The following is a 69,795-nucleotide window of genomic DNA, read 5'->3' on the forward strand; positions in this document are numbered from 1 at the left end:
ACTATACCCAATGTTCAAAACGAGATACTATGGGATGAAAGGATATTAATTATATACTAAGATCATTCATAAAAAGGCTATCAATCCATATTGACTTTTCTTTAGCAATTGAGAGTCATGGCAATGAAGGTAGCATCGATCATGACTTGTAAACATAAGATTGGCTAATTGGAGAATTATTGATGAAGACAAAAAGTTTGTTTCATACATAGCCGAATGCTAAGGCTTATAATGCTTGTGTTTATTGCCAAAATGCTAAAGAACCTAATGGGTCACACATAATAGAAAAATTATGAAAGATTAAAATTAGGACAAATTAAGTCGGACTTAATTTGATTTTGGTATGACCTAAAATAGAGAAAATAAAAACAAGAGAAAAAGTTTTACTTGTTTGGTACATTTGGCTAGCATAGGGTTAATTGTGAAAATTTGTATTCTAAGCATTAAACCTAATATGACTAAATGCTTCTCTATAAATAGAAGATGAAGTCATCCCCTCTTGTAGTAGTAAGAGAACTAAGCATCTAGAGAGAAACTTAAGAAAATATAAGAGGTCTTGCAAACATTTACTAGCTGTAGTGTGGCTTTGAGTTCTACCAAACCTTAGAAAAGGTTCTTTCACAAGAGTTCATGTGGATCACTATTAGAGGCTAAACATTTGGGCAGCTTCTTGGCTTGAAATCTATTTGGAAGATCACCAAATTGAACCAAGGGATTTTCGGCATTCAAGGTATCACCTTTAGCCGAAACTATGCATGCTTATTAATTGATCTTGACTTTAGAGAATTAAAATTTTAAAAATTCTGCTGCTTTAACTCTAATAATGATACACAGTTCTCTTCAAGTGGTATCAAAACCTTGTCAATATAGACTATACAAATTAGAAGTTTGTTTGGTTGTTTATGATGTCAAAACTTTTTTTTATTGTAATCTGTTGTTGTTATGTAGAGGCTGGAAAATTATTTTTTTCTGCATTGTTTTGACTGGATTCTTTTATAATATCAAATCATGATGTCTTAGGATGATTGGGATTAAATTTTATAATTTATGGATATTGTCTGCATGCTCAATGAATTTTTTGTATGCAATCTATCCATATCAAAAAAATTCTGTTACAGTGATATTACGAAAATTGTTTCTCAGTCTAAGTATATTTTTTGGCTACAAAATTTTAATACATAAAAGTATACATATTGATGATCATTTTGTAAAAATTTCAGAATTTTTGGTGTTGATTTGGTTATTCAAAAGTTGATGAGAAATTCAGCCCAGAAATCTGCCAGTGGCAGTTGGGCATGTAAAATATGCATATGATATATGGTTGTCCTAATATGATTATGGTAATTGGTTTTCTTGATGTAGCTGGTATTCTTAAAATTTAAGAGATTATAAAAACTAGCTTACTAAGATTTTAATGAAAATCTACTTGGTAATCAATATTGGAAATCTTAGGAAACTTGTTCACCGAGATTTTAAGATTTGCTTTCTTGATCACCAAGTTTAGTAGACTGTTTTTATAAAAGTCAAAGTAATTGTTACTTATGATTCAAGATTCATGACCAAAGGTATAAGAAAGCATGGGAAAGAGTTTAGAATTCTTGGATGGTGGCTAGTAGGGGTGGCATAGCAAAAGATGGCTGAAACTACGTAGTTTCCATGCAAACTACCCTAGCTGTAACTTGCTTTCATTCTTGGATGGGTTTTCAGCCCCAGATTGGTGTTATTTCTTGTTGAATTTGGATCCCTAAATTTTTTAGGTTTGAGAAATAAGATTTCATAGAAAATACAAATTGAATTGGACCTTCTAAATTGTTTAGAACTTGTAATTAACAAGAAACTATTTCACTACAACACTTAGTTGGACTAGGAAAATACTAATGCATCTAATTTGGCTTGATTTTAATTTATTGGCGTTTCTAAATGGTTTAGAGTGATGTCAATCATGTTAGATTAAAATTCAAGTAAAATTATAATTCTTTAATTGTTTAGGAAATTATGATTGCAAATTATATGTTTCTAAGATAATAGTAAGACATAGTTGGCCATGCTAGCTAAACATGTCTACACCTTGCATCACATTGAGTTGGATTGAGGATTGACATATGATATTATTATTGATTCAAAGTATAGATATGCAAGATCATGAATTTGATTCAAACCTGATGATTGCTATAGTATGCATGTTAGTTATGAGATAAATAATATGTAGGCTATATTGATTTATTGTTATACATGCTAGAATTTATATGAGATAAATGCCATGTATAATTGTGAGATGCATGATAAAATTACATGCATTGGATATATGATGAATTCTTATTCATGCTTGATGAGACCTATAATGAATCAAAAATCCCTCGTGAAAAATATTAAGTCTTGATGCCTTCCATTAACATAAACAACTAAACTTTCTACTAGTGGAGCTTGTTAAGACAAAACTCAAGGCACTCATTATTTGAAATAAGGTTGTGTTATGGTTAATGGGTTTTACTTAACTATCATTATATTGTTCGGATACGAAAAATTTAAGCCTATAATGATAAAGGCAATGATTGGGTAAATCACATCAGATATGATTAGACAAGGAATTGTCACCTAATTGATCTAGGAGTCACATGCAGACGTGATTGATAAGTAAGTTATCTATCTAATTTACTTATCATGGCTTGTAGAGATAAACCTCAAGGTTTTAGTAAACTAAATGGAATCCTAACGACTAGAAAAATATGATTTTCTAAATTGATAGTGAGGGTTATTGATTTGATTAAAATAGTGGGAGCAACCAATAAATAAATTTAGACCTTATCTATATTGGTATTAAACAATATTATTAATACTTGTTCATATTTTAGGTTACAAAAACGAGTAATAACTCGTTGTTTTGTAGTATACTTGATGCTAACAAGCTCATGGGGCCTAACTTTAATTATTGGTATCACAATATGAAGCTATCCTAAGGTAAGAGAAAATACTTTATGCTCTTGATAAACCAATTCTATTGGAACCAAATGCTAGTGCTGATGATGTAATGTTATGAAACCCATAAAAACCATACTATCATGGTGGCTAGCATGATCCTTGAGTTGCAAAAGCAATATGAGAATATAGATGCTTTAACAATCATTCTTCACCTTAAAGAGTTGTTTGACCAATAAGGGCATTTTGAGAGGTTTGAGACCTTTAAGAAATTGTTCCAAACAATGATATTTTAGAGCACTTTGGTCAAAATGCATTGTCTCAAAATGATCAATTGGATTGAGAAACTTGAACAATTAAGATTTGTGATAGATCATGAGTTAAATGTTGACTAGATCTTGTCATCATTTTCTAGTAGCTTGTCACAATTTGTAATGAACTTCAATATGCATCAGATGGAAGTAACATTACCATAATTGCTGAATATGCTTAACATTGTCGAAAAATCCATTAAAAATCAAAAGCCTGAGGCTCTTCTAGTTCCTTCATCTAAGGCTAAGAAAAAGTTAGCCAAGAAAAAAAAAGTAAGAAGGTTGATAAGAAAGGGGATGTAAGCAAGGCTATCAAGTCTACTAGCAACATCAAGAAGGACAAAGGTGCATGCCACCATTGTGGCAAGGAAGCTCATTGAAAAAGGACTTGTAAGGTTTACTTGGCAAGCTTGAGGAAGAAGAAGTCTAAAGAGACTTCTACTTCAAGTATGTTTACAACTAAGGTCAATCTATCTTTTTTTGACACATCTTTTTTGGTATTAGATACCATATATGGTTCTCACTTATGTAATGACATATAAGAACTAAAAAAGAGTTTATGCCTAAAGAAAGAAGGATATCCTTGCATGTTGGAAATGACGTAGCGACTTATTATTTACCTTTATCTTCTGATTTAGTTTTAAAACTAAAGGATTGTTATTATATTCTTGTCATAACTCGAAACATCATTTCAGTTTCTTATTTATGTGTGAATAATGGATACTTATTTAATATTAAAGACAATTGCTGTTCTTTTTTTTTTTTTGTTAAAGGGAAGATGGTGTGAGGCAAGGGATTTTAGTTTAGTTTATATAAATTTAGGGAGAAATAGATGTCTTTTGGATATTTGTAAAGTGATAGGATTTCTTGCTTGTTTTGAGTTTATTTGCGTCTTGTGAATTTGCTAGGATGCAATATTTATAATTTCATTGACCATAAAGATGAAAGTGGATTTGGTGGTTTCTCTTGGTTCGATTCATAAAAGTTAGGTTCATATTTATAAGGACCAAGATGTAACATGATGAGTAGAAGTTAGAAAATTCCAATTAGGTACCTAATTTTTTTAGTAGGTTGCTATTTGTTGTTCTAAGTTGTTTTGTTAATGGTCAATTTAAAATTTTTTATGAATTTTGATCAGAGTATTGATTAGGGATTCAATGTTCTGCTTTTAAGGGGGTTATGGCTCTATTGTGGTGTTGAGATCTTGTGAGGCTATTGTCTTTCTTATTATTGTCACCTTCTTTTTCTAAAGCTTAGGAAAAAAAAAGATTAACTAAAGGTACACCAAGGCTAGCTATTTATGATGGGATACCAAAGAATATGACATTAATATCTAGCTCTATTATTTAGTCTGGTAGGAGTTCAAGATTATAGTGTTAGCTAAACTATTAGCCATTAAGTTACTTTAAAGGTTACATATAAATAGATTAGAAGAATAAAGTAGAGTTAACAATCGAATTTGATTACGAGATTACTGTTAATTGGTGTAACAAGGATGAAGTCAACCATTGTGACTATGGAATGTCTTTTCCAAAATTGATTCCTTATTGAGAGAGATTGGTGTTGTAAGATAATCAAACTTTAAAGTTGTTTTGGAGATTTTTGAGAAGTTTAAAGACATAAAGATTTCAAAAGATTTTTAAAAGAGATAATTGAATGGTTGATGATTGAGTTTAGACGGTAGCGGATAAAGTTGATATGCTCATAGTTTGGTGATTAAACGGTCTTTGTTATTAGGCATGTATCTGGGTGTTTTGGGTACTTTTCTTATGTTTCTTCTTGTTACTGGCTGTAACTAATCTAAATAGTATGATTCCTTGGTTGTAATTGTTCTTTTACCCATTAATAAAGTTTTGGCTTAGCAAAAAAAAAAAAATGATAATACAAGTAAGCAATGAAGTAGTATCTAAATGTGAGCATATTGCTACCATATTAACTGGCTACTCGGTGATTTCAATATTTACTTCTAAACATGCAAGCTTAAATTGGCATTTTATACCCTAAATAGATTATGTACAATGACATACACAAAATAGATAAATATAATGTTATCCCTACAGTGGTTTCAAGTTTCAACTACTTTGAGCATTCTTTACATGACAATGGATCCCAGCAAAGTATCAAGAACTTTAAAATATAAAGAAGCAAAAAGACAACAAAAAAGCTAAGAAATTTCTACCGCACCACCTCAAAGTAAACAAATTTTATGTTGGTTTAAATAAATGGTCAACAATAAAAGGAATAAATTTTAATACTTAAACTTAAGTTTATGTTGGTTTAAACAAATTTTAAGTTTAAATATATAAACAACAAAAGGAAGAAATTTTATGGATGCACTAAATACAAAGAGAAATATTATAAAATTGTGTAATGTATGAGGTGTTTTGGGCAAGTTGAGTCAAATAGTATGCTGATTTTAGGTTAAATAAGAGAAATAGGTAAAGAATTGGGTTTTGCTTTTAGTTTATTCTATTTAGTCATAAACCCATGCAATGTTATTTGAATTTGTTGAAAATGCAATGTTATTTGAATTTGTTGGAAAAGTAAGTAATGATTTAGGTACTGACGTAAGGTTTGATTTAAAGTTGAAGATTTCAATTAAATTAATGTTATTTGGCTAAAAAAATTTTTTTGTAATAATTTAGGTATTGATTTAGGGTTTGATTTATGATAATTATTTTCAATAAATAATGTATGTTATTTGGTTAGAAAAAAGAATTTTGGTAATTATTTATGTAATAATTTAGGTTTATTAATTTCAATAAATAATTTATGTTATTTGGCTAAAAACAAAATTGGACACTGATTTTAGGCATTTATTTTTGTTGCAAATACATAATTGTGAATTTTTCCATTTTGATAAAAGAAATGATAATGAATACATATAAGAGGTTCACATGAGAAATATGATTGAAGAATTAATGATGACATTTATTAAGAACAAATGTCATCATTTGAATATAGACATAATTTCCTAATATAGACTTAACAAATGTTATTGCAAACTTAATTTCATAATACATAATTCTTTAATAGACGATGTTTGTTAAGAATAATTGACATCTATTTGAATGTATACGACGCTTGTTAGTATCTAATTGTTAGTATATACATTTTAAGCCGAATCATATTTTGATTAAGATATTGTCATATTTATAGTACTTTGATATTTGACATCTTATAAAGATCTTATTTCTTTATCATTGAGCTTGTATACATATATTTCAATTTTGATGCCTATATGATAAAGTTTTTGGAATATAAATAAAGTTTTTCAAGAGAATTACAATGAGATTGTAATTATTAGATCATCATTGTAGAAAAGCTATATGTTTCAAAATTATTCATAGTCAATGCTTTATCAATAAGAGGATATTGACAAAAACTATTAAGATTAGCATATGGTTATGCTCATACTTATAAAGCAAGAAACCAATCTTATAGGTTGAAGTTTGGGTAAACTTGAGTTAACATGTGGGTGTTAGCTACAAGACTAAGTTCACTGAACATGAATTAATATGAAAATTCTATATGATAGTTCATATAGTGTCTATGCTACATTCTCATGTGAGGGTTGTATAAGTGATCTTTTGACTTGAGATTACTTATAATCTTATATGATAAATGTTATATTTTGACTTTACTTTACTTATAGTTCGAACCAATAATGCTTCAGTCTAGTATTACTAAGTATAACATGAGGCATATGAAAATGCATGAAGTAATCAAGATGGGATTCATCACTTTGTGATCAATAAAATATTTCAACTAGTTTTGATTGAATTAACTTCAGAAATCTTTAGCCAAAGTGAAATAAAAGTTTAGAATTATTCTAAACTTTATTTGTGAGTTAATGTCAATGAAAAAACTTAGCATGGTTGAACAAGATTGAGTAAATATTAAACCATACTCAATATTCAAACCGAGATACTATGTGATGAAAGGATATTAATTTACATTAAGACCATTCGCGAATAAGTTATCAAGCTATATTGACTTTTTTTCAGTAATTGAGGTCATAGCAATGAAGCTAACATTGATCATGATTTCTAAACATAAGATTGGCTAATTGGAGAATTGATGATTAAGACAAAAAAGTTCATTTCATCCATAGCCAAATACTGAAGCTTACAAGCTTGTATTTATTGTTAACATGTTAAAAACCTAGTGGGTCACACATAATAGGATAATTATGAAAGATTAAAATTGAGACAAATTAAGTTGAACTTAATTTGATTTTGGTATAACCAAAAATAAAGGAAATAAAAATAAAAAAAAAGTTTCATTTGTTTGGTACATTTAATTAGCATAAGGTTAATAGTAAAAATTTGTATTCCAAGCATTAAACCTAATATGGTCGAATACATCCCTTATAAAAAGAACATCAAGCCGCCCCTTCTTGTAACTACAACAATAGTATCAAGCAATAAGAAAAAGAAGTTTCACTTAAGAAAATAGATGTGATCTTGCAAATACTTACTAGTTATAATGTGACTTTGAATTTTACTAAACCTTAGAAAATGTTCTTTCAAAAAAGTTTGCGTGGGTCACTGTTAGATGCCAAAAAGACCTGGGTTGCTTGAGTCTTGATCTTTTTCAGTTTCAGAAACAAACAAGGGCTATTTTCACTCAAGATTACAAAATCTTCAAGTGTTAGTAAGATTCTAATTACAAACATGAAGACAAGTATGATTTATGGGATATTCGACTTTATTTTGTTTACTTATTCCATTACGTTTGTTTTATATATTTGATGTATATATGATAGTTGTAATCCATGTAATGCAAATAATAACGAACATATGTATTAATTACAATTTTTTTTTAATTTTTTGTTATTATTGATCAATAGATATTTTCCTGAATTCTATTTTCTATTTCACTACAATTTAATACAATTTACTGTTATTGAAGTTTTTGTATCTACGTTGGAGGTTTGATTGATAACATAAGAGCATCTTTTCAATTTTATGATGGTATGGGAGAATTTTATTTTATGTATTTTCATGATAGTGTTTTTATATATAGTTGATATAATAATTTATTCTGTAATTTGAATTTGAATTTATTTGGTTTTGTTTATTTGCTTTTTTTCAAAGTTTGGACTTTTTTTTTATAAGGACTTCAATTTTTTTTTTGTTTAATTTCTTCATTTAATTAATGGAATATATTGAAAAAATGAATTGATTTATCGACAATTAAAAACAAAAGTGATGCAAATATATAAATATAAAAATGCTTCATATACTTTATATTTTTGTCACATTAAAATTCTTAATTCAATACTCAAACTTAAGTTCCATCACTCACTTTAGCCCAAACCCAAACTGTACCAAAAAAAAGATGACGTGACAATTGTGACCAATTAGAAGCTGCTAGATGCATAAAAATCAACATCATTAATTACAGAAATAAAAAGAAAAAAATGGCACATTTATTTTAATTTATTTTTGAAATTTAGTTGTTGTAATTTTCTTTGTTTATTTCCTTCTCTTCTTCACTCTTTCTTTTTTTCGTAACTCTTTTTTTCTTCAAATGGCAGAGAGTAAACCAACTTGCAACTTTAAATCAACAAATAATTCAAGAAAATTTTTAATTATTATAGATTAAAGGTTTCAATTTGCATCTTAACAACTCCATGGAACAACAAAAGGAAGAAATTTTATGGATGCACAAAATACAAAGAGAAATATTATAAAATTAGGTAATTTATGGGGTGCTTAGAGTAGGTTGAATCAAATAGTATGCTGATTTTAGGTTAAATAAGAGAAATAGGTAATGAATTGGGTTTTGATTTTAGTTTATTCTGCTTAGTCATAAACCCATGCAATGTTATTTGAATTTGTTGGAAAAGTGGGTAATGATTTAGGTACTGAGGTAAGGTTTCATTTAGAGCTGAAGATTTCAATTAAATTAATGTTATTTGGCTAGAAAAAATTTTTTGTAACTATTTAGGTATTGATTTAGGTTTTGATTTATGATATTATTTTCAATAAATAATGTATGTTATTTGGTTAGAAAAAGAATTTGGGTAATTATTTAGGTAATAATTTTGGTTTATTAATTTCAATAAATAATTTATGTTATTTAGCTTAAAACAAAATTGGACACTGATTTTAGGCATTTATTTTTGTTGCAAACAGATAATTGTGAATTTTTCCATTTTGATGAAAGAAATGATAATGAGCACATATAAGAAGTTCACATGAGAAATATGATTGAAGAATTAATGACGGTATTTATTAAGAACAAATGTCATCGTTTAAATATAGACATAATTTCCTAATATAAACGAAACAAATGTTGTTGCAAACTTAATTTCCTAATACATAATTCTTTAATAGACTATGTTTGTTAAGAATAATTGAAGTTTATTTGAATGTATACGACGATTGTTACTATCTTATTGTTAGTATATATGTTTTAAGCCGAATTATATTTTGGCTAAGATATTGTCATATTTATAGTACTTTAATATTTGATATCTTATAAAGATCTTATTTCTTTATCATTGAGCTTGTATACATATATTTCAATTTTGATGCTTATATGATAAAGTTCTTGGAATATAAATAAAGTTTTTCAAGAGAATTACAATGAAATCATCATTGTAGAAAAACTATATATTCCAAAATTATTCCTAGTCAATGTTTTTTCAATAAAAGGATATTGACAAAAGCTGTTGAGACTAGTATATGGTTATGCTCATATTTATAAAGTAAGCAACCAATCTTATAAGTTAAAGTTTAGGTAAACTTGAGTTAACATGTGGGTGTTTGCTACAAGAACAAGTTCGCTGAACATGAATTGATATGAAAATGCTATATAGTAGTTCACATAGTGTCTATAGCTACATTCTCATGTGAGGGTTACATAAGTGATCTTTTGACTTGATATTACTTATGATCTTATATGATAAATGTTATACTTTGACTTTATTTTACTTATAGTTCTAACCAATAATGCTTCAGTCGAGTATTGCTAGGTACAACATGAGACATATAAAGATGTATGAAGTAATCAAGATGGGATTCATCACCTTGTGTGATCAATAAAATATTTCAACTAATCTTGATTGAATTAACATAAGAAATTTTTAGCCAAAGTGAAATAAGAGTTTAGAATTATTCTAAACTTTATTTATGAATTAATGTCAAAGAAAAACTTTAACATGGTTGAACAAGATTAAGTAAATATTAAACCATATGCAACGTTCAAACCGAGATACTATGTGATGAAAGGATATTAATCTATACTAAGACCCTTCATGAATAAGTTATCAAGCCATATTGACTTTTTTTTAGCAATTGAGGGTCATGACAATGAAGTTAGCATTGATCATAATTTTTAAACATAAGATTGACTAATTGGAGAATTGGTGATTAATACAAAAAAGTTTATTTCATCTATAGCCAAATACTAATGCTAACAAGCTTGTATTTATTACTAACATACTAAAGAACCTAATGGGTCACACACAATAGTATAACTGTGAAAGATTAAAATTTGGATAAATTAAGTTAGACTTAATTTAATTTTGGTATGACCAAAAATAGAGGAAATAAAAATAAGAAACAAGGTTTCACTTGTTTGGTACATTTAGTTAGCATAGGGTTAATTATGAAAATTTGTATTTCAAGCATTAAATCTAATATGGTCGAATGCATCTCTTATAAAAAGAACATCAAGCCACCCCTTCTTGTAACTACAATAGTAATATCAAGCAATAAGAAAAAGAAGTTTCACTCAAGAAAATACATGAGATTTTGTAAATACTTACTAGCTTTAGTATGACTTTGAATTTTACCAAACCTAGAAAAGGTTCTTTCAAAAGAGTTTGCATGGGTCATCATTACATGTTAAATATTTAAGAAATTTCTTGGCTTGAAATTTATTTGGAAGATTATCAAATTGAACCAAGGGATTTTGGCATTTAAAATAACATCTTTAGTAGAAACTATGCATACTTGTATATATATATATATATGTTATTTGTATAATTTTATTCATTGATTTTGACTTTCAAAAATTAAAACTTTTAAAATTACACTGTTTTAACTCTAATAATTGATACATAATTCCCCTCACCAACCTCGTCTATTTGTATATAAACAACGTTTACAAAAATAGTTGCGGTCCATTTGTATATAATGCCTTTAACTTCCAAACAATATAGTTAGAAGCAGAGGTGACCAAAATTACATGTAATATCGATTCCCGATCAGGTTTATAAAAACCAACTTGAATATGACAAAAAGGATAAATCGAATAATGCCCCAATTTTGCACCAATTTGAATGTCTCAAATTCAAACTCTAATCCCACAATTTATTCTCACTTTCAGCCCAAAGTGAGAATTTTGCACCTACGATGAAGCTAAGCAAAATTGCATCAACTACAAAACTTAAGTTTAGGCATTAAATTGAGAATTTTAATTTTTTAAATACTTATATGATAGAAAATATAAAATACATGGGTCATTTTTATATTTTACCCTTTAATTTTTTATGTAATAAATATCTTTTAAAAATTGAGATAAAATTACTTATAAAAAATAAATTGTTAATAATTGTACGATTTATTAATAAAATATTAAATTCTTAATTTTAATAATCAAAATCTAATATATGATAAATTTAAATATATAAATAAACAAATTAAAATCATTATAAAAAGAAAGTTAAGATGATATATTTTCAAAAGACCAATATAGTTGTAACCGAAACAAAAAAGACCAATATAGCGTAAGAGTATTTTAATTTTTATGCAAAGTGTTTGAGATAAAGCCTACTAAGTTAGATCTACACTGCAGTAAATATCCAAAAGCTGAGACTACAGACTACTGATTCACCGAAGCAGGTAATCGATTTTGAGTTTAAAAGTAGAACAATATTTCTCGTTGCAGGGATTTTCGAGTGTTTAAATGCGGTTGCTGCGATAACTGCCCCTCGCATTTCCTTAATTGTGAAGAGTTAGTCGCTGAGCGCGCAGTGGGTCCCTTTTATCAACCCTCTTTGTTGTGTCTTCATGTTCTATGCTCTGTATCATTCATTCACATCAGTTTCACTCTCACTCCAGAGAGACTCCACTAACGTCCTTATCAATTTCATCAAATTTTATGATACACGGAGTACATTCTTTTATTTTTATTTGTTTATTTTAAACTCCTTTCAAACTCACACAAAGTAAAATCAATTAAAAGGAAAAAAAAATCAATCCATTGTTTCTTCTAATTTTACATTTTTTTTTATCTCATTTTATCATAAAACTAAAATCAATGAAGTAAAATTTTTTACATATAATTTTTTTGCTTTTTTAAATATTTTGAATTAGTAACTAATAATTTAAAAATGCTAATATTGATAATGTTTAAAAATTATAATTTAACTATCAAATTTTGGATAATATTATGTGAAAAGATGATGGCATCAAAATTTGATACTACTTTCCGCATTTTGAAATAAAAAATTACCGGCCCAGCCATAAATTTTGCCAAAATTGCCCACCCTCAAATTGTCTACAGGTCTCACTTATCGGCGCGTGTATACACAGTCATTTTAAGAGTGTGAAGATTCAAAATTCCCTAATTGCAGCTCAACCTCAGCAATATCCAGCGCACGATAGCTTGAAAAACGAAAAAAGAGAAATTGCAGAATAAAATAAAATTAAAGAGAGTAAACACGAATAGAAAAAAAACCATCACTCATCAATCATCAAATAGTGTCCCAAAATATCAGATCCCATCATCACACCCATTCAAAAGCACCAGATCTCCAGACCTAAGCCATCCCAACCGAAGAGAGAAATTATCATAACCAAGAAGCCGACAGAAAAATTTTAGTAAAAAGAAAACATGAGAAACCCTGCAACTGCAACTGCAACAACGACGACAACGACAAGGAACAGCAAAGGAAGCAAGACTCCGTGCTGCAGTAAGGTAGGGCTAAAGAGGGGGCCATGGACGCCAGATGAGGATGAGTTATTGGCCACTTACATCAAGAAGGAAGGTGAAGGACGGTGGCGGACTCTTCCAAAGCGGGCGGGGCTTTTTCGTTGTGGAAAAAGCTGTCGTCTCCGCTGGATGAACTACCTCCGACCCTCCGTGAAACGAGGCCAGATCGCCCCTGACGAGGAGGATCTCATTCTTCGTCTTCATCGCCTCCTCGGCAATCGGTAGTTCAAAATTTCTCTGCACATTTGTTCTTGTTTATGAATATCATTTCTAGCTAGGGTTTGCTTGAGAATTCTGGAATATCATTTCTCTGCACATTTGTTCTTGTTTATGAATATCATTTCGATATATATTAGTTAGGGCCAGTTTCTACGCATCATCAAAGGTTTTTAGGTTTAAGGTTTCAAAATGTTTCAAATAGATTTTCTGCAAATCCAGATCACACACGCATATATATATATATATATATATATGTATATATATATATTATGTACTTAAAACTTATCCGCAAAACCTATACATATATATTTATATCATCACTTTCTGTCTCTCTTTTTTCTTTGTCCTTTAGTATTTCATATTTCAATGAGTATTTATCCTTAATGAGATGCTATATTTATATAGAAACAACAGTATAAATTACTATGATTTTGGATGGGGTATAGTCTTCATGAATTTAGTGGGTGTTTTTTGGGGCAGCTGGTCACTCATAGCTGGAAGAATCCCAGGGCGTACAGATAACGAGATAAAGAACTACTGGAACACTCACCTTAGTAAGAAGTTGATCAGCCAAGGAATAGATCCAAGGACCCACAAGCCTTTAAACCCTCAACACTCACCAACCCATCTCAAAGCTTCCTCTTCCTCCATCCCAAACCCTGGAGCTACAATCCCTAACCCTAATATTAGTAATCCTGCTTCTTCCAGCTTGGAACATGCTCGTAGAGGTCAAGTCATGGCTGACAAAGAAAATGAGTACTTCCAGAATCACTATCAATCTGATGACGTTGCAATAGGCCATGGATTCACCAGTCTGCTTAATTGCGATGCTTCTGGAATAGAAATGAGAAACAACCAAAGCCAAGGGATAAGCAATGAGGAAGATGAGGATATTAATTACTGCACTGATGATATCTTCTCTTCTTTTCTGAATTCATTGATAAATGAAGATGCTTTCACCAACCAGAATCAATTGCAACAGCAGCAGATCAATGGAATTTCCCAAGCCGATACATTGATTGCATCAACACTTAGCCTCAGCCAAGGCTGGGAATCTCCCATAATTTCTTCAAATTTCAACCAAGACCCCAAGAGGCTTAATGATCATCTCAACTAGCTCTTCTCTAGAGTAAGCTTGCGCAGATAATTAGCTTCAAATATACTACTATTCTAGGGCTTGGTTTGGTTATTATTTTATGTATGTTATTGTCTATTCTTGTTCCACTTGATTTCCTCAATTTCCTGTTATTTTCATTTTGTTGTGTTTGCAGATATATATATGTATCATTGTAAACAAAGATATGAGTGGAACAATGTATTCATATAAAACTTATTCTGTCATTGTGTGTGTGGGAATGTATTTTCATTTATGTAATTAAAAAATTTAACCTTATTTGATAAAAATCCTTTCATTTGTTAATCTCAGCTTCTTCCTTAAGCCTTCTTTTATTTCTTAAGTTCTACTTCCATCAATTTTTTATAGCCTTGCTGATTCATACAGAAGCGTGTACGTGAACTAGTACGTTCAACGAATATCTCGTGAACAGACACTTGCGATCATTTACCAAGGTCAATGAAAATTTTTGTACAAGATTTTAGAGTTTGTTTAAGAAACTTTTCGAACTCAAACATATATATGCTTAGTTCGTTGATGTTCCTGAACTAACTCGTTAATTATTTATTTATAAATTTTTTATAAATCGCTTAGTAGCTTAACTAAAGCAAGCCTTTTTCCTATTTGACTAAAATAAAATAATAATATAATTATTTTTTAGCAACTCTTTCTTTTTATTATTATTTATATTTTGTCAATTTTGTTTGCTTAAAATCATTCGATTATTAGCTTTTTTATTATTTATAAATATATTGTTTATTGTTCATGAATATATTCATTAGTTATTCGTCGATAAATCCGTTTAGTGGTTATGGACAAGCTCTTTTAAGCTAAGTGAATCAAGCTCAATCTAATCCTAAATTCAGCTAAGCTTTAATCAAATCAAGCTTGAACACTATTTTAAAAATCCTTATATAACACAAACTGAAATTTAACAAATCTTATATGTAAACATAGTGATGTGCCTGAACATAGTTAAGCTCGTCTGGGATCGAATTGTTTAAAACCCTATTCCTATGGCAAGCTTTCAAAATGGAGAAATACATTTCATATAGTCGGTTAATAATTCCACTGTAAACCACAAATGAAACTAATGATGCAGTACATAATTTATTGAAGGTTAAAATATCAAAAAACCTCTAAACTTTATCACTTTATTTAAATAAGCCTCTAAACCTTTATTATATCTAAATAAGTCTTTATCTTTTAATTTGTATTGAAATAAGCCCTTCTTTCAAACAATATTGATTTATATTAGGAGTTTATTTAGTACAAATTAAAGGTTAAAGATTTATTTGGATACAAATTAAAGTTTAAGGATTTATTTAGATGCAAATCAATGGTTAAGAACTTATATGAGTATAATAAAAATATAAAGACTTATTTAATTAAAATAGTATAGTTCAGGTATTTTTTTATTATTTTAGCCTTTACTGAACCTGACGCCATCCATTAGCCTTTACTGGGAATTTGGATTGGTCCTAAGCTGGGCGATTTGGAATAACAGGAACCTTGCTGTTAAAGAGGGGGTGAGTCGAACTCTAGATATGGTGATACAGTTTGCAAGAAACTACTCTCAGGGGACCAAGCAATATAATGAGGTTGGGCTGCACAGAGACATTGGTACTGCACCTAAGTGGGAACCACCAACCCAAGGACAAGTGAAGATCAATTTTGATAGAGTTCTGAATTTACAAGATGGGGTGGGAGGTATTGGTGTGACTGCAAGAGATGATAGGGGAATGGTTTTGATATCTGCTACAACAAGAATAAACTATGCAAATGATCCAAAAGTGGCTGAGACACTAGTGCTGGGAAAGCAATCGAAATGGCTAGGGCAATGAGGCTGAACGCTGCTATCATTTAGGGAGACGCAATACAGGTAATAAGGGGGATTCACAGTACAAAATATGACCTTTCTGCGTCAGGAAACATAACGGTTGATATCAGAAGTAAATGTTTGCTTCTTAACTCCCTACAGTTGGAATTTGTCAACAGAGCTCGGAATGGTGTGGCCCATAGGTTAGCAAGATACGCTTTGGATGCCAGCTCAGCTGAGATATGGGTTGGGGAATACCCTACTTCTATCCAAGATGCTGTCAGTATTGATATTAAAGTAATGTAGTCCTTTATTTAAAATAAAAAAGGTTTTGTTCACATTGTGCAATTTTTTTTTTTTCATTTTAGAAGGGGGATTTGGTATCAGAGTAGCCAATTTATGAAAGAATTTTTAACTGTAAAATTAAGAATTTGGCTCTCAATTTTTTAAAATTTTTAGCTCATATGTAGGAAGCCTATTTGAGCTTTTAGTCATTTAGATGAAGGTCTAAATCAAATTTTCTTAAAAAAGGACAAATGTATGGTACAAAATATTTAATGAGTTTTTTTTTTAGTTGTAGCCTTATCTTTTCAATAATTCATATATAGAATTATAGGGAAAATTATATTTGTTTTTCACATTCATCATTTTTATTTGGTACAAATTTTTCTTTTGATTTAATTTTTTTTAAAAAATAAAACATTTTATTTTATTTATTTCTTCTATTTCAAAACTTAATTATGACTTGGTTTAATAAAGTAGATTTTTATATTGATTTATTAAAATATTATTACCAAATAGTTTTCTACAACTTACAATATTTTTCATTAAGTTTGTCAAAGTTTATCTTAGTTGTGTTTTACAACACTTTTTCAACAACTCGACTCGAATAATTATTCTTGTAGAGGCTCTAGCCGAGTTAAAGACCTATTCTTTATCTCATGCATAATCGTGTAGAACATTACTGAGGAGCAAATAAATAAATATAGACTGCATTATTTATTGCAACATCTATATGCTGGGGGTGTAAATTTACGAATGAGATGAATTATGTCTCGGAGAAGAATTTTAATGCATAAGTTTTAGATGTTCTAGCTTCTCTTGTATCATTCACTCGTAGTTCTAATAAGCAAAAGATATTGAAGAATGCTAATGAACAGTTGTAGTGTCTGGGTGAGTTATTGAACAAGATTAAGATAAACATTCAAACTTGGAAAGAACAATATAATCATATATACCTGCTGATGAGATGTTGAATATTTATATATGTAAATATATATATATATATATATATATAAGGAGAGATTAATTTATACATTGTAAAACAAAAAAACTTTTACACATTTTTAACTATTGATTTTAATAAATCTAAGTGATACAAAAAATAAGTAAATATAAAAAAATGATTTAATCTTATTCCTTGAATTTATTGACTTAAAAAAAGTGTAAAATTAAAAAAGAATTACATTGTGTAAATTAATCCCTTATATATATATATATGCACTAAATGCTCCATGCACCATCATAAATCATAGTATTATATATCATTTGTCCATGTGTGTGTGTGTATATATATGTATGTATGTATGTATGTATGATTTAGATCTAAAATGTGTGGTTAACTGATAAACATATGTATAAAAGGTAGAACATCTTGTTTCTTTTTTCATTTAGAGAGCAAATTGAAGCATACGTAACCCAAGTGATGAAAAATAAATAAATAAATAAATTGTTTGTAGCAGAATTATCGCAACTTGACTGTAGTTTCTACGGCTAAGTTTTTACTTCTCAAGAGCTTTAAATCCATTATCTTAAGTTTCTATAGCTTACCTGTGAATCTTTAAAGAGTAGTTTGAAAATGTCATCCTATTGTGTGCAGTCGTTGAGAGTAATAAATTTGTTTGATAGCGAATGCAAAGAAGCTAGGTGTGCGAATGCCGAATACATGGGGCTATTGGTAAGCGGAGAGCCAGAGCAGGAGCTACGAGCTAGGATGCTGCTTCCTCCTGAACCAACAACTACAGTTACAGAGTTTTAATTACATCTTCATACATTAATTCTATTAAAATAAATAAATAAACTGAATCCCAAAGCATCTTTTTTATTGAGTAGGACTGAGCATAAAAAAATTAAGAAAATTGATAACAGATTCAAACCGTAATATTCGTTTCAGGTTTATTATATTTGGTTTGCTTGGATTTTCGGCTGATAATGTAAAAAAATCAAAATTATTGAATCAATTGTTTTTTTGTTATTTCTATATTACTTATTTATAAATGCTTTGTAAATAAAATTAAAAAATAATGCTAAAATTTTTAAATTCTAAAAATCTATAAACAGAATAAATGAAATTTGGTTCAGGTTCTATGCACACTCCATCCGATTTCAGTTTTTGAAAAATGAGAAAATTTTTTCATTAACCGAAAATTTTACTATCTGAAATTGAACCTAAACCGAACCATCATCTGTTGAGAACTTCACTTGGGCCAGGCAAAGCCGAATTTGATTTCACTCTCCTGTTTTCAAGTTAATTAGGCTTAACTTTAAGCCCTAAAGTCAAGGCTCAGCCTAGACTCATGGGTGGGGTTTTGCTAGGCAAAGAGCCATCCACGCTTCTCACAACGCAGCCCAATTATTTAAGCATGAATTTAGTTTTCATGTATCTTATCACTTCTTAAAAGATAAATCTTTATGTATGAAATAAGTATATAACTCAAATGTATTATTAAATTCTATTTTAATTTATTTAATCAATTATATTATTTTTACGTCACACACTTTTTTTATAATTTTCTTTCATGAATTTATCGGTGGAGTCTAAAAACTTAATTGAGGTGTATGTGTTCATTGTTATTCAAATATAAACTCTATTCTTTTATCTTTTGATCTAGTGATTAAGAGATTTAAAAAAAAAATCATGGGATTCAATTTTATTTTCACAATTTTTTTTTCAAAGCTTTGTCCTCATATGATAATAAAAAAATAATATATATTATATAATTTAAGCATAAATACAAATATAAATATATATATAAAAAAATTTGTTTCTATTTTGGATTGACAATAATTTAATTTGTTTTTATTATATAGTAGACGAAGTTTGAGCAAGCAGCCAACACACCGTAATAATAATAATAATAATAATAATAATAATAATAATAATAATAATAATAATAATAATAATATACATGACCCTCAACTACCCCGAAATGAAACTACCGGTCCTAATTTCCGTACAACTTCAGATTGGTAGCTGCTTGACTTATTTCATTTAACCATTTCTTTCCTTCAAATTTTCTATTCAATTCAGAAGCACAACCATTTGGCCTAACGGTCAACCGTTGTCTTCTCCGCTCCCCAATTAGCTATTACGATATATATATATATATATATATATATATATATATATAAGAAAAATATATGTGGTAATTTTGAAAATTAGATTTTTCCAAAAAAACGATGAAGGACGAGGATCCCCTGCTTATTTACAATTACTTTTGTGTGCCTCAGCAAATTATATATTTACCCAGAAAAAAAAAATCAAAACTGGAAATATTAAAAGCTCTACATGCAGTTTCTCTATTGGCTTGGCACAAGGTACAATTTCTATAAACGATTCAACCTTAAACGTAACACAACTGAGAAACATATGTATCATCATCTTATAAATATAATCGAGAATAGAGACATTAATGTATGTTTTAATTAATTTGTTATGAATCATAGAAACAAAAGCCGCTAAATTTCATTGTCACACCGTTAGTTTTTAATTAATTTTCTGTCATTAAAATACGATTTCATAAAATTTTGGATTAAAATTTTTTATCAAAAATATTAAAGCTCTAAAATATTTTGTCAGAAATGAGAATTTTCGTCGATAGAAAGATAACATTTATCAGTGAAATATACTAAATTCCCTCGCTAAAATTTTTTTGAAGTTTCTGCATTCTTCCACCAACCAAACTTTAAGAAAAACAGAGCAAATTTAATTTGACATTCTCCAACAAATTCAGCAACCACAGTGTTATCAACATATTGTAACACTATATACATACCGAATAATGAAGAAAAAACTCATGACAACAGAAGGGCGAAAGTAAGATTAAGATGAAAACAAATGACTAACCTGAAATCTGTGTGGTGAAATAGTCGTCCAAGCAGAAGAATGCATTGACATATTGGTCAAATGATGATAAAAAATAGGCCATCTTTATAATGTAAACTTGAAATAAAGTAGAAAAAAGTATAAGATCGAAGAAGAGATTCTAAAGTTTCTTTGTTTAAGAAACAGAATAAGAAACAGAGTTATATTTATATTACATTCATATGAAAAATAACCAAAAAAAAAAAAAAGTGTAAGGGTGAAACTGCAAAGGACAGGTGTGGATTTCATGTTGGATGATGGAAATAATTGTGTAGCCAATAAGTAAGTACAAGGTGCCTTCAAGTAGAAGGGTGCGTGCGGGATTGAATGGTAGATTTTCAGATTACCGGCTGAGCAGGTTATATGGGGAACTCACTGTGGACCAACCAAACGTTCTAACCAGAAAACGAGAAAATGTTAGACAGACCAACCTTTCTTTTGTGCTTCCTGAGACTGATTACCACCTTTTTTTCTTTCCCATCAAACTCCACAACTGCCCATCAGAGTTCAGACGCAGAGCAAATCTAACATTGGGACCCAAACCACCTTACCGTCGCATGGTTGTTAATCGGGTTGTCACTCTTTTCTAGAAGGTGAAAAATCTGTCCAAATATAAATTATCATGTGTCTATTGAATTTTTTTAATTAATTAATTAAAATTTTCTTGTTACAAATGGTTGCGAATTGATGACATAATTTAAATTAATTATATAATTAATTATTAAGTAATTAATTAAATATATTATTTGACAATTGAAGATAAATACATTAGGCTTATTGATAACTCTATTAAAGAAAGTCATTTAGATTTATTTTTAATGCTTAAATAAATGAGTTTTGTTTAGTTTTTGATAAAATACGATGTTTTTTATTCCTAATATACTCAATTTGATGAAGTATAGGTAATATTGAAGAAAAGAGGAAATTTTATTAAATCTTGAAAAATTCTTAACAAATATTACTTTGAATTGAAAAAGATCAATTTATCATTAATTTTCCTACTTGAAGAAGTTTTTTCAATTTTTACTTGGATTATGACTAGGATAGCTCACTTCAACTTAAAATTTCTACCTTAACTAAGAGATTTACTTAGTGAAATGGAAGATTTTCCTATGTGGACTTAGTATTGCATAAGGTAAATAGCTATGGACGGCACACCAAAAAGATCGTATGAAGCCCAAGTTGCAGGTCTAATCCAAGAGTTGGTCCAAATAGAGTTCAAAGTATTATAAGGGTTTGTGTTCGGTGGGTAGCTAACAATAATAGGCGACCCAATTCTTTTTTACTCAAGAAGTCCAAATCTTTATAAGAAGTGCTTAAGAGATGTAAGGCCTAATCTTAGTTAAAGATTGAAAACTAACAAGGGTTTGAAGTAATTACAATATATTATTTTCTTTTGAAAAGCCTAGCCACACACCATTCTTTAATTTTAAAAGATATAAAGTTAAAAAGAGTAAAAGAAAAATTAAGCAGCTGAAATTTTCAAGACATTAAGCTGCTTAAAGACTTAACCGTAGAAGACTCTTGCCAAAAGAAGGTTGCAAGCAACTCAAAGTCAGCATTTTGAGAGCTTCTTGAGAGAGTTCAAGAGAGAATCAAGTTCTCCTCTCATAGAGGTTGCTACTTATAATCATTTTCTTATAAATAGTTAGGTTTAAAAAGAAGAAAAAGCATGGACTTGGGGTGACAAACGAGTCCTTAGTCTTAGGTTTTCTTTCATTGTTCTTTGGATTTTCTTTAAGAGCTTTAAGTTTTCTTTAAATAGTTTTTTCTACAATTTAATTCTCAAGTTTAGTTTGTGTAATTTTTAATTCCAGTTTTAAGTTCTTTAATTACTTAAATTAACTCTTTAAGTTTTGACTTCAATTACTATTCTTGCAAAAATTTTCTGTTTGGGTTCAAGTTGATCAGTACAATTTTCTATTTTAATTTTCAGTTCATGATTCAATTTACATTATACAATTCTTGTTTAGATTTGACATTAACATGTTCGCAGTATTATGTTCTTCATGGTTCCCAGATTTTAGTTTAGGATTTTAATTGTTGCATGTTTTAATTTCCTATTTACTGCATTAGATTAAAATTTAATTTTCAGTTTTTGGTTTTCAAAAGTTTACTGCATTCTGTTATTGTTTAATTTACAGCTTTAAGTTTCTGCACTAGTTTATTTTCTATTTTAGCACATAAAATTTTAAATTCTATTTTGTGTTTAGTTACTACATTACTTTTTTAATTCACTTATGCATATACTATTTAGCTGTTGAATTAGGTTTTAATTTACTAAATCATATTTAAACTCTATTTTTACAATTCTGCATAGTTTAAATTTTTTGTTTTACACATTAATTCATTTACTATTTTGATTATTAATTTGCTAGCTTTTAATTTTAGTTAATTTTAGTTAGTTGCTGCTTTAATTGGTTTGCATGTATATATTAATTTGGTTACTGCATTTGATTAATTTCATTTAGTTATTTAATTTTTGGTTTGCATATCAATATAGTTAATTGAATATTAATTTCAATTTGTCTAAATATAATTAGGGTGTTATAATTTCGATATTTAGTATTAACTATATTTACAATCTTAGTGGAAACAAACATTACTCTTTACTGTATTATATACTTATTACGATTCGTGCACTTACAGTATCAATCAAGTTTTTTGTGTCATTGTCAGGGATTAGTGCATGTTAAAGCTAAAATTGATACCAAGAATGCCTAATTGTAACTCAAACCATTTTCTTTTTATTCATCTTTGATTTTCTGTTTTCTTAATACAGGATAATAGTATGTCATATTCCTAGGAGCAATACTTGTCAATATTGATGCTCTTAACTCAGTTGAAGATCTCTTGCTTTTCATGATTGTTTGCTGAATTTTTTTGAAAGGTTCATGCAAATCAGTTCATGCGTCAGTTGAATAGTTTCTGGTTAAGTATTACGCCACTGTTTTCAGTTTTCTGTTGCATTTTATTTCTTTAATTGTTTTTTCAAGTTTCAGTTAGATATATGTTGGCTTGTTTAGCTCAGCTTCATTTCATAATGCATTTCCATCTTCTGTTCATGCTCATGCTATGCCTGTAGTAAAGGTAAAAAGTTCTGTTCATGTGTTGCTTACTGTTATTCAATTTTTTTTTTTCTGTGGCATTTCAAGTTGTTAGATAGTCTTTTAAATGTTCATATAAATTGCATTCAAATTTAGGTTCATGTTTACAGTTTAGAAAATCAAACCTGGAAGTGTACAATATAGTTCACGTAGATGCAAAGGTGTAGATCATGATTCACTGTTTGCTGCATCTTCTTTGCATATATTTTCTGCACTTTAGTTTTTCATGTAAATATTCATCAGTTCTTCATGTAGGTTAAGTGAAGATTGAGTGATGCGGCATAAGGAGGCAGATTAGATTTGTTGTTTCATTGTTGTTTTACAATTACAAAAGTCAGTTTCCAATTTACGTTTGCTGCAGTTGTAGGTTTGTTTCTTGTTTAAAGAATTTCTTTTTCAAGTCAATTCTTGCAATTTAGTTCTTATATAGTTTTTTTTAGTTAGTCTATCATCTTTCTTAGGTAAATATTCATGTCTTAAGCTTAGGAATTAAATCATTTTCTCAATTATAATTTCCAGTTGCTTCTTACTGTTTCTGTTTTGTGCATCTCATTGTTTAGCTTCTATCCTTTTCTTACTGTTAACTACTGTTTCACTGTATGTTGCTTGTTGGTCATTCAAAATCCAGCTCATGTTAGAAATGCTTTGCATGTAAGATGTCATCGCCTATTGGTAAATTTTCTTCATTTCATGTGCATGTGTAGGCATGAATTCTAGGATTTTTGCAATTGTATTTCATTCTTGACTTCACTTTTATATTTAATTTGAATTCTTACTTGTTTTGCATTTAAGACTTAATTTTCTTGAAATCAATTGCCAATTAGACATAAGTTTGATTTTATTTTATATTTTAGATTTTGCATATTATTTTCTCATAAAATAGTTCATTGTTTCTTCATGACTTGAATTTTTTTTATTACTTTTTCATAGTTATTAATTGACCGAACCAACTGTAGATATTGTGTGGGGATGAAGGATATTTAGACTAAGAACTTCTTGAACTAATCCTCGTAAGATCAACATCTAAACTCCTAAGTCTTTATTATTATTTGACGGCCTGTGTGCTTGTAGGATTTCACATCAAGTTTTTGACACCATTGTCAGGGATTAGGAGTAAAGAGTCCTAGGTTAATATAAACTTTCACCATACTCTACTATAGATTGGTTCCTTTTAGTGTACATACCTTAGGCTAGATATTAGATTTGCTTTTGTTTTAGGTGCACATATCATAGGATCCTTTGCTTACTTTTTTTTTTTTTTTGGTAGGAGTATATACTTAAGAGTTTTGTTTTAAGATAGTGCATTTGAGGCCCATGTATGCACTCTGTTAAGAATCGTGAGTTGATCCCTTTAGATCTTGAGCTTTAAGTTACTTGTAGAAGAATTAAAAAGGAAAGACAAATTGATCCAACCAATACCATGGCCCTTAAAGATTATACTGTGCTCGATCTTCATGGTTTTTAGCCTAGCATTAGGAGGCTAGCCATACAAGCCAATAATTTTAAGATTAAACCTGTAATTATCTAGATGATACAGTAATTGACGCATTTTAGTGGTCATTCGAGTGAGGATTCGAATGCTTATCTTTGAAATTTTTTGGAGATATGTGATACATTTAAACATAATGGTGTTACTGAAGATGTCATTAAACTTAGGTTATTTCTATTTTTCCTTAAAGATAGAGCTAAGAGTTGGTTAGCCTCAATGGCACCAAATTCCATCACCACTTGGGATGATTTAGTGCAAAAGTTCATGGCTAAATTTTTTCCTCTAGCCAAGAGGGCCAAGATTTAGAATGAAATTACTACATTTTTCCGGTATGACTCAGAGACCTTATACGAGGCATAGGTGAGATATAAAGAGCTCCTGAGGTGGTGTCCATACTATAAACTACCAAAATGGTTAGAGATTTAGATCTTTTATAATGGGTTAGTGTCTAATACTAGGACTATCTTAGATACTGCATCAAGAAGTGCTTTAATGAGTAAGACGTCTGACATAGCGTATGATCTTATTGAAGATATGGCAACTAATAATTGTCAATGATCTAATGAGAGACAGCATTCTAGGAAAGCCTCATGGGTCTACAAGATTAGTGAGCTTATAACGATGAATGCTATGGTAGATTCCCTAGCCAAATCTATAGAGTCTTTACATTGTAACATTACATCTTCAGAGCCTAGTCCTAGTCATTCAAGGTTTACTCATACCCATAGTTTTGTAGCTATGGATGATGTATGCGGGGTAGGACACTCGAGGGAGTCATGTTCGAGTATTCACTCAAAGTCAATTTCATTTGTAAGACAGAACCCAAGGTAGCCCAACAATCCTTATTCTTCCACATACAACCCAGGCTGGAAGAATAATCCTATTTTCTCTTAGAATCAGTAACAAAACCACCATCTCACATCTTTTGTTAAATTTTTTATTCTATACATTGCATTACTCTTATATACATATATATTGAATTATGCAAAAAAATTGCAATCAAATTCTGATTTTTTTAAAAAAAACTGAGTAATTAAATGATAAAAATTTATACTAAAAAGGGTTTGACCCTAGTCTTACCATAAACCAAACTAGAAAGTCTCAGCAGAAAACACAAAGACCAAACACAAATTCACTTATATTATACTTTACTATTTAAATACTATTTATTATTCTAAATAGTTTTAATCATTTAATTCAATTTTTTTTCATTTATTATTATTATAATATGAAAATTATCATAAATAAACTGTTTTTACTATACTTTATCATCTCAAGAACTTTTTGAAAACTTTAGTCAAATGTACATCACTGTCGTTCCAACTCCATCCCTTATAGAAATTAACAGTTTTCTCCCAAGTACATTCAAAATGCAATTGGGTAAAAAGTAATAGTTGACTATGCTTGCAAAATGGATGGAAGGAATTTGTTGAAACACATAATCTCAAAATTGAAAACATTATAACCTTCAAATACAACAATAACATGAATTTTGAAGCTTTTTTACATATTGAATCAACTACTACACCAAGTAACCTACAAGAAATAGAAGGTAAGATGTTCATTTATGTTTTAAACACTTAATTTAGTCAATTAAACAAAAATCAACAAATTTACAACTTTTAATTATGATTACCATGCAGAAATTGAAGATGATGCTTACTGTGATAATCTTATGTTCCACCACTACTTGATGACCAATGTAAATGTTGGAATAAATCCTACCTTAGTAAAAAATTGCATATAAACTTTTACCACGAATCACAATATCATTTTACTCAAGAATAAAAACTAAATGAACCATGCATTCAAAATATCTACTTGCTTTTTCTTTTTCATGTTATACATATAGAAAATACCAGCTTTTTTTCACAAGTACCTCCCAAATGAACATATCGTAATTACCTTACTAACTTCTGAAGAAAACAAATCTTGAATTATTTGTTACAATGCTCAAAACAAATCATTCACAGAAGGATGAAGGAAATTCATCAATGATAAATATTTGAAGATCGGTGATTATTTTCTCTTTAGCATGATTAGAACCAACAGTTTCAATGTTGTTATCTATCCTAATTATGAATAGTCTTTTTCATTATTATCTTATAAACCTTAACTTTTATCTTATGTATGCATGACTTTTCAAATATTTTACCTATATTTATATTGTAAATCTTATAATTTTAACAATTTAAATCAAGACCACAATGTAGTATGGGCATCCTCCTAGTTAGTATGATTTGAATCCCTTTCTCCAAAAATAAAAAATGAAAAATAAAACCTGGCCCCTTTTTTTTCTCGTCTATAAGCAAAAAGCGTATGTATTAACCATGATCTCTTTAAAGCTTTGACATGACTTATGAAATGCCTTCCTTGATGAATTTAAGATCGTAAACAACTTAACTACTAAGTAGCTATGCCCTACATCCTTGATATGATAATTTATATATTTATATTATATAAAATATTAATAATTCAAGTATTCATATAATATTTTATACAAATTACTTGTCACATATCGTTTTGATATTGAGAACATGAAATATACTTCTTGATTTTTGTTAGTTTTTGTTAAAATTGTAAACATCATTTTCGTTTTTTTTTTTTTTTTTTTCATATGATATCATTGTTTCATATTTTAATTTACCAAATCTACCTTTTGTCTTATATACGAGGAGCCGAGGACCATATCCCATGTGGTAAATTCAGGAGAATACAATGGAAATTTGTGATACCAAATAACTGATTAAGATTCTGGAGAAATGTATGAGCATTATTAAAAACTGGTAGTTTAGTTACCAAGCAGAATGAGATCAGAAAATTGTACAATAATTTAGGACAAAAAAGTGCTACACGATTGGACAAAATCTGTTGATTCAGCTCCGGTAGCCACGATAGAGCATATGAAAGACAAAGTAACACCACACAAGGGAGAGAGGCAGAAGCAAGCAAAACCCTTCAAAGCTCATCCTGTAAACCAAATAAAAGGAATGGAAGTGAATTATATGGCAGTGAATCTCAATTATAAAGACATGAAGTGAAAAAAATTTGGGAGTATTCCCACAGAACTTAGCATGTTATGAAGAAAAGAGAAAGGTAAAGTAGAGGTCAATACTTACATGATAATCATCCATGTAATCACGTGGATGCTGCAAAGAAAACATCTCAGTTAGATACGATAAACATTCAATATCAAATTAGAAAATCCAATTCAATTTATATCTAACATTCAATATCAAATTAGAAAATCCAATTCAATTTATATCTAATATCCACTTTTAAGTTTGTCTTTTAAGCACATACACATTTCTTTTCCATCCTAAAGCAGAACTTTTCCCTCATCTCTCATTTCCTATCAGGGGGTGTGTTTTTGGTCAATTGACAGAAAGCATTAGAACATTAACAATCTTAAAACTAGAGAAGATTTTGGGAACAAAATTTGCTACAATTCCTCCCACAGGAATCTCTAACAACCACCTTTTCTGGGGACAGATTTACATCAGAGTGAGAATCTCTGTATTGTTACATTTCTGTCATTCCCAGTTATCGGGATGCTAGCATCTATACCTCATTCTAAGTAACCCTGAAAGATTACTCAACCAATGGATCCCTGGGGGTTATCCTGATTCCTTTGCAAAAACCTCCAAACAATTATGTAACACCAAAAATCAATTTCCAGCACATCATTAAATGCTATGTCAAGTGTGTGATAACCACATCTTCATAATTAGATCCAAAAGCTGAAAGTGATTTTATTGCTAGTGCCACACATGAGCAGTAAATTTGTTTTACCAACTCTCTGCTACCAGGCTCCATGACATTTTATAGACAGAACACAAGAAACCCTTCTTGCCCTCCCCGGGAAATTAGAAGAAACTAAAAGAAAGTGGCAAAATTATCCTCTTTGAATTTCTGTTCTCCAAATCTCAAATCTCCACACGAGAAAGATATGGAAAACTCTCAGTTTGTGTTCAGTGTCAATTTTGAAAAGCTTCAACATCGATCATCCAAGTCAAATATCTAGTTTTAGAAAAAGACATATAAGTGCTTACATAAAACCCTAATTTAAGGCCTAAATATATAATAAAATCCACAGAAACAACAACCAAGTAAATCCCGCATGACTAAGGTCTTCTTTCCTAATTTTCACCTCGGGTGTGTATGCCTAAAGGACCTAGGTAGTGGTCCTACATGGTTTCCATATCTTATGTGGAGACTTGAGATTTTGCAAATTGACTATCAAGCTTGAGGATAGAATTTCAGTAATGCAATTTTGCTGCCCACTTTTTTTTAGTTTCTTGGTCTTTTTAACATTCATGAATTAAAAAGTTTATAGTATGTAAAATACAAACCCTTTTGTATCTGTCTCTATAGCGCTCCTTATGCCGGTATCGTTGATCATAACCCCTTTCTCTTCTTCTTCGCTCTCCTTCCTCTCTTGCTCTTTGGGCTTCCTGTAGATGTTGGACTCAAATCTACTTAAAAACACTATTCAAGAAAAATGAAGTTCATAATAGAATTTATGTAGAAATATGGGAAGCAAAGATCTGGCAATGACCTCTTCCTCTCGTGCTTTTCTCACTTTCTCTGCCTCTTCAAATGCCTCTTTTTCCACCTGAAAGCTCAAAAAAAATGAAAATTAGGCACCACTATTGAGAAATCATCTACTAGTAAAAGTAGAAAGAACAGGTCAGACCTCCCGGTTGGCAAGCACTTCATCTACCACTTGTTTTGCATACTCCGGATCATCACTGATCAAAACATTGTCAAAAACCGATCCAGCCTTCACCTGTGCATTATATTTCAAGATTGCATCATAAATAAAGGCTATCCCAAACCAGTAAACTGATACTTATGTTTGACAGAACTACCTGCCAAATTTCAATGCCCACATATTTGATTGGCTTAAGCACATAAAGATCAGGATCATCTTCAAACTCTGAAGAGAAACAATAATATCATTCATCTTTGTTCCAAATTCTTCAATTATAAAGATTCTTATCCTGAACAGGCATAAGGAAATATAAAGATGTATTACAGCGTACCTGGATTGTCAATATAAGGAATCTTCCATTTCCCTTTATAATTAGGGTTCTTGATTTTCTGTAGTCATAAAGAAAGGCTGTAGTCATGAGAAGCTGAAGTTAAAAAGTTCAGCTTCAATATTACTTGTTAGCTTTAAAGCATACCTTGGGTTTCCATGGTCCTTTGTATTTTGGATTTGGTATCTTTGGTGCTTTCCAAATACCATCCTCTTCTTCATCCCAATTATCAGGCTAACCAGTGAAAAATAACATGAGTCATAGTATGGCTTTCTTTTCTTCTCCCTCATCCCTTCCCCTTATAATTATATCCCCAAATAGCAGAATAAAGAAATAATTGTAAAAACAGGAAGTAAGAGAAAGGATGGGAAACATAGGAGCACTGTGATTAAGCCAATAGCATTAGAGAGGCAGCTGATGGCAGTTAAAAATATCCAGGTGCATGGCTAATGGCTTAATATTATTGCTTCATAAGTAACAAACTAACCTCTTTCGCTTGAGGGTCAGGAATTTCTTTTGGAATTGAATCATACCCCTGCAAGACCAAGATGAGTTTAGGCATATTTTGCGTTGAAATTATATATCAACTTGAAAATCAATAAGAAAAAAGATGACAAGAAAATTTACCTCAGGTTTCTTGGCATTAGGATCTTCAATATATTCCCTATCATCCCAGTCAGCAGGCTGAAAAAGATAGAAATTTGAAGGTTTTAAATTTTGAAGTTTAAAAAAACCAACCTCATTGAGTAAGGCTAAAATCATAGTCATTGAAGAAAAGGTCAATCCTAAAGAACCCCTAACTAAGATTGTTGAAGAAAGTACTGTTCTCTCTCACGGAGAAAGGCTGTAGTCAAAGTCAATATGTAAATAAGATTTCCATAGGAAAAAAAATTAACAAAAGTGTTCAATTAAGTAGTCCAAACTAAATTATCAGTGGTTTCTTAGCTCTAATTGTAACCTTTTTAGCTTTGACATCTCTGATTTTCCGTGGAGGAAGAATATCCCAGTCGGTATACATGCTTCCAGAATCCCTTTCACGATTATCAATGAGGATACTATAACTTGCATCTGGCCTAAGAATAAAGGTGTAGAAATGAGTTAGCTTGTCAGTTTCACATTCCAATTCCTTCTTGATAGGGTAATTCTGGCCCTGGTAAGAAAGTATAACATGGAGATTCTTTGTTTGTGTGCCACATATATCTGGTCCAAACATTAAGCTGCAGAAAATAGAAAAAGTGAGGAGGTTATTCAAAAAATTTTCTCAAACAAGTAAAACATAGAAAAGAACTGAAAAACTGTAGAAGCAGTCCCTAAGGAAGTTTGCTCTTGTGGCCAGTAAGAAAAGCATCCCAGCATAAATACCAAATGGCAGGTATGATACAGAATATTTATAATATAATTTAAGGCAACAAGAACCAAATGAAAGAAATTTTGCAATAAAAGACGTTTGGGCTATAAATTTTGATACAAACCTATATGGGGTGTCCCCTCCAAATTTCTTTTGATTGACAAATCCAGAGAGAAGCTTTATGTAACCGCCACCACATTCAATGTCCTGCTCAAACCTTATAGAATACTGGAGGACCAATGTCCTGTTCTTATTTGTAAACTCAGGTATCTTTGCAGTTATTGCAAAATGTTTGGCATCACCAGACGTCTGAATACCTACAGAATTATAGGAATTGTCAAAAAGCATACTAGCTTACTTGCCTTAGCCATCAAGTTCAGACTATCAAAAGGAAAATGAGGAGAAAGGGGGCAAAAGTTAAATTTATAAGCTCAAAAGCCTCTCCCATGGCTTTTATGTCATCAGCTTTTAAAGACTTTTACCTTCAATTTGATTGCAAGCTTAACAATTTAACATGATAATTTCAGAATACCAATTCACCTATACCATTGAAAACAGATAAATAAAATATCAAGTCCTTGTTTCAGACATTACAGCCAAGGTGACAGCATGCTTACGTACAACTAATTATGAGGCCAAGGACCCAAATAACAAATCAATTCTGTAAAAGCTATCAAAATCACGAGTGGTTCATGTTGTGAGGGATTTTTAAGCGCTCTGTAGCATAATCAGTTAATGTGAAGTGAACATTGTTGACTCAAGTATCATTACTGGACATGTTTTTGTTTTCTTTTGGAGTGAGTTTGATTATGTAAATAAACACATCTAAAGAAAATTCTGATGTTTGGATAACACTGAATGAAGTTATAGTAATATTCAAAATAGCTAGGTTGTTCATTTATTTCTCAATATTCTCTAGTTTTATATGAACACCATTCATTTTAGAATATAACCAGAAAGAAAAGTTGATATCATACCCTTATCATCAGGATCTCCAAACCACTTTCCAGTTGCATGCTTAAATTCTCCAGCTTTTCCGTCAGCTCTTTTCCAATCTGATTTTACCCAACGGCCTTGCCATCCATCTGTTCACAGCACCAGATCATACCAATGTAGGGTAAAACAAACCAAAAAAATTAGTTAGAGTCCAAATTCTAACGTATAAAAGTATCCAATAAATTTTTTTTTAAAAAAAAATGAGTGTTCCGGGACTGCAAGCTAATGCACTCCAATGTTACAGCCACTAAAGCATTGCTGCTATGCATTTCATCAAGGAAAAAACAACAAACATGTTGAGAAGACTGATATTGAGGTGCCATAAGCATTTTTACAAGACAAAAAAGTCCAAGGCAAAAGAATGATGAACAAATAAATGGTCAATAGGAATTAACCAATTTCAATGCTCCAATCTTTTGGTGCATGAAACAAAATGAAAGAATGGAGGGGGATAAAAAGTCGGATGTCTCATTAAACATAACATTAACCAATTAGAATGTAACTTGAAACCATTTATTCAAAATAAAGCAAAAAAGCAAAGACCCAAGTTTCCTCATGCTATCAGAAATAACAAAAAAAAAAGTAAAAAAAAAAAATTAGTTGACTTTAAATTTTTGGTCTTCTTTTTCAGTGATCCTGAGGTGCCAAAAACATAAAAGAGGAATTTATCAAGATAAAAGGTTCCTATCATTATTCTCTTTTCTTCTTTCTTTCCTTTTCATAGCACTGTTCTTATGATCCACCAAAAGCAAAGCTTTCAAGGAAAATCACCGAGTTATTGCAAGCTTCAATGAAACTCTTTCTTTAAAAAAAAAAAAAAGAAAAGGAAATGGACTGCTTTCTTCAATAGCCAAACCGAACACAACCCAGAAACTAAAATTAACTAGAAAACAGATGCCCGAAAATTGGAGATTTTCCCTTTTTTTTTTTTATTTTCCTCGGCTAACGAAACAAAGCATTGTAAAGAGTGTCAATTCAATTCCAACCACATTTTTGCTTCAAATTTCTCATTTCTTTCCTTCCACAATTTCCCGGCAACCAAACAGAGAATAAGAAGAAAAAGAAAAAAAAAAGAATTGTAACAACTGCCAAGACAAAGCAGTTAGTTAACAACCTAACAAAGATTTTTTAGTTGACGACGTGGCAAAACAGAATTTTTAAAATTCTTTAATTTTCCTCTTCTTTTTTTCTCAATAACCAAACATAGCATTCCACTAGCCAAAAAAAAAAAAAAATTCAAAAGCATCCAGTGAAAGTTGAATCATGCTAAGAATTTCCTTAACCTTTTCAAACAGTAATAAAAAACTGGAAGAGTAGAAAATACAACAAGCAATGAAAAGCAAGCAAGAAAAAACAGTACCTTCAAATCGCTCTTCAAAAATAATCTCTGAAATAGAAGATTGAAAAAAAAACAGAAGTAGAAGCAGTTTAAGCATGACAATTGAAGCATGTCGCGCCATTTCTGGAGAACCAGATACTACTGGGAAGCGCCATTCGAAAGCTTGGGCTAGTTATAGATTGCTTTATAATTCATTGGCCTTGACAGTCCAAATATTTACGGTAATGCCATTATTATTTCAAATTTGACTGGGGGCATTTTATAGTGGAATATAACGTGTGCTTTAGATGTAGGGAGTAGAAAAACATCCACTATTTTCCACTTAATTACGTTATGACCCCACATTTTTGTAATAATTTGGACGTTTTGGGTATTCTGGCCAATGAGAAGTGAGAACGACGTTGCATTGTCCAATTGTCTTAACACTTGGAATGTTAAAAGGAAAAAAAAAATAATAATAAAATATTTCATTTTGATGTTTTATATTTAATATTTGAAAAGACAGAACAAATTGATATTAGTGATCTGTAATAAAATTAAAAAGCATTTTGCATTATTTTTTACGTCAAAAGTACAAAAGTTAAAGGAGTAAGAAATGCATTAAAAAAATCATTTTAGTACACCTTGAAAAGAAAATATAAAATTCAAATATATATAATTTATTTTCTTTTTTTTTTTTTTATTTCTCCTAATAACATATAAGTGCAAGTTCTTTTTCCCTTTCTTTTAACTCTTTGATATTTTCAAATAGAGATATATTTATAATTGAACCGTATGCTTCAATTGAAATAACAATTTCTTTTCGTACCTTTGTAATTAAATGACTAAAATTGAAGCATTATTCTTTCAAAAAAAAAAAAAACCAAAAAACAAAAGCAGGCATTGATTGGAGGGTTTGCGTTCAAATTGAATGATTGCGAGAGAAAAGGATTTGAAGTCCACCACAAAACAAGTTTCTCAGAAACCGGGAATCCGTTTCCCAGAAACTACAAATGTGTATTTTCGATGGCTGGCCCTACCCTCACTCAGCATATTGGATAACCCCAAAGTTGGGGCAATAGGGCATTATTGAAGATTTTTCAAGGTTCGGAAAGACTTTGGGTCGTTCCCCTTTTTTTGGGTCTTTTCGGCTGTCCTTTGGGAGTGTGGACTGTTGACTCCTTCCAAGTCAGAGTCTTCCTCTCGGTCTACTCTTGCTTTCCTGGTGAGTTCGCAAGGAAAGCTAATAACGTGACAAGTGCTGCATTGCCTCGTTTAGAGATCAAGTATATTAAATTTTGGCTGTAATTTAACATTTCATAAATGGGATTTAAATATTGCTACATGTTATTATATATTATATTAAGTTCCTTTTATTTTGTCCTTTGTACTTCCTTTTTCTATTTATTTTTCTTATTTTATTTATTCACATAACATTTTAATACCATAATTTAGCACCTTATTAATGTAATTTCTTATAAATTAAATTATTTATTGAAAAAGATCAAACGTGATAATCATACATTTATAAATGTAGTTGAACCAATGAAATATTCAAATAAACAAAAAAAAAGTAGGTATTAGTTCAACTGATTATTCATGCAAATAAGTACACAATTTTTTTAACTCTAAAATTATGATTGTTTATGTGAATATAAAGACTAAAATTACATCTTATAAATTTACAATTGAAAAGCTGTTTATGTGATTGAATTAATATTGAAATAAATATATGTATTAGTTAATTTATAAGTTTAACTCATATTAAGATTAAAACTTCTTTGATTTATTAACTTCAATTTCAATCTCAATAAAATATAAAATATTTCCATGTATAGTTTCATTAATATTTGTATTTTTTATATAAAAAGTTTCATCCTGTATGACAACATTACATCTATATTATATTTAAAACTTTTGATTGAGCTAATCTCATGAGTTGTTTTTATTTCTTAGAAAATATGGGGATTTTATTCATTAGCAGAATTACAATCTTCAAAGATGACCTAAGCTATAAAATTAGGATAATCCTCAACTCAAAAGTTATTCTCTACCACATTCAAACCATTCTTTGCTAACAGTGAGTAGCCATGTTATCCTTTTTCAATGTGTGCATAATAAAACAAGTTTGGAATTGCTCTTTTCTTATTTTTTTTCTATAGCTTCTTCTATGATTATTCTAATTAGTGATAAGTCTAGCTCTGTTGAGCTAAGAAGCTTGACCATTATCAGTGCATCTCCTTCAAGGGCTATCCTTCTGAAACCCATATCAGATGCAAAATCTAACGCTTGGACAGCTACATAGGCTCCTGCCTGGAAGGAATCACTTATGTTTGGTAAACGGATGGAGGTAGCTGCTAGCATTTCTTTTGTGGAGTCCCTTATCACAATGCCCACTCATTCTTTTTTTTGCCTAACATCTATTGCTCCATCAAAATTGACTTTGACAAGCTCATGTAAGGCAATTTCCATCTACCTGGTGCTTTCGTTTGAGCCGTGTCTTTTATGTAAGCAACATTATAATCTATCACATACTTCCTGATGACATGTACTAGATCCTGTGAGCCCCCACTTATGCTCCCCATGAAAAACATTGTTGGTTCCATGTTGCCCTGGCTGTAACCATGCTTACCTATAGTTGTTCTTTATCAAATGACACACAGATTTGTTCTACTCACGAAGCATGTCCAGTGCCCCTCTCTTGAAATTCCTTGTTTGCATTCAGTGAGTTCCAGACTTGAACAATGGTCGGACATGTTCTAATGGCATGTACCACTGATTCTTTTGTTTCCCCACACTTGAATCATGTTTTATCCACATTTAGCTTTTTATTATGTAAATTCACCATAACCGGGAGAAAACCATGGTACATTCTCCAGAACAAAGCTTTGATCTTGCTAGGCGCCTCTGCCAACCACAGTGCCTTCCAAATCTGTGTATTGTTTTCTCCTATTACTGCAGGACGAAGCCATTCTTCATTCGATATTTTGCACAACAGTTTATAGCTACTCTTGACTACAGAGACTATGATAATGCCAGACTAACCTATCTTGGGCACCTAGCTTACTTATTGGCAAAGAACATATAGCTTCCACTTCACCATGTGAGAATATTTCATAGATAAGCTCCCTTTTCCACTGCTTAGTTGAGCTGTCTATAAGCTTCTCCACAAGACTATCTTCTTCTAACATTACTCTCAGTGATTGCACCTTGAAAGAGTTCGTTCTTAGGATCTACTAGCCATCTAGATTTGGATTGACTGCTCATCACCAACTTTCCATCTCTCACCCATTTCCAAAACATCGCGAGCTTCTCATATGCTTCTTGAAGTATAAGATGGGTTGTGTCCAAGCCTCCCTTCAAAAAAAAATTCCAAAAGGTATTTGGCTTTGAGAACTTGGTGCATTTGATAGCACCTAAAAATATAGCATTTTTACATTCAAAAATTGGTGCTAAATTTTAAATTTTGTTCAAATTTTAGGTGCTTTTATTCTAGCTTCTTGCATTTTAAGGCTTAAAGCCTTTGGATGAAGAAAACATACAATCCATGCATGAAGGTGCATATTTGGCCATGTAAGACCAAGAGTTAGCCAACCCTCATTGGTTCAATGCCATTCAACCATGCAGCTAAAGAGGAATTTTACATGCATATGGACTCTCAAGTCATCCTTGTATTCGGCCAAAGCAAGATCCAAAACTTCTACTTGCATTAGGACTTGTTCATGTGACCAAAAATAGGAATTTGCATCCATAAAGGACTCCTACACCATTCTGCCCTATCTATTTTCCGATAAGACTCCATGCAAATTTAAATGCATAAAGACTCTACCCCACACGGCCAAAAGAAGTTTGAACTCTACCATGACTCTTTTGCTTAGCATTGAAGAATTTCAAGCTACCATAAACTTTACCTTATTCAGCCAAGAGTGTTTGTGTTTGAGATGGATTCTTTTGCTTATCTTTTTGAAGATTTATAAGCTACATCCTAGGAGTTTAGATAAGAATCAATTACCTTGTCTTGAATCCTACCTTAGTAGAACCTATAAGGAGATTGCATTAAGATTATATCAAACAAAGATTACATGATCAAAATTGCTTCCCAAGACACCCATTCAACTATACCCTTTCAAGAAGTAAGAGTCCCATTTGGTCAAAGCACTTTGAATATAAAGATAAACCATATCTCTTAGCGTTTGATTTAAAATCAAATTCTTATAATTTTTATCCACCTATGGTCAAACCCACTGTATAATAGGGAAGCCATTCTCACTTGTTTTATCATCCTTCACTTCTCCTCTTTTTTCTCATTTTTTTTCTTAGTTTTTCTTTTGTTTAGTTATTTGCTTAGGTGATAGATTTGCCAATAAAAAAATTTTGTTTCTTTAAATTATTTTATCTAATTCAAAAAGTATTTAATTTTCAAAGATCTTTTGTTTTTCAAACATTTTTTCTTATTAAAAGTTTGAATTACAATTTCCTTTATTCTTACAAGTTTTGGCAAGCACCCTTTTACAATTTCGAAGCATTCCTACTGTAAAGCTAAGTTTTGGTCATCATCATTTTACATTCAAGTTATTTAGTTTCATGTTTGGCAATCTCAAGTTTTCTTTGTTTTTTATGATTTTCATTCTTGTTCTTTTAGATCTAATGTGGCTATACTCTTTTACTTCCTAAGTGACAATTGGTGAAGTCAAGATCTAAACCTACATTACTCTTATATTTTCTTATTTTGCAATCAACAGTTGTTTAGTTATAAGATTTTTGAGATCTCAACTTTAGTACTTGAAAGCTACCTAACATTACAATCTATAATCTCTTGGGAGATGAAACTAGAATACTTCCATTTTATTACTTAATCTATGTACTTACATGCTATATAAAAATCAACAATCAAGTTTTTAACACTGTTACTGGAGATTATAGTGGTGTTTTCAATATCAATAAGGATTTTTTAAACTTTTATAATCTAAACTTTTTTACTTTTATTTGAATTTATCCTTCTTTGATAATTTTTTATTTGTATGCACAAATCCAAAAGTGTTAATTTAACTCCAATGGATCAAAAATTGAAAGAACTTTTAGAAAAAGAAGAAAAAAGTAGACAATGCCACCTGCACCTGTACCAATGACCAATGCAAATAATGAAGCTCAAAGAACTTTGAAAGATTATATAGTTCCCAATTTTGATGGTTTCCAACCATCCATTCAAATGTTAGACATTCAAGAAAATAATTTTGAGATCAAGCCTTCAATAATACAAATGGTCCCAACTTCTATGTAGTTTGAAGGATTACATAGTGATGATCCTAACATTCATCTTTTAAATTTTCTTGAATTATGTGATATTTTTCATTATAATGGTATTTCTGATGATGTTATTCGACTGAGACTTTTTCTTTTTTCTCTTAGGGACAAGGCAAAAAGTTGGTTGACACCACACCACCTAGCTCTTTCACAATATGGGATGATTTGGTACAAAAATCTTTGACAAAGTTCTTTCCACTAACTAAGACAGCCAAGTTGAGAAATGAGATCACAACATTCATGCAAGTAAATGATGAAACACTATATGATGCATAGGAAAAATTCAAAGAGTTGTTAAAGAAATGCCCACATCATGGATTACCCTAATGGTTATAAAATTAGTTTTTCTACAATGGTCTTATACTAACCATGAAAACCATCTTAGACTCAACTGTTGGAAAGGCAATCATGAATAAAACTGCTGAAGAGGCCAATGAGTTGATTGAAGAAATGGCTACTAACAACTATCAATGGGGCATAGAAAGAAAGGTAAGTAAAAAATCTATTGGTTTGTTTGAAATTGATGCAATCACCTCTATAAACTCCCAATTAGTTGCCCTAACCAAAATGATAAAAGACTTAAGAGCCCACTCCCAATCCAACCAAGTAAATGTAATCCAAAGTCCTTTTATTTCATGTGATATCTTGAAGGACCTTATTTAAGGGAAAAATATAAATTTAGGATAGAACTTGTCCAATTTAGCCAACAACTCAAGCTCAATTATAATATATATAGCAACACCTATAACCATTGATGGTGAAATCACCCTAATTTTTTTTGGAATCAGCCCAAACACCAATCCATCAACACCCAAAATAATAACTTTTGCCTTAACCCACCAACTTACAATCCTCCCTGAGAAAAGAAAGCAAGTTTTATGGATATATTGACCCAATTGATGCAAGCTAATAATGCAAATATCCAAAGCCAAATTGCATCAATCAAGAACCTTGAAAATTATATAGATTAAGTAGCCCAAGCCATAGCCAACCACCTTGTAGGTATCTTGCTCAGCAATATTGAGTTCAATCCTAAATGATAACACAAGGAAGCTTGTAATGCTATCTATTCTTTGAAAAATGTTGGGATGGATAACTTTGATGAAAAGGATGATATCTTGGATTAACCAATAGTGGTAAACCTCTTTAGCTTTGTAAAATAACCTAAAATAGACTTTATGGGATAATATTGAAAGATAAGGAACTATTGAGGTTTGAAAGAGAAATTTTAGAAGATTTTAACCCTGGCACTGAAGGCCCTTGAGAACATTGAACTTTATGAGGAAGATCCTAAAAAAGAAAATGTTGAGATGGACTATAAGAAAGATCTTAAAAAATATATTGAAAAGTCTACTAAAGAAAGACAAATGCCATTGCAAATAAAAAGAGCATTCTTAGAAATCATTCAATTGAAGCCTAAAGAGGTAGTTCAAGAGGTGGAATACAAGAGAAAGTTCAAACAAAGCCAAGAATGATTGTAAGAATGTAGGCAATGTTTTAATGTAGCACCAACTACCTTAAGACCTATTCCTAAAGAGCTACTTAAAAAATTAAAGAATGCCACATTTGTAAAAGATTACAACCTTGAACTTTAACAATTCTTACCCAAAAAGTAAAAAGTTTCAGGGAGTTTTACTATTTCTTGCAAAGTTAGATAATTAAATTTTGATAAAGCTCTTTATGATCTTGAATCTAGCATAAACTTAATACCTTTAAATATGTTTATATAGTTAGGTTGTGGAGAGTTGAAGCCTGCTAGATTCAACCTAAAATTTGCTAACTAGTCTACTGAGCAACCACAAGGGATATTAAAAAATATGCTTATGAAAGTTAACAAGTATGCACTCTCTGTAAACTTTGCTATATTAGATATGAAAGGTTATGAAACTTGATTATTATTAAGAAAACATTTCTTATTGACTGTCAAGGCCTTAATTAATGTATATAACCATAACCTTACCTTAAGTTTACAAACAAGAAATTACAATTTGTAACTGAAAGGTATGGTATTCTTAGGGATAAAGATAATGTAAATGTAGTAGAGGTAAAAGAAAACATTTAGGATTCTAACTCAGTAGCTAAACATCTTGATCCCTTGATGCAAAACCATTTGGCAACACCTACTTCTAATAGTACCAAAGCCATAATGAACTTAAGCTTAGTTTATGTGATTCTAACTAGGAGAGTTAGTACACCTCCTAAGACCAGTCCTGTTTATATCATTCCTTAGATAAGGATCCGACAAGGTAAAATCCCTTCAAAGGGATAAGATGATTTTGATATATTTAGAAATGGCTAAACTTACCAGAAAAGCATTTTTTGGAAGGCAACCCAAGTTTTATTTTATGATTTATGTTTTCTTTATTTTTATTAGGACATGTGTGTTTTGATGTTTTAATGTTTTGATGTTTTAATGTTTTTTTTTTAGTTTGTTTTTGTAGGAATAAAGTGAAGTAAGGAAAAGATCTCATTTAAGTGAAGATTCAACCTTAAGCAAAATTTTATAGAGTATTTATTTTTCCCTTGCTTTTTGCTTTAATATATTGTTCAACTTAAATGTAGAAAAGAAAACTGCTTTCTTAAATGCTTGTTGAAAATTGTGAACCCATTTTTACTTTCAAACCAAATTGACTTGTTAGATTTCATTGTTATGCACACTTAGTTTATTTTGCATAAATGTTTCAAGATTGACTTAAGTTTGATATGAAGTTTAATTATAAGTATGGTAGAACTTAAAAAGAATTCTTAACATGTTTCTTTTTTGATATGATTTTTGTACATATGTTCTTATTCTCTTTTAATAAAATGCTTTGATTTTTGTGAAAGTTTATGAAATATGGATTTGCATGAAATTGGATGATTAAGATAAGTACTCTAAAATTCATCTACTCAACCATTGAGGTGAAATCCTATACTATATTTGACTCAAGAGAAAAACTAGGTAATTTTTTGGACTGTTTAAGCCTTTTTTGATCCCACTCTGTTATGATGTATCCATAGTACCTATATTTTAAACATGTTATATTATTTCTTTTTCTTTGTTTATTTAGCTGCATAATAAGCCCAATAATCTTTTTATTTGATTATTATCTCTGTAGACATCCCATTTTATTTGAAATTTTTTTGGGATAAAAATTAAGCTTTCAACCGTAAATTGGGCTCGATTAGGAAACTTTGGGCCTAATAGGAAAATATTTGATTTAAATTAATTTCTTTTATTTATTTATTTATTTATTTATTTATTTTGTTTTAAAAAAGTGAACAAAACAAAAAAAGTCAAAAGTTTAAAAAAAAAAAGAAAAAAGGGAAGAATGAAATCAAGAATTTGTCCAAAAATTGTGTTTTGTATTGAATTGAAAACAAAATCAAATCTTCTTTGAGAATTTGTCCTAGATATCAAATTGGCAGAATCAAATCATGAAAATCATGGAAAGTCAACAACAATTGAATAATTTTGGATAGTCAAAAATTAAACCCCAAATTTATGGATTCGATCGAGTTATTCATTTTAGAATTAAAAGGAGTTAAGCCCTATATAAATCATTCATACATGGAAAAACGGAAAGAACAGAAAATGATAAAGGGGAGAAATTTAAGAAAAGAAAAAAGGTTTTTCTAGAAATTAGTTTCCTAGGATTGAGTTTAGAGAAGGCATTTCTAGGATTATAGAGGTTGGCTGGACTTTCAGTTCTAGGCTTTTAAAAAAAAATTGGTTTTAGGGTTTCTTGGAATTTGTTTGGAATCCAAAAATGGGTGTAGAGATTTTTTTTTTATTAGATCTTATTGGATTTCTTAAGTTGCCGATTTTCTGGCTTTGAAAGTCTTAGGGTTGTGGATTTGATTTTTGGTTTTTAGAATTCATGATTGAAATTTTGGAAGTTTACTGTAAACTTTTTTAAGTTTTGAATGGTTGGGTTGTTATGGGTTTGTATATGAAATTTTGGTTTTGTTATAAGTTTTCTAGTGAGGGTTTATATTTTCTAGTGGAGTCATGGTGGCCTGAGGGGTTTGGTGGTGATCGTTACCTATATTTTATTGGTTTTCTATAAAAATTTGCAATTCCCGACAGCCGGTTGAATTTCTCAGATCTAGAACCTAGGTTTTTGGCTTGGCTTTGCATTTGGTTAAAGTCTCCGATGAGACTTCTAAAGAGAAGTCAAAAGGAGTTGGAGCTAGAAAGAAAGAAGAGACTGAGGCAATTGAAGAAAAAAAATAAAATTTACCTTTTATACCAGATCAAAACGACATCATTTTAAGAAAGTTAGGATCCATGTGGAATTTGAGGAGGTCTGTGTATGACCCATCAGGTGCTCGACCCATAGTGCAGGTTTGTCCTTTTCTTTTTTGTTTATTTTTTGTTTTTTATTTTTTTTATTTTTTTATGTTTTATATATATATATTAATATTTATTATTTTGATTGCATTAATGTGATAAAAAAATATTTTTTTTTGCATGATGTTTTTGTTAATTTTTTTCAGTTCTTATTTCGGCATAAGTTTAATATATATTTGCATGATATTTTATATCAAGTGCATGATAATTTATATATTATATTATTGCATGATAACTTATGTTTATTGTATGATATATTATTATTACATGATATAATATTATTTTGCATGGTGTTCTTTGCATGCTAATTTGTGTTTATTTTATTTCATTCTTTTCATTAAGATAAAAAGTTTTCAAAAAAAAAATGTTTTTCAATCTTATCAAATTATTGGAGAATTTAAATCTTAAATTAAATCTTACCAAATTATTAGAGGATTTTACTAATTATTTCAAATAAAATATATTAATGACTTCGACAACAAAGTTGCTTCAAAGTGGGATATTAGTCTTCATGAATACTCATGAGGTAACAAAATTATCTTAAATTACTATCAAATATTGAAGTAATTTTAAGATCAATATTAAATATCTTTGGTAAATCATAAATATGGTTAAAGCTTGAATAATTTAAAATCAAACTAGTATCATCCTTTGAATGGGCGTTATGAAGGTGCTTTAACATTTCTCACGTGTAATTGTACTCCAAAACCTTAAATTTGGTTTTGTGGATCAGAATATACTATTTAAATATACCTAAGTTAATCTTGGGACTCATCTTTAAGTGGGACAAATTTTTCAGGTGGCCAATCGCACCTAAATAAAAAAGATTGGTGGTAACTCTTTTAATATATATCTAGCAATAGGTCTACAAATCTATACATTATAACAATCCCTTCTTTTGTTTTTTCCTAATCAAATTATGCTAACTTATGCATTATGGACATTTTGATGTATTTGAGAGGAATGGAAGCATAAGGAATGTAAGAAAAGAAAATGGCAAATGCAAGGCAAAGCCTAATAAAGCCAAAAATGGCTAAAGTTAAAAAAATGCCATAAATAAAAGAATAAAGTGATGCCTCAAGTATTCAAAGTGTCCAAAAGCTTCCAATTGTTTAAAATAAAGTCCAAGAAATTTCTAAAAAAATAAGCTAAAGGTTTTGACCTTAATTTTCTTTTTCCTACCTTAACCTAAGCCTTACATCACAAGCTTAAGAGACTTTTTCATCTTGACTTAATTATGTAAATTTAACATTAGTGAAGAGGAAAAGGGAAAGGGAACATATAAAACATGTTCTGTCTTTGAGCTGAAATATGATGAAATATTTTACATTCTTTTTACTTAAGTTATATGCATGAATTAAAGAATGAGTAAATGCATATGCGTAAAGAGCATAATATATTGGGAGTTTATTTTTTAAAGAATTTCTTATAACTTTATGTTTATATTTAGCTTTGTATTATGCAATAACGTGTGAAGAGAACTTTATGTAATTTTTTACTTTGTGAGTATGTATAATAATTTATAATTTTGTTGATTTGAGGATTTTGCTTAACGACAAGCAAAGCTTCAATTGTAGGAGTATGACAATACCTAAACATATAACATTTTTACATGCAAAAATTGGTATTAAATTTTAAATTTTGTTCAAATTTTTGTGCTTTAATGCTATTTTCTTACATTGTAGAGTTTAAAGCCCTTAGATGAGGAAAACATAAAATCCATGTATGAAAGTGCATATTTGGCCATGCAAGACCGAGGGTTAATTGAACCTTATTAGTTCAATGCCAATCAACCACGCAACCAAAAAGGAATTTTATATGCACATGGACTCTTAAGTCATCCTTGTATTCGAACGAAGTAAGATACAAGACTTTTACTTGCATTAAGACTTGTTTATGTGGCCAAGCTATGAATGTGCATTCATAAATAACTCTCACACCATTGAGCCCTATTTATTTTTTCAAAAGATTCCATGCAAATTAAATGCACAAGGACTTTACCTCATGTGGCCAAAAGAAATTTGAACTTTACCATGACTATTTTGCTAAGCATTGAAGAATTTTAAGCTACCATAAACTTTACCCTATTCGGCCAATAGTGTTTACATTTGAAATGGATTCTTTTTCTTATCTTTTTGAAGATTTATAAGCTACATCCTAGGAGTTTAGATAAGAATCAATTACCTTGTCTTGAATTCTATCTTAGCCAAACCTATAAGAACATTGCATCAAGATTATATCAAGCAAAGATTGCATGGCCAAGATTCTTCTAAAGATACCCATTCAGTTACACCTCTTCAAGAAGTAAGAGTCTCATTTGGTCAAAGCACTTTGAAGATGAAGATAAACCATATCTCTTAGCATTTGATTTTAAATCAAAATCTTCTAATTTTTGTCCCCCTATTGCCAAACCTCCTCTATAAATAGAGAAGTCATTCCCACTTGTTTCATTATCCCTCACTTCTCCTCTCTTCACTCTTTTCTTTTCTTAGTTTTTCTTTAGTTTAGTTATTAGCTTAGGTAATAGATTTGCCAATAACAAAATATCGTTTCTTTAAATTCTTTTCTTTAATTTGAGAAATATTTATTTTTCAAAGATCTCTTTATTTTCAAGCATTTTTTTCTTATTAAAAGTTTGAATTATAATTTCTTTTAGTTTTACAAATTTTGATAAGCATTCTTTTACAAGTTCAATTTAAGCATTCCTTCTCTAAAGTTAAGTTCCAGCCATCATCATTTTACATTTAAGTTCTTTAGTTTCATATTCGGCAATCTCAAGTTTTCTTTGTTTTCAAGATTTTCATTCTTGTTCTTTTAGATCTAGTATGGCTATACTCATTACTTCCCAAGTGACAATTGATGAAGTCAAGATCTAAGCCCACATTACTCTTTTTTTATTTTTTTTTATTTTGCAATCAACCGTGAATTTCACTTATTTAGATATAAGATTTTAATATCTCAAATTTGGTACTTGAAAGCTATCCGACATTACAATCCATAATCCTTTTACAAACGATATTGGAATACTTTTATTTTATTATTGATCTGTGCATTTGCAAACTATACAAAAAGCAACAATAAGTACTAGACTATTTGGTTGTGGCAGAAGCCTCCATATTTTTTTTTCCAAGCATGGATTTATTGAAAAGCTCCATGTTTCAGAACCCTAATGCCCTTCTAGACTTCGATATTCACATATTTTTTCATTTCATCTAGTGGATGCCTTTTGATCATTCTCTTTACCGCCATCAATACTTGCTGAAAATCCTATTGAGTTCTTTGTACAAACCTTTCGGTAGCATGAATTAGTTCATGGAGTAAATAGGAATTGCTTGAAGTATGGCTTTAATAAATATCTCTGTACCCCTAATTTATAATCTTTTATTCCTTTACCGTCACAAGCTTGACTGGATTCTATCTTTTAGCTCTCTAAAAACCCTTTTTCATCCCAACCTACCATAGAAGGTAATCCAAGGTATTTTTTTTGGACTTGTTGTTGCATGGATGCTAAATAGATTATTTAGTGTTTCTTTATGCTAATCATTTGTGTTACTACTAAAAAACATAACCGACTTTTCATAGTTAATTTTTTGACTCGAACATTCTTCACATTTTTATAGCATATCTCTTTCCCTTTCACCTTCGCTTCAATTCGCCTTGGCAAATAGTAAGCTATCATCTACAAAAATAAATAAATAAATAAGTAATACAGGGCCCATTACGATTGGCTTGAACACTTTGCAACAATCTTTCTCCTTGGGCTTTTATGAGAACTAATGACAATCCTTTAGAGCACAAGATAAATAGGTAAGGTGGTACTGGGTCACCTTGTCTGAAGCCTCTTCCTAGATAAAACTTGTTAGTAACTTGGCCATTTACAATAATTGAGTAGGATATGGATTTAACGCACTTCAGTATAAAGAACATCCACCTTGAGTTAGAAACCTAACTTTTACATCATACTTTCCAAAAAAATGCCACTCGACTTTGTCATATACTTTCCTTATGCTAATTTAAAGGCAAATTGACCATTTTGACCGATCCTTTTATTTTTCATGGAATGTAAAAGTTCATAGGCAATCAATACATTGTCTATGATTAATCTTCCTTAGACAAAAGTACGGTGGGATTCACTAATATAGTGTGGTAGGACAAGTTTAAGTCTATTAGCAAATATTTTAATAATGGTTTTATATAGAACATTGCACAAGCTAATTGGTTTAAATTGGGTTACATTTTTCAGTTATTTAGTTTTAAGGATCAAAATAATATTGTTATGGTTGATACCACTAAGGACCCCATTTCCATTCAAGAAATACTAGTTAAATTAACCACATTATTACCTATTATATGCCAGAATAATTGGAAAAAAAAAAAAACCAGACATATCGTCAGGTTCTGGTGCTTTTTGAAGGATGCATTTGTCTTAATACCATACAAACCTCTTCAACATTGAACCCATTAATAGGAAGCCATTCATCTGTTTGAAACTCAGTTTCCAATAGCCTCAAGAATATTTTCATGAACGTTCCCTTAAGACTGTAAGAGTTGTTTGATGTAACTAGTGGTTATTTTCTAAATATTTTCATTAGCTTCACACCACTCTCCATTTTTATTTTCCAACCCTATGATTGCATTCACCCATTTTCTTTGAAAAGCCTTGGCATGGAAAAATGCAATGTTTCAATCAACTTTTCTAAACCATTTGACCCAAGATCTTTATGCCTAGAATGTTTCCTCTTTATCTAAGGCCGCGTTCAGATCTTTTTAAATCTATTTCCCCTTTTGTAAATTTTTTCACTTACTAATAAACTTTCAACCATTAAAACTCTTTAGCAAGCCTCTCCACGTCATTGTGAATATTCATGAATCTGTCCTTCTACCATTTTGACATTCATAATCCCATGTGCTTCAGTTTTTCCAGTTTGTTATCATTGTTAATGTCATAATCAACGTCACATACATTGTTTTCCTCTTGCTCACGGTCAGATTTCCTTACCCACATAGCTTTAAAAAGAAACCTTCTATGTTTTTTCTTAACCGTCTGCCTTGTTTGTTTCGCTTCTGTATACACTACTATTGGGCTGTGACCTAAAACTAACATAGTGAGATAATGAACTTCTAGAAAGGAAATCTCTCCCACCATCCTTGATTAGCCACGCCTCTGTCAAGTCTTTCCTACATTATTTTTAAGGTTATTTCCTCTCTCCCACGTAACTCTATTGAAGCCTAAGTCTTCTAGGCCAACCTTATACAATGCTTCTCGAAAGTCTTCTATTTGTCTTTCCCTGCTTAAGCAACATCCCCTTTTTTCATGAGACCATAGTATTTCGTTAAAGTATCCTATACACAACCATGGCATAAAGGATTGGGAGGATAGTCTCCTTAGTAGCTCCCATGAAAGCGGCCTCAACCGGATGTCTGGCTTCCCATAGAAATTAGTAATTCTTCATTCTTTTACTCTCGTTCCTTCTTCCACCTCCATATCTATGTGGTTCTTGGAGAAGCTAAGAAGTTTGAGCTTAATGTTTGTCTTCCACATCATTACTAAGCCCTCCATTTTTTCCTTGTGCACTCATTCCAAAGCAAAAACTCAATTCATATTTTCTCTTTATTTTGTCTAATTTACTGGCATGTAGTTTTGTTTTGCTAAGAAAAACTAGTGTCTTTTTTCTTCAATAATTGTCGAAAAACTCAAACTGCTCATGGGTTTCCAAGCCCACAGCAATTCCACGGAAGATTCTTCATTGCTCTCAATGGGATTGGTTATTAGTCTCCGACGTTGAAATAGAATTTTTCATGTTGACGTCTATTTTAATCCTTCCCTTCTTTAATTGATTCCTAACTTCATCATCCATCAGCTCTTTCTTGTTTAATCTAGTCCTGTCACCCATTCTCTTTTTTGCCAAATTTATCAATGGAACCTTATCTGCCTTGTTTGCCACTCTAGCCTTTTTTTTCTAGGTCAGGCTTGCACTTTGTCCGTTTGTCCCTACTTCATTTTCCTCAACTACTGTGGTACTTCCCATGCTTGCATTCTTTTGGTTGTTAGTTCCTGTTTTGGTTATGTCCACGTCAGCCTTCATAGCCTCATCAACCTTACTAGTCACTTTTGTTGCATGAGTTCCACTATTCCCATGCATATAATTAATTTATACTAGGTCTCACATCGGATTTCCTCTCATTTTCTTACTCGGGTTAACCCCATCTTTTATGCATCCATGCTTTCCAGTGCTATCTCTTGGGCCTTGCGGCATATTTTCCTCCACTGCACTCGATTTTGTCATTGATTTAAATTCGACTTTTCGCACATTATCTCCATGAATGTCATGAGTTTTATCCCCTCCGAGTATCAATATCTTTTGACTATCTTTAACTGTTTCAAGATTATCCGACTGATTTTTTGCTTTAATTTGACTTTTTGTCTCGCCAACACTTTGTTTAAAATTCAATCTGCGGTGAGCTTTTCCCCATTATGTTACATTCACTGTTGATCTATTGCCGTTGCCATCCCTTGCTTCCTTTGAACATTTGTCGCCAATCTTGATGCCACTGTTCTTCTTATTAATTCTTGTATTTGCCATGTAGGAAGCATATCTTTTTTCTACAAGTAATGCATGCAGCTAGACGCCATACTGAGGCTTAACCCCTGCCATGTCCTCTATGTTCTCCATCAACTTGAACTCTACCGTTGTATGACCCAATATACCACACTCAGAGCAAAATAATGGTAAACGCTCGTACTTAAGCATTCCTCTTATAACTTTTCCATCACTATGAGCACCTATTGCCACAAATCTCCTTAGAGATTTTCTTATGTCCAATTCAACTCTCACCCAGAGAAACCTTTTCGAGTCAACTCCTTTATGGTTTCCAATCTTTTCCCAATGCTCTTTCCAACATTCTTGTTCATCCATTTCAAAGGTAGTTATAAATCCTTACCCAAAATTGTGCCATATCAAACTTGTATTCAGATGGCCTCAAATCTCCATCAAACTCAGCAAAAACTAAGAGGTTATTTTCAAAAGACCAAGGAGAACCATCCATAACCCTTAGCTTATCCTTCTTCTTTTTTTTTTGTACCAAACTTTAAAAAAAAAAAAGTTGGTGTCTAATATACTAACTTGTATCTCCATGGCCAACTTTCAGATGACTTTTAAAATCCTTATCATGGCTTCTCTGATGAAAGAACGGTTGGTTAGCAATTGACCCACTAGCCATCTCTCCCTTTCCACCATATTTATCGTACTCGGTAACTCCCTTACATTAACTCGATCATTTTCTTTTTTTATAAGCGTTAAGTTATTGCTAGCCTCTTCCAACTTGTCCGCCATCACTGATAGCAAACAAACTAATGACCACTAGTTACTAAGACAACTAAGCCACCTCCAAGACAACTCAGTAAAGGGATCTCGAAGATGGAAACTTTATACTCAGTCGAAACTAAGACTCCTCTTATAGAGTCAAAACCCAAATAAGACTCTAACGTGAATTTTAATCTTATGAGTTAATCAAGTATCAGATTGGTGAATAAATTGATAGAAAAGATAGATTATGCAATAAAAAAATATATTATTAAGGTTATAATGATAATTTATTTTATTTAAATAGAGAGAATTCAATTTTAAAATTTGTTTCTTTCTATTTCTTTTTCATTTTAAAAATTTGCGTGGGTTTTTGTAAAAAAATTCATATATTTTTCTTTTTTACAATTTAAAATAACTATAAATTTTATTTTTGTTTTTTTTTTTAACTTTTTTCTAAAATAGTAAAAAACTTTACCATCAATAATCACTGTGATTAGAAGCGAACCTAATCGACTAAGGCCTCCATTAGCATTGCATTTTGGTTTCAAAACACAACTTTTGAATGCAAAAATAATTGTAAACACACTATAATTTTTGTTAAAAGCATTTTTTTTGGCTAAAAATGAGTCAATTTTAAAAGCTAATTAGGAGGTGCAATTGCAGTTTGAAATTTATAGTTTGGAAATAAAATAACCAAATACCCACTGAATTATTTATTTTTGGCAAAAATCACTTACTTTTTCCTTTCCAACATCATGTCTTTTTTAAACTTTTTTATAGCATTTTTTAAACACATTTTTTTCAAACTGAAATTTTCCCAACTACAACAATAATATCACCTAATTAACCAAATTTTCTAGGCCGGTTGTGATGTGTGCTTCTTGTGGAAATCAATTGGCATTTGTCAAAAGCCCAATTTCCCAAATTTTGATTTTCTTCGAATTTTTTATTTTTAAAATTTTATTTTAAAGTTCAAACTCATGCTAGGAGCCCAAGTGAGCTCATGCTTTTTAGTTGATTTGGTGATAATCATGCTTAATTGAATCACCTCAAGCAACTTCATTGTTTTCGAGTCTAAATTATAAAAAATAAAGTTCAACTGAGCTTGAACTATGAATTTTGAGTTTTTTAATCAAGTCAAATGAGTACAGCAATGTAGCAACAGTAAGCTTTGTTTAGCTCAAATAAATTTTAAGCTAGGTTGGATATGAGATTCGCATGAGGTCATAATTGAAAATTGGTCACTAAAATTAATATTGGTTTCTCATATACCCAATTTAGATTAAAATTGTTTTTTTATTTGAAATTATCAGACAACGAGCATTGATTATTAGAACTAACTAGAACTAAAATTGAGGATCATTTTATTTCATGAAAAATGATTTTTCAAAAAATGATTTTTATATTTTTAATATTTGTTTGATAAAAAAATTGATTGGAAAACGAATAACGACTTATTGATAAACTGAAAATGAGATCATTTGTCTCGAAATTATCTTTTTCTTTTCAAAATAGGAAAAGATTTTTTGATAAAATGTGCTTATAAGTAAGACTATTTATTAACCTCGTGATTATAATTTTATTAAAGCGAGACTTTGGACATGATTTTTTAAGTTTGAACCTAATTTATCCGATCTCAAATGTTATTATATTAATTAGAAATATTTTATATAATTTTACTTAAAATATTTAAAATATTAATAATAAAAGTCTCTTAATATTTTAGTATTAAATATTTTTATAATTCTACTTAAGCCAAGCTTTCGACATGATATTTAAACTCGAATTTGATTTGATTCGAACAAAAATATTATTATATTAATAAAAAAATTTATTTAATTTATTAGCTCAAAGATTTGAAATAAATCAAGATGGGGTGAATTGGTTGATAATAAAATTTTCAAAAATCAATACTTAATAAGCACAAATTCTGCAAAATAATTTATTCAAGCAAATGAACACAATAAATAAGAGTAAACTAACGATCTTAAAAACAAGGGATAGAGATAGAGAATTAGACACCAAGGTTTATAAAGATTTGATTCTTTCTTTAGGCAACTACATCTTCTCTCTTAGCCTCACTTGCTAAAGACTTTAATCCATTATGTGTTGAAAGTTATAACATAGCTTCTCAAAGCTTTATATAATTAACACCACAAACTCTTAAGAGTTATCCTCCCCTTAAGCTCAAAATCTCACAATACAAAGTTTTCGAAGTGTTATGTAAACTTAAAGACTATCTCTAAGGTTAGGTGTTTGCTAGCTTGAAGTACAAAGCAATATTGACAAGAGAATTTAGAAAAAAATCGATACAAGAAGGATTTTTTGTATTTTTCTCTCTTTTGAACTAGTTTGAATGCTTGAACAAGATGATTGGTGGAGGCAATAAGTTCTCTTAGCTTTTCATACTCTTAATTTACAGTGAAAGCCTTCATTTATATGCAAAATAGAGTAGATAGACGTTGTTTTTGCATTTAATGCTTCAAACTGTAAAATATCAGACAAAAAATAGCTGTTGGGGCTTTATGGGCATCAGGGGATCGATCCCTTCATGTAGGGGATCGATTGGGTCAATTATAGGAAAACCCAAATTTGTGCAAGAAAACACATACCTGATCAATCAGGTAGTATACCTGATTGATTCAATGCTTGGGTGATCAATCCTCTATATGGGGAAATCAATCCCTTTTGTGAAATTTTTAACCCAGAATTGCATTCTATATAAAAAACAAATCGATTCCTTTAAAGGGGGATCGATCGAGTAAGTTTAAACCCTAACCAATCAATCTTTACAGAAAGGGGATCGATTGGTTCTTAATGAATTCCCACAACTTTAGCTATTGGAAAAAAAATGGATCGATCTCTTTAGCCAAGAGATCGATTAGGTAAAGGTGGGGATCGATCCTTTCTATTTAAAACATGCCTTAATCCATTTTGTTTTGAGAATTTGTTTTGTTTTGGCTCCAAAATGAATTTTGACAAGATAGAAAGCTAGAAAAATGTTTAATTTAAGATTATGAGAGTTTGATTCACGTTAGGCAAATTTTTGTTTTATCAATTCAAAACTTTTAATCAATTCAAGGCTAACATAATTTTTAGTAAAAATTAAAATATTAATATTAAAAGTATTTTGGTATTTTAATTTTTAATATTTCTATTTTGTACATTAGTAAATATAAATCTTTTTAAATAATAAATAGTATTATATTATTATTTTAATAATAAATATTAATATACTTAAATAATATTTTTATTATTTTAATAATTAATATTATTTAATATAATATTAATATTATTTTAATAATATGAATATTTTAATAATTTTTTATTATTTTTCAATTTAAAATATATTATTTTATATTTTAGTGACTAATTTATTTATAATACTATTTTAATAATAAACATAAATTAATATTTTTGTTATTACTTAATAATAGATAGTTTTAATATAGAATATAATTATTTTAATAGCATAAATATTTTTAATATTTTAATATTGATTATTACAATTTAAATATTATTTTACTAATAAAAATATATTTTAATAATAGTAATACTATTTTAAATATTATAAAATATTAATATAAATAATAAATAGTTTTATTTTGAGTGTTTAATATTAATATAATATTTAATAATCAATAGCATAATTAAAATAAATTTTTTAATATTAATAAATATAGTAATAAATAATTTCAATATATATTATTAATAAATAATTTTTAATATTTTAATATTTATGCCAATATTGTTAAAAAATAAATTTTTTGAAAAACAATCAAACAATAAAAAAATATTTTTCATTAACTTATCCAAATAACAAAAAATCTTTACTTTTCTAAAAAACGTGAACATATTTTAAAAAAGTAATTTTTAAAGGCCAATTTCCATGAAATAATTGGATTTGAGTGTCCTTGTACCTTGAAAATTTTGGTTCGTAATGACACTAGACTTGTTGTTTAGTTTGGTTTTTACAAGGCAATTTGGATTTCACTGAGGCCCAATCTGTCCTAGGCCTCTAATGTGTTTGTTCTCTTTTCAGCCTACAAATTCAAGTAAAACAATGCAAAATTCCCCTTTAGCATCTTTGCTCTCCTTGAAAAAATGGATCCCCTGTCCATACCATGATGCTAATAGTAATAGAATACAAACCATGTAAAAGAACTACGACCAACGGGATCATCTTCATTCTTTTCCCATATTTTGCTAATAGAAAATAAACATCATTAATTTAGCAACCCTGTGCAAAGCCCCATACTCTGATTGGGGTTTTATGGTCATTTCAATAGACCTGCCGACTGACTACATTCAAACCCAACTATCCTCCAAAAATAAGTCATGTACTGCCGTGCCAATATGAATTGCGATCAAGTACAATAGTCTTTTTTAAACCAATGGCCTAAATTTATTACTTTAAAACGAAATATGTTTAGAGCAATAAAAGAAACAGTTCTTTTCTCACCAAAATGTAACATTTCATGAACTGGAACTGCTGCATTGAAGCAGTAAATATCTAGAAACAATCCTCCTCAGAAGAACTAAAAATCAAATGCACTACAAACATCAGCCTAGGCGGGAAGATTCTTGAATTATCCTAATGCAGCTACAGGTGTCAAAGGAACGAAGTGAAAACCAAGGAAAAGAGTAGAGCTTCATAATTTCCCCTCTACTTTGCTTGAGGGTGAGAAGCAATGAACTCAACAGCAAGATTGATCGTGCTGATTTTGTCTGCCTCATTATCAGGTATCTCAAACCCAAATTCTTCTTCAAGGGCCATGACAACCTCCACAGTGTCCAAACTATCTAATCCAAGATCATTTTGAAAATGCGCGTCTGGGGCAACCTGCAAATTAGAAAAAATGAGATGTTAAAAAGGACAAAAACACTCTAAAAGAGCAAAATTCTATATGCAACCAAAAGAACTTTCTAGAAGTTACCCTCAAAATAACCTAAAAATTTATATTTTTTCATCATTACAAAATATATTGAAGATAAGAATAGAGGGAAAAAAACAAGCTCGGAATATCTTCTTTCCAAGTAGTAGAATACACAACAGTCACAGTCGTATCAATTGAAGTGATCCACTTGAACATGAAGAAAGCTTCTTTCCAAGTAGATATAAAATCACACTTCTACAACTACAACTAGCAATTTAGGTTGATATAAAGCTTATAGAATGTATCCTTGTTTGTATGTAAATCACACTATTAGTACTAAAACTTGGACTAGCAATGCAGCCAAAGCTAATAGTTGTGCCTGACCATAACTCTTCAAATTGCTATTAGCAAGTAACAGAAGCTTCAAGCCCCATCCCACCTATATCCCAATTAAGAAAACCAAATAGGTTGCTCTCGGGATGAATGTAATGAAATAACATAAAATCAAAAGAGCCAGAAAGAAATCAGCTCTAAAAAAAATGAAACTGCATCATAGACCAAACATAATTTTCTCCCATTGACCTATGAGCAGCTTTGTCCATTCAGAATCTACCTCAAGTTCACATTGATTTCCCCTCTTAAAGACATAATTTGGTAACATTTAACCAGAGCTACAAAAAGGACATCTTTTTATTAGTTCTCAACATTTATGTAGTAAAATTATCATATCATAAAAAAAAAAAAAAAAAAAAAGATAAATTTATTCCCAAATAATTGAAAGGTAGGTCATCCAATTGATTTAGGAGAAATGCGACTCCTTTAGGGTTGATCAATCACAAAGTAAGCCGAGACAATCCAAAATCCAAACCCATGTTTTCCATAATTTGTCATGAAATATTAAAGAAAAAGGTAAACCTAACGGGGTCTATACGGATGCTACTTTCACATTGATGAATCCATTATCATATTACCATTCATTTAATTGAAAAAACAAATCATATGTTTCATTTTCCACAAACTGTATAATGCACAAATAATCTACACTCCAAAATTTGAAGAAAATAAACGAAAAGGGAAAAGTGCGAAGTGAACAAGTAAGGACCTTGGAAGGATCACCTTTCTGGAAGTTTTTGACGACGGAGATGACGCGATCGGTGACCTCAGACTTGTCGAGGAAAGAGCCCTTGACCTCGTCGGAGAACCCGCGACATATGGCGTTAAAGGTAAGAGCGAAGATCCCGTTATTGATAGGGTTGGGGTTACGAGGCAGGGCCGTTGCGTTCACCCGCAGGTGCTTAAGCAAAGCTCCTCTCACCGCCGCCATTTCAATAAGTAGCCCTCTTCTCTTCTTTCCAGTGCAAATGGGAAGACACCTTTTCTTTTCTGTTTTCGCTCTCTCTCAACTACGAGAAATGGGAACCTTTGTAGCTTAGGAGGCGAGTAAAAGTGAGAAATAAATGAGGAATACGACGTCGTACTTTCTTGTTTTAGCCCCTTTTTTTATATATTTTTTATATTATCTTTTCTTTTTGCTTTGCCAAGAGGGCAAGACTGTTAAAATTGTTGATCATTCATCTTCATATTGTGGATTGCATATCGTTTTAGTCTTTATCATTAAAGCTAAATTACAGATTAGGAGAAAGATTGTATGAAATTTTATATTTCATATTAGTTGTATTAAGGCACTTTCACAAGTCATATGTTTCGGGTGAATTATATGAAGAGTTGATATTGGGCTATTAAGTTGGGCTATTAGGCTATTGGAGTTAGTAGAATGTTTAGTTCACTAAAATTAGTTGAATTGAAATTTTGTTAACTTAGTCAATATCATGATTATGTTAATGGTTGCTGCTAATTATTAGGATTAGTTACAATTGCTTAGTAGATATTTAGAAAGAATACAACACTTGTAATCATCATTTTAGAAAATAATATAATTCTTGAATCTTTTTTTTTCTCCTTTTGTCTCTTTTCTCCTTTTCTCTTATTCTTTCTTCTACCATTCATGACTATGCATGCTTATTGAGCTCTACATCAGCTCATTCTCTTACATTCCAATCAACTTGTATAATTGGTATTAGAGTTTAAGATTCTAGCATAGCTAACGATGAGATTATCCAATTAGAGCAAGATATTATTTAGCTAGGAAAAGGGATCGTATGCTTGCAATCCAACATTAATAGTTGGATGGAACATTTGCTTGAAGAATTACGTATGGACATTCAAACTTAGATGGAGAGCTTTTATATTAGGATGACCAAGATGTTTGATGAAATGTTTACAAGAATGTAAAGTGAAATCGTGGGTGAAGAGGGTAAAGACCATGTGGTGGACTTGATGGGAAATCATCCAACCAAACAAAACACATCCATGGTAGATCATGTGTTGGACCTGAAGGAAAACCATTCCACTGAACAAAAGACTTTCATGGTAATCTCTACCAATCTTTGTCCTTTGTCTTCTTCATTCACTTTTCGCAAATTTACCCCTAGAAATCTTTTTTTCCTTTAAATTCACCACCACAAAAACTTATCTCAAACGTACTAGTACCTAAAATGTTTAATGAGTCTAAGTCTAAGGGTACTAAATTAAATATTGAAATGGTTATAGGACATGATAGGTACCCAATTTCTTGTTCTTTTATGTTAAAAATGATGCTATCTTTTGTTGATTATAATGCACAAAATTCAAACTAGGCTGTTGATGCTTGTAGGAAGATTGAAATGGCTTTTACAATAGTATTTATGGCTAGGAATAAGTTGATTATTGTTCATGACCCATACAGGTTTAAGCTTTTAGTAATTGAAAAAAGCCAAGGTAATGGTTGGTGAGTTTTATTTTAGAAAAATTAATTTTGATTTAGTTAAGGGTGTTCTCTATTTTGTTACTAAGATTAATGGCCACCTTTCACCCTTGCCATCTATGGTCGCAATCACTGCACTCTCTAGTTTGAATTTTCTAAGTGAAACTTGCCTAGTTGATATTACTGTTATTTATTTAGTATCCAAATACTCTCTCAATTACTTTTATTTCTCAGAGACATACACTATTGGTTTAGTTACAAAAGAGCAAGCTAGTTCGTTTGCATTAATCTTACCAGAATTATCAATTCATGTGTTATTAAGCACTTTCGATTACCAATTGTTAAGTTTGTATTTGTTTGTAAGAGGTTTAAAAACCAAATGCTATTGTTTAAGGAATTTTTACATGGGGTAGCTCCACTATTGACTACTATATAGAAGCTTCAATCTTAATACCAACCATAATTTTCTTATTGCTTTAAGGAAACTATTGTCAAAGTTGAGTTTGATGATGCCATTACAGCTTTGGACCCAGTTGACGCTCACACATCAATCATGTTCTTTCATCCACTTATGACTAGCATTTGGTTCACTTTTTCAGTACAATCATAAAAGTACCTAATGTCATATAGGACCTTTATAAAGCTTTCAAAATCCATAACCCTAACAACATTTTGCTAGGCTTTTATAGCAATCTCAAGGTTTATTTGCACAAAAAACTCTAAAGATCATAGATGTTGTTCTTTCAATCTATAATAACCAAGGTGGTTATGATCTGTTGGTACAAACACAATATCAAATTAGAGCAACTAAGTAAGTTAATGTTGCACTAACTACATGCAATGATTTAAAGTTAAAAGGTCTTGCTATTATCGGAGGTGTAACATTAAACACAGATGCTGCTTAAGTTGCTAAAGCTAAATGCCCAACAAAGGTGGTTGGTGCTTTTGTTATGATGAATGGAGATATCAAGAATCAATTTATGGAAACTAATGTTGGGTCTTATACAATATACAAGTAAGGAGTTAGCAAAAACTAGCTATAAAGAAATGGAACTTGTTGCTCCATTATGAACACAATAAGAAAGCATAAGAGTCATGCTTAGTTGGCATTTTGAAAACCTCAAATTGGCTATTCCAAAAATGACTTGGAGCTTGAAGTCACAATTTTTACATTGACTTGAAGGAAGTGGAAGAGAGAAGTGCAATTAAGAAAGCTTCTAGAGAAAGATCTGATGAGCTAGAAAATTTTTTTTATATAATAAGCATCTTACATGGCATTTTGGAACAAGCTCATTGGCTTTTTTAGATCTAGGATTTTCCTATAAATAGGATTAGAAGGTGCACTAACAAGGGAGTTACATTTTCTGCAATTTAAATTTTTACTTGTGCTTTTTTTTTTTTTCATTTCTAAGTAGTTTTCTCCACTTTCTCGTTTTGGAAGTTGTTTAGGAGAAAATTCCTTTATATTTTCTTGCATTTTTCTTTCAAGCACTTTAATTTTCTTACACATGTATTGTTTATTTAATGCAATTTACAAATTTCATGCAATTTTTATTCATTTCCATGCAATTTTCATTGAAATTTCAAAGTTATTTGGCAGTTTTCATTCTCAACATAGTTAAGGTTTTTCGTTGTGATCACTGAGTTGTAGATTCACTTTTCTTTTGAATTTTTATAGAATAATCTTCACTCATAGCACTATAAATATAAAAATTTTTAACTTTAAATTCATTATAATTTTTTTTTAAAATTTTCAAAGTCTTAGCTTAGTTGTTAACAACAAATGAGGCAATAAGTAGTGACAGCACTTATGGTGGCTTTCCTCTTTGCTAGGCAGTAGTAAACTCTTTTTTTTATTCTTTTTTTTTATTTTATTTCATGTATCTAGTTATATATTTACAATTTCTTGTACTTTTATTCATGCTTTTAATTGCCGTTTGACTTATTTACATGTTAATTCCTTTGTTTTCTCTATTTTGGTCTTGAATTTCATTTAAGTTCATTGGACTTATTGTTTATTGTTTTAAGTTAATTCTTTTTGTTGATTCTTTGAAGTTCGCTTTTTGATTTTGATTACTTTAATTCAGTTTTACTTCATTCCTTAAATTAAGCTTTAGATCTAAGATATAAGTAACTTTAATTTCAAATTATATTTTGAGTTTTCATTCTTGGTTTTAAATTTTTATTCAATTTTCATATTATTTTAATAATTTTTTTTTATTTCAACTTATATCTAGGTTAGTTTATTGTCTTTTAATGAGTTTTACATCAAAAACTGTAGGCCTTAAGTTCAGTAATTTCAATTCTAGCCTTTACAAATGTTTTTTCTTTACTAGTTTTAGTTGTGCATTTTCTATTTTTGTCATATGATTGCCGATTGTACTTAGTTTGATTTTAATTCTCTTGCATATTAATTTAATGTTATGTTGATACATTCTTAGAGTGGTTTACTTATAGTTTTTTACTTGTGCTTTTACTTGTTCATTTACTTGTTTGTGTTTTTATCATGTTTACTTGCATTGTTCTACTTACCTTGTTACTCTCATGTTTTTACTTTGCTTTGTTTAGTATAAATGTAATGTAGATTAAACTTCTTTATTTTGGTCAAACTAATTATAGCATGAAAATGTTATCCTTTGATACTTAAACCTAATCAAACCTTAAATCAATCCTCAAGGGAATGATACTTAACTCACTACTCTATTACTTAAATGACTTGTGCAATTGCAGTCCAATTGATATATTAATAAAACTATTGTTTAATATGTTAATTTAACATATGAATTTAATAAAAAATATTATATTTTTTTATATAACTAAGATGTAATTTATATTAAAAAGTAATATTTTTATTAATTATACTAAATTAATATTATATAATTAATTTTGGATTGAACTTAGTCAAGTCATAGTTAGGATCAAAAGTAATAATTTGATGTTGGGTAAAATATTTTATGAGTCGAGTTACAGTCAAACAGGTGAAAATTCATCTTAACTCGACCTGTTGCAATCTCTAACCTCTTTTTCCTGCTTTTTTTTTAGGTGAGAAGAAGCTCTTCCATCACATCTATCACTTTTTAAGTTCATGGTCTCTTATGTATTAATGTACTTTTTTTGTTTTTTAAAATAGTTCAACCAAAGTTTTAGAGGGTCTACCAAAAGAGAGAATTTAAAGTTAAATTCTTTTTTGGTCCAACCCATTTGTAAAGGTGACCACTGTTGTTATTTGTTCTAAGTCTTTGATTTGAAAAGCTTCTGAATTGAAATACATCACAAACTCTTTTAGAGTTTTAATAGGTTGTTGCTTCACAGCCATCAAGCTCAGTGTTGTGTTTGAAAAAGGAATGTCCAAGCTCTTTAAATAATTTGATAGTCCTCAACTCAAGACTTGAATACCAAGCATGGTCTACTTCTTTAAGTCTAGCTAGGAATGCTTTACATATAACATCTTATATGCCTTTATGATCGACATTTTGAAATTAGGTGGAGGTAGAGCTCGGCCAATCTTTTCGCTAAAAAGAGATGTTTTTAGAAATTTCAACTCCTCAATTAATTGTGAGGTTTTGTTTTTTGTTTTCTTTTCCATTGCTTCCATCCGAGCTTCAAGTTCTTTGTTATTTGCTAGCTTGGGTGTAACTTGCTAAGTCTTCTAGGATGTGTGAGTTTTAGTGGTTGAAGAATGGTTGGTTTTTGAAATTTTTTTTTCTTATGGGATCGAGTAGTTAGCCTTATTATCGTCATTATAGTTCAATATTTCTTAGGTGGTTAGGTTTCTTTGAGTTGTAGTTGGTTCTTTTAAAGAGTGAGGTACTATGAGGCTTTGGATAAGATTTTTCAAGCTTTAGAGTTATTGGTTTAAAGTTTTGAACTAATCCATGGTGGGAATTAGAGGTAAGAAAAAAATTTAAAAAGCCTAAAAATTAATTCAAAATGTAATGTCTAGTTCAGTTTGGATCGAATTTTTTTATTCGGTTTACATTAAGTCCATATATTAAATGTATATATCAAATTCAGATTGGATTCCAAATTGAGATGTGAAAAACTAAAAAAAAAAAAAAGAATCAAATTATATATTTTTATTAGTTTTTATATATTTTTTAAATTTTTATAAAACAAAAATACTTATTTTATATCTAAATATATTAAAAATCATATTAAAAATATAAAAATAAAAAAAATTATTTTTAAAAATTGATGAATTGAATTGAAACGAACGAATAGAATTCGATTTAGATAAGATTGGTTTCAAGAAAAGGTTAGTTTGGATTTGAATCAGATTTTAAAAATTCATTATACTATGTATTATTCAAAAAAATTGAACTGAATTATATTTAATTCAAGCCATTATCACCTCTAATGGGAATAGGTTAGGGTGATCTTAGTTTGGTTGACTAAGCTACGTGTTTGACGTTTCTACTATAACAAGATACCTTCTTCCCTTGTTACTCTCTTCCGAGGTACCATTCCAAAAAAGCTAAAATAAACCCCATTTCCTATCATGCCAAAGTATTTGTGCCAAGCTCAGTTTAGAGGGCAAGAACCTAAAATCATAAGGTCTAAGGTCAGTTAAAAGTAAAAGTTAAAAGTCCCTTCGACATTGTACTTTAACACTCAAATCAATACTCGTAACAGGAAGAGTGATAAAGCATAAAGAGAGAGAGAAAGAAAGTGAGAATCAAATGCTAGTACTTGGGTGAGAGAGTCTATTTATACTTGTAAATGATGTGACCAAGTTAGGCTAACCCAACATAGGGAATCAATTAGGGTCGAGCAAGGCGCATTGATTGCTAATGTCTAGATGACACATCAACTCGATCACACATCTATTAGCTGGATGGTCATGTTGGATAGGCTGAAACTAGCTCCAATAAATTAAGTCGATCTACCACGTCAATTTAGCTCAAATAATCAAAATATCTTTACTATTTCATTAAGTCACGATGATTTTAACCTATGAACTATAAATTACCTTCTTTATAACTTTTTCCTTTGTTGTCAAGAACATTACAACCAATGTCCTACCTATATTAGAATTTGATCATCCTATTTTATCCATGACATGACTTTTTTTTTTCTTATTTTTACCTGTACTAATTAGTGTATAGTCAAAAAAACCTAAAACTAAAAAACCTTATAAATTATCCTTACTAATTATTAATTATGTTAAGTTTATTTTTATCTTCATTTATTAGTAAAATTATGTCCATAAATATTTAATAATTCAAAAAATAATGTATAGAAAAAATAAATACTATATAAGCTAAAAAATAAATTTAAAAAATAACTAAGTAAATAAATTTTTAAGTTAATTATCAATTAATTAATTAATTAATTGATAAAAAATATATACATAAATTTTTATTAATTTTTTAGAACTACCTGTAAGTGAATACTTATATAAATTCATTAAAAAATGTAATAATTATCATAAATAATTATTATTTTTTATAAATATAAATTAATTTTATTTATTAATATATCAAGAATTATATTAATATAGACTAAAGTTAATATAAATTAATAAAAAAACTTTTAGTATTAACAAACTTTCAATTTGAAAAACCAATCTCACCTTACACCAAACTTGGCCTAAATGTTAAATCTCAAATATATTACAAATTAAACCGGTACATTATATAACAACTTTAACTAATATCTAATATCATAATGTTTAGATTCATAAGCCTATCGCTAGATATGCATTTAAGGTGTCGCCATCAATCTTCTTTACTTAAGTGTGATTAATCATTTGATTGAATCTATGCCTTTTTAAAAAGATATTCTAAGCTTGATTTGAGTATCTTTAAAAGGTTGATTTTAGTCCATGAAATCAAATCTAAATTCAGGATTACGGTTATGTGTGAGAAATGTTATAGCACCTTCACAACGCTCATAAAAAAAATATATCAATTTGATTTTGTATTATCCAAGCCTTAAAACATGTTGGTAATTTAACAAGTAATTTAAGTAGTAAAAATTAATTTTAAGTTACTCCAATCATTTGGCAATAATTTAAGATAATTTTCTCACCTCAAAAGTATTAATAAAGACTAATATTTCACTCGAAGAGGTTTCGTTATTAGATTCATTAATATCTTTTTCCAAAAAATTAATTATTTGAAAACAATCAAATAAAATCCTTTAATAATTTGGTAAGATTTTATTTAATGCATATCCTCCAATAGTTTGGTTAGATTTTTATTTGAAAATCTTATCATAAAATTTTAAAAAGCGTCATTAAACATTTCAATAGTTTGATAAAATTTATCTTGAGATTTAAATCCTCTAATTGTTTGGTAGGGTTAAAAAATTGTTTTTCATAAAAATTTATTAAATCCTCTAATAGTTTGGTAATGCTTAATTCAATATTTAAATCCTCCAATTATTTGGTAAGATTAATTTAAAAATAATTGTATTTAATTTTCTTATCAAATCATTTTTTAATGTTTATATTGGGGCACAAATAATTGCAACATTTTCATAAAATGATGTACATAATAGAATAGATAAAAGAAAAAAGAATTAAGTGAAAAAATAAATGAAAAAAGAAAGAAAAATACCAAACTTTGTACCACATCTCAACTTGAATTCGTTTGGGATGGATATCAAACTTCATTAATCCAAAGCTTGGGCCTAAGCAAATTGTGAAATAAACATGGCCAAAGTCTCAATCAATGCCAACCCATTTTTCTTTTATTGTTTCATTGGACTTTCGCTCTTTAGTTTCTTTTTGTCCTTTTTCTAGCCTTTACTTTGTGCAAACTTAAGCTTATTTCTTCATAAAACATAGCCACCATTCTCAACCTTTAGCCGCCATTCATGATTCTCTTTCTCTTTTCCTTTCTTTATTAAGCAATCCTATATGTTGTTTCACAAAACCAAAAAATTTTTTACCGTCGATATGTCATTAAGCTATCAACTTTATTAACTTAACCACCTCACTCCTCTGTTTTGCTTCTTTTCTTATTATCCATCTTCTTCCCCTTTTTTCAAAACTCAAAATAGATTGCCAAAGAAAAACTCAAAAACTAACTACTTTAAAATCAAAAAAGCAATCCTAATTTTTTTTTTACTCTCCCCCAAGTTTTGTCATCAAGAACTAATCCCCAAATTCTCTATGATAAAACCACTATAACTACCACTCCTCCTTTATTTTTTTCTCCCCTTTGTGTTTTTATGTGATTTCCTGCTCTCCTTGTTATGTTTCAATTATGATGATTGTAAGTCTTTTTATAAGATAGATTAGGAGAATTTAGATAAACACAAACTTAATTTTAAATTGAGATTATTACTTATTCTTAAGTTCCTGGGTTATAAACAAGCTTTTTTTATTTATTTATCTTTTTTTAGCAAATAATTTAACTAATCAAAAACAAAACAAATAAACTAAACATTAAGAACTAAATAGATAAATCAACATGACAAAATAGAAAACAAATTAAAAAATATATTAATACAGATAATAAAAAAACTAAAATAAAATATTAATATATAAAAAACAAAATCCCATAATTGAGTTTAGATTAAGTTCGAGCTCAATTAGTTTGGTCATGGACTAAATAGAATGTCTATGGTTGGCTCTCTTTGCGTATTTTTTATGCAATAAAAATTGTACAAAGACATAAATAACCTATTATGTGCGGGCCTAAATTATTCAATAAATTTTTAAAATTTTTTATTATTTTATTTTATTTATGTTTTGTGTGTGTGTGTGTGTGTGTTTTTTTTTTTAAAGATTCCTTAAAAATAAAGGCACATCATTATCAAAAATCAAGGGCTTCTTCAATATGAAGGCACTTAACTTTTAAAAATTAAAGATAACACTTAAAAGTTTTGACAATCATATCCGAAAGTTTTATAGATCGTGGTTAAAGAACTAGAAGATTATGCACGGAGGACCTAAAAGATCATATCCAGAGGACTTAGTAATTATGTTCGAAAGACTTAAAAGATTATGACTTATAGATCATGTTCAAAGGACTTGACGATTATATCTAAAGGACTTGAAAGATCATGCTTGGAAGTCATATAAATCATGCCTAAAAGACTTGGCAAATATACTCGGAGGACTTGAAAGATCATGCTTAGAGGACTTAGTGATTATGCTCGAAGGACTTAAAAGATCATGCCAAGAGGACTTACCAATTATACTTGAAGGACTTGAAATATCATGCTCGAAAGTTTTATAAATCATGGCCGAAAGATTTGGTGAATATGCTTGGAGGACTTTAAAGATCATACTCGGAGGTCTTATAGATCATGCTTCGAGGACTTGATGATTATGCCCGAAAGGATATACCTGAAGGTTTTAAAAATTATTACCTAGAAGTTTTCAAAGCTGATACTCAAAAGTTTTAACAAATATATCTTGAGGTAAAATCTTATTTCATCTTTATATCAAAGGTTTTTTTTTTCATTAAAATTTTAAGTCTACATTTTTTTCTCCTGGAGAATATGCAATGAATGCAATGCATGAAACCTATACCATATGTCCTTAATTGTGATAATATGATTCTCGAAACCTTTTCTTCCGTCTATTTTTTCATGATATAGCCTCTAAATTAGTTGACAAGTTCTTTCACAAACTAAAGCAAACATTTTTAAAAATTTTCATTCTCGAAAACCATTTTTATGTCTATAAGCATTGAGATTCAAAAATACTTCCTGAACATTTATCAAAATATTCACAAATTGTAATGACAATTGCCCTCACACAACTATCTTTCTAAAAATGAATCAATTTTTCACATGTGATCACATTTATTAATACTAGTGATTACTATCTAGAATGAACATAACAAATCAAAACTTGGTTTTTCCAAAAGGATACAATGGTTTTGCACATCATGATTTTAGTTATTAAAAAGGTTTCACCACTAAATAGGAAAGGAATGTCTCATCATTTAGGTCACAAATGAAGATCATTTTTTAAAGAACAATTTATTTTAACACTTTTTAAGTTCTTGATATGTAGCATTTTAATAAATGTCCAAACCAACTATGGCAGACTCAAAATTTCAGGGTTGAAAAAAGAACAAGGCCTAAACTTTAAAGGAAATTTTCATAGTGAGATTTATCTCCTTAAACTTTTAAAGAAAAGTCTCCAACATCCCTTACTTTATTTAAAACATTTTTCTTCATGCTTTTCGCTTCATCCTTAATACATAAAAAGTTGTGAGTTATTTTCAAAGCTTAAATCTTACTCTAGACTACCCTTTCAAGTTTTCACCCTAAAGCATCATTCTCTCTTTTTTTCTTTCCTTTTTTTTTATGATTATTCCATCATGCAATTAAGCATTGAAAATTCATCTAGAACTAAATCATAATGATTTCTTAAAAAAACAAGCTCTCCAACTTAGGTATCCATATATGATTAAAATGAACTTTTCAAATGACATAACTTAGGCTAGGGTTTAGGTTCAAAAGAAAAGATAACAAGCTCAAAATACATTTTTAAGTGAAATTTAACTAGTCATCATTTCTTTTCTATAATGACATTTTTCTTTCCTCAAAACATACCTTTTCATCTTTTTCCTTTTTTTTTCACTTTTTTCATTTTTTTTTTTTTGCTTTTTTTTTCTTGCATGAGTTCAAAATTTGTGGAACTTAATTTACATTAAACTTCTCTCTTTAACATAAGGCATTATTTCTTAGCCCTCAACATAAGATCAAATGTCATCTTAATGAGATTTTTTTTTTTAACTAGCACCTAAATTTGAAGGATAATCTTTAGTTAAGGTTCGAAAAGAAAAATCAACAAGTTCAAAAAGGCTAGCAAAATGATGTTTTCTTTTTTATGAAGAAAATTTGAAAGATAGCCATTTTTTACTTCAAGTATGGATAATTTTATTGAAAAACCATTCTCAGGAGAAAATTTTCTTTTCTCATTGATTTTACATTCCTTTAAATGTCTCACATACATGATGTAACAATCAATTTTTTTCTCTTTTTCTTCATTTTTTTTACAACTGGTACTCAATGCATTTTTTCAACTTTTCACTCAAATAAAGCATAACATAAAATCTTCCTTTTCACAATCCATTTAGATGTTTTTTAGTTTGAATAGTTAAAAAGGGTTACTTAGGACATCAAGTGATTCAGCTTTTTTCAATAAAATTGTCCCCAAGATAAGGGTGAAGGACCATTTGAAAAAAATTGAAAAGGGAATAGAATGTTACATAAGTTAATATACTGAGAAAAATTAAAAAAATATGGCTCTGTAAGAATGTAAGATTTGTAAAGGAACTTATACGGTAAAATGAACCTAGACATTTATAAAATCACCAAAATTCAAAAAGCTTAAAAGAGTATCTTAAAAAATTTACAAATTAATCGACTATATCATTGCTTAACCTTGATAAATATCAATAATTTTTACGGTTCGTCATGGTCAAATGGGGTAAAGTTCTAAAGCTTTCATTCTTAAAGATTCTCAAGGTTTTAAATCTTCTAATTGAAATGAAGAAAGAAATGTTTAGTTAAATGACTTGAAATGCTCATTCTTAACAGTAATCACCATATTTCTTAAGATATTTCACGTATATATGTAAGAATTCAAACAATCAAAATTTGAAGAAACCAAAACTTATTAGAAACTTATCAATACACAAAGAAATATCAACTTATATTAAAGTAGATTTTCATTATTCTAAAACTCTTGGGTCAAGGTGTCATTGTTGATAAGATTTTCAATCTTCTCTTTCAACTGCCTACATCTTTCAGTTTAATGTCTAATTGTTCCCATATGATAATCATATTTACCATTTAGATTATCACTTGTTTCTGATAGATTTGGATTTATTTTCAAAGGTATTGGGGCAAGACATTGGTGCTTTATTAGCAAGGACAAAATAATAGAGAGATGAAATTAGGATTTTCTTATGATTATTTATTGATCCTTTTTTATTATTCACTAGTTGAGCAATGAAAAATTGGAGATACAAACTTGTGTAAGGACTTGACTTTTGGATTGGCCGATGAAAATAAGGATTATGAGAAATATTATTTATAGTAGGTTAATAAGGTTAGTAAAGATGGTATGAGGTAAAGCCTCCGACCTGTTTCCCTTTATAAATTACAACTTGAACATCTTCTTTTTCCATTCTTAGTGCACCAATTTCCTTTGTAATAGTTATATCATCACTTTTAAGCTTTCTATTTTATATGATTTTTTTTATTATCTTTTCAAATATCACCATGTTAGCAAAATTCTTATTTGTATTTTCGATCATCTTTACATAGTATAAAGCTTTAAAAATGTTGACAAATAGAATTGTAATTTTTTTTCGTTAAAGGTGGTTAAACTTTGGTAGCAACATTCTTTCACCTTTTAGCATATTCTCTGAAGTTCTCTAACATCTTTCTTTCTCATACTTTGTAAAGACAAACCAATCTAGG

General features: G+C 29.9%; 3 protein-coding genes, 1 long non-coding RNA gene and 1 other non-coding gene across 5 annotated transcripts; 1 reads left to right on the plus strand and 4 right to left on the minus strand.

Annotated features, from left to right (window-relative positions):
* Nucleotides 1–12,913: 12,913 nt before the first annotated feature.
* On the minus strand, nucleotides 12,914–20,612 carry LOC149518017 (uncharacterized). Its single transcript, XR_016343501.1, has 4 exons — nucleotides 20,457–20,612; nucleotides 18,161–18,348; nucleotides 13,948–14,230; nucleotides 12,914–13,415 (listed from the first exon to the last, which is right to left on the minus strand). It is a non-coding gene; the product is annotated as an uncharacterized LOC149518017 (long non-coding RNA).
* LOC111277693 (transcription repressor MYB5-like) lies at nucleotides 13,080–14,815 on the plus strand. The gene is made up of 2 exons (XM_022864099.2): nucleotides 13,080–13,399; nucleotides 13,878–14,815. The coding sequence occupies exons 1-2, from the start codon at nucleotides 13,080–13,082 to the stop codon at nucleotides 14,512–14,514; spliced, it is 957 nt and encodes a 318-aa protein (XP_022719834.1). The 3' UTR covers nucleotides 14,515–14,815.
* A 7,183-nt stretch (nucleotides 20,613–27,795) lies between the features above and the next one.
* Nucleotides 27,796–33,968, minus strand: LOC111276813 (calreticulin-3-like). Its single transcript, XM_022862691.2, has 14 exons — nucleotides 33,817–33,968; nucleotides 32,438–32,545; nucleotides 31,585–31,777; nucleotides 31,071–31,329; nucleotides 30,740–30,796; nucleotides 30,600–30,647; nucleotides 30,260–30,346; nucleotides 30,116–30,173; nucleotides 29,942–30,009; nucleotides 29,767–29,859; nucleotides 29,629–29,685; nucleotides 29,423–29,524; nucleotides 28,190–28,219; nucleotides 27,796–28,040 (listed from the first exon to the last, which is right to left on the minus strand). The coding sequence occupies exons 1-14, from the start codon at nucleotides 33,914–33,916 to the stop codon at nucleotides 28,029–28,031; spliced, it is 1,272 nt and encodes a 423-aa protein (XP_022718426.2). The 5' UTR covers nucleotides 33,917–33,968; the 3' UTR covers nucleotides 27,796–28,028.
* A 5,323-nt stretch (nucleotides 33,969–39,291) lies between these two features.
* Nucleotides 39,292–39,398, minus strand: LOC149518018 (small nucleolar RNA R71). Its single transcript, XR_016343879.1, has one exon. It is a non-coding gene; the product is annotated as a small nucleolar RNA R71 (small nucleolar RNA).
* A 15,702-nt stretch (nucleotides 39,399–55,100) lies between these two features.
* Nucleotides 55,101–57,014, minus strand: LOC111277694 (acyl carrier protein 2, mitochondrial-like). The gene is made up of 2 exons (XM_022864100.2): nucleotides 56,698–57,014; nucleotides 55,101–55,561 (listed from the first exon to the last, which is right to left on the minus strand). Exons 1-2 carry the CDS (start codon nucleotides 56,917–56,919, stop codon nucleotides 55,385–55,387), a joined length of 399 nt encoding a protein of 132 aa, XP_022719835.1. The 5' UTR covers nucleotides 56,920–57,014; the 3' UTR covers nucleotides 55,101–55,384.
* Between the last annotated feature and the right edge of the window lie 12,781 nt (nucleotides 57,015–69,795).

This window comes from Durio zibethinus, chromosome 7 (assembly GCF_047325235.1).
Source record: "Durio zibethinus cultivar Kanyao isolate XHJ-2024 chromosome 7, ASM4732523v1, whole genome shotgun sequence".
Lineage (NCBI taxonomy): Eukaryota > Viridiplantae > Streptophyta > Magnoliopsida > Malvales > Malvaceae > Durio > Durio zibethinus.

Coding starts and splice junctions, on each gene's coding strand:
- LOC111277693 (XM_022864099.2), top strand. CDS start 13,080: ATGAGAAACCCTGCAACTGCAACTGCAACAACGACGACAACGACAAGG. Junction 13,400..13,877: donor CATCGCCTCCTCGGCAATCG/GTAGTTCAAAAT, acceptor TTTTTGGGGCAG/CTGGTCACTCATAGCTGGAA.
- LOC111276813 (XM_022862691.2), bottom strand. CDS start 33,916: ATGGCGCGACATGCTTCAATTGTCATGCTTAAACTGCTTCTACTTCTG. Junction 32,546..33,816: donor TTTTGAAGAGCGATTTGAAG/GTACTGTTTTTT, acceptor TGCTGTGAACAG/ATGGATGGCAAGGCCGTTGG. Junction 30,347..30,599: donor CTGACCCTCAAGCGAAAGAG/GTTAGTTTGTTA, acceptor TTCACTGGTTAG/CCTGATAATTGGGATGAAGA.
- LOC111277694 (XM_022864100.2), bottom strand. CDS start 56,919: ATGGCGGCGGTGAGAGGAGCTTTGCTTAAGCACCTGCGGGTGAACGCA. Junction 55,562..56,697: donor AGAAAGGTGATCCTTCCAAG/GTCCTTACTTGT, acceptor TCTAATTTGCAG/GTTGCCCCAGACGCGCATTT.